The 60,948-nt window shown below is 34.0% G+C and overlaps 2 protein-coding genes across 3 annotated transcripts; one reads left to right on the plus strand and one right to left on the minus strand.

The window, feature by feature from the left end:
- Positions 1-6,117: 6,117 nt before the first annotated feature.
- On the minus strand, positions 6,118-10,096 carry LOC124531431 (sodium/potassium-transporting ATPase subunit alpha-like). The gene is made up of 2 exons (XM_047106015.1): positions 7,319-10,096; positions 6,118-6,273 (listed from the first exon to the last, which is right to left on the minus strand). Exons 1-2 carry the CDS (start codon positions 10,094-10,096, stop codon positions 6,118-6,120), a joined length of 2,934 nt encoding a protein of 977 aa, XP_046961971.1.
- An 18,613-nt stretch (positions 10,097-28,709) lies between these two features.
- On the plus strand, positions 28,710-60,349 carry LOC124531464 (T-box transcription factor TBX20-like). Of its 2 annotated transcripts, XM_047106059.1 has the most exons (7): positions 28,710-29,285; positions 31,879-32,164; positions 49,206-49,479; positions 49,571-49,735; positions 58,456-58,532; positions 59,128-59,202; positions 59,288-60,349. In XM_047106059.1, the coding sequence occupies exons 1-7, from the start codon at positions 29,063-29,065 to the stop codon at positions 59,727-59,729; spliced, it is 1,542 nt and encodes a 513-aa protein (XP_046962015.1). In that variant the 5' UTR covers positions 28,710-29,062; the 3' UTR covers positions 59,730-60,349. The 2 variants fall into 2 exon arrangements, with proteins under 2 accessions (XP_046962015.1, XP_046962016.1); XM_047106060.1 differs by lacking the exon at positions 59,128-59,202.
- Positions 60,350-60,948: the final 599 nt, after the last annotated feature.

Here is a 60,948-nt window from a genome sequence, read left to right on the forward strand (position 1 = left end):
GTCTTACTATGTAAAAAAATGTATCTTTTAAATAAATTTCTGTGGTTAGACAGACCAATTATGAGCAGTATAGACTAGTGTTGCCAACTATTCTATGGTAACATCGAAATGATTAGTATAGAGCAAGGGAATCTATACTTACAAGCTCACACTTAAAGATATTCTTTCTTTTCCTCCACGATAAAATTGTCATATAATTCAAATTGAATTACAGTTTGTTCAGCCAGTATTAGCTGTTTGTAGTCGATAATGCATGCATATTGCATTTATATTGCATTTTTTAGTCCTGAATTGTTTACCTCACATTTTAAATCTAGACTAAGTTGCAATCTGGAGTATATGAAAAAATTTTTGAGCAACATATTAGTCACTTCTGTGAATTTACGCAATACATACTAAATTGTACTTAAATTTACTTGCATTTGAATGTACTTGACTAGATTAATAATAAAAAAAAATCTAAGTACCTTAATCTAAATCGTACGACATATAAGATACGAAAATACTTGAAATAAATTGTAAAAAAGCTAATACGAGAACCCAGAGGGTAGTGGTGGTCCGTAGTTTAGTTGGCCTTTTGTGTTCGTGTCAGGCAAGCCGCATGTCGTGTCGCTCGGTGACGGATTACCTGACTGTTAGCCGCTTACGCGCATATACGCCTTTTGTGTAAGCCACCTTTTCAGTGCCGACTATTGCTTTCGAATAAAATATACATTCATGTTTTGGGCTTTTATTTACACCTCACGGCGTCGAGACGAGAAGCCCGAAAGACTGGAAGCGTTTCATTTAATCGAACATCGCGGTATCAAATCTGGTACAATACAATACCAGTAATGTTATATTTGATGAATTCTTGATATGTTTTTTTTTCAAATGTTATCATTCACATGTGTTAATATAAGTTTAAACTATGTATATATCTGATACTCCTATTGGACCAGTTGACGTTTTCTTCTAAATAATAGGTCTACTATATTTTTTTTAAATAGGCTGATGAGCAGATATTTCATCGAATAGAAAAGGTACCTTCGTCCTTCGCAAATAGACACCATCTCTATGTGAAGTACAGGCCATATATAAAACCATCCATTCGTCAGCAATAAGGAAATCTGAGATATCATGCCCTTTGTGCTTGTAATTAAACTGGCTCACTCATTGCTCGAAGTAGATCATGGGAATACATAGTGTTGCCAACGACTTTACAAGTACTGGAAACTTATTTACATTTATGGGCATGATAAACCACCGTCTTTTTAAGAAATAAATAATAATAATGATAAATGTTCATTTAAAAGAGTGAAGGTTAAAAAACGTTTAATTAATGAATTAAATAAATTTTACTGTAATTTAAGTTAATATTTACAGTGAAATATATTGCTTCTCCATAACAGAGGAAAATGTATGCGTTATCTGTTCGTTATAAGTTTTAACCATATATAAATTGAAATAAATATTCTTTGTTCGATTAATTTTCACAAGTTTGAAAAGAACATTTTATACTTACTCATTCTGTTACGAAATTAGATTATTATCGATTAGGTATATTTTGTTATGTGTGATTGTATATCGATAAGTATAAGAATTAAAAGAGTACCTATAAGACTATAACATGATATTTTATGATAGTAAAACCTATAATTTACATTAGTAAAAGTGTAATATTCAAATCGTTAGCGCGTTCTTGGTTAAATTAATCAATTGTCCCAAGTTTATTCTGCTATAATAGTATAAAACGTACTGATACTAGAATATAATAATGTATTTCTTACAATCTGTTAATACATAATTATATATTGTAAATAAATAATAGTATTAAATAGCTATTTATATTGTGAGCGCAATGCAATTGGACATAAAGCCGACGGTAGTTTCGGCCTGCGTTTTATTTTATCTTCGGGTAAGATCTGTTATGTACAAACAAAACAATTAATATAAGTATCATATTAGAATCAGTACTTATTAAATAAGATTATTTGAATATTAAAGACAAACACATGATTCTAAATTTCCCGACAAAAACGGTTCCTGAGATTAACCGGAACAGAAATTTAAAAATGTTTTTTTATATGTACTGTTTATGCATACATATGTAGTAAAAATATATTAATCGAAAAGTATAAACAGACACACAAATTTTATTATATGTATAGATAAAACGATGGAATATTTTGTAGTACAAATACTTGGTCTTATATTAATTTGTTATATAATTTTTGATTTAATACAGTGTAATTTTTGTTGTTAATGATATATAGGTAAAAATGTTTGTTTGATCACATAAGGTAATCTCCAGAAGTATTAAACAATTCTAAAAAAAAAGGTTTTACAAAAAAATTAAAAAAGATTAAAACTTGTAGTTTTAAGGAAAAAAGCATTATCTTGAATATATATTTTTCATGAGTGCTATAGGATAAATTATTATGGTATATTGTTTACTTTATGAATAAATTGCACACGTGCGAAGCCGGGGCAGATTGCTAGTCACTACGAAAATAGATGAAGCTTTATATACATACATCGATGAACGTCTGGTATATAGATTTCTTTATCGCCTTTTATATTTCCTTCTATCCCTTCTTTTTATTAGGATAATTAATGCAATTTTGTATATTAAGTACATATTATACAGCAATACAATCTTACTAATATTATAAACGCAAAAGTTTGGATGGATAAATGTTTGTTACTAAATCACGTCAGAACGGCTGAACGGATCCGGATCAAATTTGGCAGCGAGGTACTCTGAAATCGTATATTGTCTACTTTTTATCCCGGAAACAGATATAGCTAACACCTGACGCGTCCTTCAAGCCGCAGGCTGATACTAGTCTAATTTGTAATTTATTTAATATAGATTATCTCAGTAATATTTGAGCTGAGATGGTTAAAAATTGCGGGTTCAAACCCAGGCAAGCGCCACTATATATGTGCTTAATTTGTGTTTCTCATAATTCATCATTCATCTCGTGCTCGGCAGTGAAGGAAAACATCGTAAAAAAACCTGCATTTTTCTAATTTCATCAAAATTCTGCCACATGTGCAATTTACCAACCCGCATTAAAACAGCGTAGTGGAATATGTTCCAAACCCTCTCCTTAATGGAAGAGGTGGCCTTATCTCAGCAGTGGGAAATTCACAGGCTGTTACTTTACTTTACAGTAATATTTTCATTACTAAGACTGTAAAAAGTTAAGTTAAAATGCAATAACTACATAATTGGGTTATAACAACGTTTTGATTAAATACTATAATTAGACATACCAATATAATATTTGTTTACACTAATAAACTTGAAAACATACTTACTTTAAAGCCCGTTGAAAATTGTATCGTCTTCCTACAATAAAAGATTAAATAATGTTCGCGTTTAATTAAAGAAAAAAACAACACTTGTATCTATAATGCTCGTTAAATGTTTCTTGATTAGGCCACTACCGTGCCAGTCATCCAGGCATCTCGGCGGCGATCACAAATTACAAACAAAAAGCTAGGGAGCGTCGTAATCTGACATCGCATCTCGTTCGATCAACGGCTGATCATGATTTACGAACACATCGGACGGTGATAGGTGATCTGGTATTACAATTTCGATCGTCGATAGCCGAATTCGTTGCTACAAAACGATCGATTTATAGAAATCGAACAAAGAACTCCTTTTTTGTAAAATAACACAATTGCGCGGTACATTTTCGAAGCTTACGTTTGGTGATTGATGTCATATGATTCAGAACACCGAGAATCAAAACAATTCAGACTTTAGTGACTTTATTACGTACATATTTATAATAGGTAATAAAATCAATAATAATAATTATTATAAGACGCTATGCTGTTCTTATAATTAATATCCTTGTGGGATTCAATACAGATTGATGGCAACACGTATCCTTATGATACAATACAAAAGAGATAAATAAATCTCTTCACAATATTTTCCTGTATCGCGGAGAACGAGTTATTATAAAAACAATTTGATGGTAGGGCCTTGTTAAATCACTCATCGTGTATCCGACCGCCAAGCCATAAAACTTTGCATTGTTGTATTATGGTTTGAAGTATAAGTGAGCCAGTGTCACTACTGCTTAATGTATATAATTTCTCAGTTCCCAAGGTTGATGGCCTATTTGTGGCGAATTGTTAAAATTACTTATATCATTGTCTATTTGGCATAGCTGACCATTTTAACGTGACCATCAGGTTGCTAAAATATACAAGGCATCGAAATTCAGTAGTCCATGCCCGTAACCTTCGGTTAAAATTATTTTGTTCTAACTTGGTCAGTTGTCTCTAACTGTAGGACGTTGACAAATAATAATTTAAATATAAAAATTATGATTACTGATTTCTTTTGTATAATTTTATATTATGAATAAGATTCCGAGAGCGCTCATCAAGCCACCTGTCCGATTAATATCATCTATTCCGTGTAGGTCACGGACAAGCATCCCGTTTCTCGTATTGAAATCGTTTTCGTTATGCCGTGTCAAAGAATCCTAGCTGACATGATGCGCCGGATTAGAGGCTGACTCATGGCACTCCGCGTTCCGAACCATAAGGGACGATCGCGTGTTTTTTAAATCAATCAAAATGATAGCTACCACTCAACGATATCACTATTCCATTATCGTTCAATATAAACAGACGAGCTAACATCCGTTTAATTGATTATAAAAACAACGCTACCTCCCCACCTATAGCGAGGATATGAGAGCTTGCTTCCTAAATATGTTAATTTAAATTAAAAGCAGGGACTGTTACCAAACGTCGAACATTAACCACGGCCCTAGAGACTCCATTACTGGCAATAAAATGCCTATTATTATCGAGGGCCGAAAAGTCGATGCACGCGATGCAATTACTTGATTGGCAGTGTTCTGGCCGGCTCTGGCTGAGCTGTGATTGATGTTGAACATAATTAGAAAACACTTCAGCATGTGTCTTCATTGGTACAATCTTAATTGTGGCCAGCACTTACCTCGCTGATTCAAACAGCACGTGCCAGCCGCGCCGCAATCATCTTTGATTTCACTGGTATGGACGGCAGAAAAATAAATCTTTAGACAAAAAATAATTGTTTAAACTGTATATTTTTACGACACTTCAAATTATTTTAATTTCTTATTACTTTATCTTACAATTAAATAAAACACAATAAAGAAGAGATTGAGATTTTTGCAGGTAATAAAATCAATAATAATAATTATTATAAGACGCTATGCTGTTCTTATAATTAATATCCTTGTGGGATTCAATACAGATTGATGGCAACACGTATCCTTATGATACAATACAAAAGAGATAAATAAATCTCTTCACAATATTTTCCTGTATCGCGGAGAACGAGTTATTATAAAAACAATTTGATGGTAGGGCCTTGTTAAATCACTCATCGTGTATCCGACCGCCAAGCCATAAAACTTTGCATTGTTGTATTATGGTTTGAAGTATAAGTGAGCCAGTGTCACTACTGCTTAATGTATATAATTTCTCAGTTCCCAAGGTTGATGGCCTATTTGTGGCGAATTGTTAAAATTACTTATATCATTGTCTATTTGGCATAGCTGACCATTTTAACGTGACCATCAGGTTGCTAAAATATACAAGGCATCGAAATTCAGTAGTCCATGCCCGTAACCTTCGGTTAAAATTATTTTGTTCTAACTTGGTCAGTTGTCTCTAACTGTAGGACGTTGACAAATAATAATTTAAATATAAAAATTATGATTACTGATTTCTTTTGTATAATTTTATATTATGAATAAGATTCCGAGAGCGCTCATCAAGCCACCTGTCCGATTAATATCATCTATTCCGTGTAGGTCACGGACAAGCATCCCGTTTCTCGTATTGAAATCGTTTTCGTTATGCCGTGTCAAAGAATCCTAGCTGACATGATGCGCCGGATTAGAGGCTGACTCATGGCACTCCGCGTTCCGAACCATAAGGGACGATCGCGTGTTTTTTAAATCAATCAAAATGATAGCTACCACTCAACGATATCACTATTCCATTATCGTTCAATATAAACAGACGAGCTAACATCCGTTTAATTGATTATAAAAACAACGCTACCTCCCCACCTATAGCGAGGATATGAGAGCTTGCTTCCTAAATATGTTAATTTAAATTAAAAGCAGGGACTGTTACCAAACGTCGAACATTAACCACGGCCCTAGAGACTCCATTACTGGCAATAAAATGCCTATTATTATCGAGGGCCGAAAAGTCGATGCACGCGATGCAATTACTTGATTGGCAGTGTTCTGGCCGGCTCTGGCTGAGCTGTGATTGATGTTGAACATAATTAGAAAACACTTCAGCATGTGTCTTCATTGGTACAATCTTAATTGTGGCCAGCACTTACCTCGCTGATTCAAACAGCACGTGCCAGCCGCGCCGCAATCATCTTTGATTTCACTGGTATGGACGGCAGAAAAATAAATCTTTAGACAAAAAATAATTGTTTAAACTGTATATTTTTACGACACTTCAAATTATTTTAATTTCTTATTACTTTATCTTACAATTAAATAAAACACAATAAAGAAGAGATTGAGATTTTTGCAATAATTAGATTTTAGATTTCTGGTCTTAGTGACAATTGCATTGTGACTACACAATATTTAAGTATTGGATACAATTAAAATAAAACTCATATTTGTTAGTAATAAAATAGTTTTTATTTATTTTACTGAACATTAATAGTTACAAGGTAAAAATTATTTTTGACTTGTCAGTACCTTTTTAACATTGCGACTTAAAAGTAAATTATTACATTAGTGATAAGTAGAAAACAAATAAATTGATGTTTGAACATAAAAAATATGTTGTTTTTTTATCGTTTAAAAAAATCCTACATGCTTCTAATAAAAAAAAGTATAATAATAACGGTTTAATTTAAATATATATAGCCAAAACAATATAACTAAAATAATTTAATTCTTAGATTAAATTATAACAATATTTCTTGCAAGGAATCCTATAAAATATTCTAACTAAAACAAACACCATAAAAGCTTGAGTTGCGTTAGACTTATAAATAATTTCAGTAATAGGTTTCTTGTTCAACCCATTTAGAAATGCCACGTCTAATGAGGTATCTTCTAAATTCATCAGCCAAAATCATTAGAACAAAAAAGGGCGTCGCAAGAAAGAAATCATACCAGGCTATTGGTTCCGTACCGAAAACCTCATGACATATAGGCAGATAGGTCACAATCAGTGCCGCCACTAGATCAACTACAATACTCATATTTAGAACATGATTTTTCATTCCCTTTTTAAGTAAAGATATTCGTCGAGTTTTACAAATAATAACATCAGACACTTGAGTCCAGCATACAGCAACGAAATAAGCGGTTTGTGCTTTCCTCTCTATTCTTTTTCGATCAGCAAAATACCAAGGGCGACCTAATGTGTCGTCGACGGTAGTTGATGGAGATTCCCATTCTTTACGGACAAAGATTAAACTTGATGGGAAAAACCCACTTTGAGCAAATATGACAAAGTATGCGTACATGCCAGCAAAAAATTGAATCATTCCTATTTGAAAATATGCCATGTATATAAGTACCCTATTGACAAGATGATCAGTTGGCTTACGAGGAGGAATTGACATGATATCTTGCTCTGATGTCTCATATGCAAGACTCATTGCGGGCAATAAATCTGTGCCCACATTAACAACTAGAATCAGAATTAAGGTCATAGGCAATGGCATGCCTAGACAAGCATACAGGACGAATGGTAGCATTTCAGGAGTGTTTGAAGTTAGAGTATAAGCAATAGTTTTCTTTAAGTTGTCAAAAATACGTCTTCCTTCTTGTATACCTAAAACTATAGAAGCAAAATTATCATCTAGCAGTATCATATCGGCAGCTTGCTTTGAAACTTCAGTACCAGTAATACCCATGGCTATTCCAATATCTGCTTTTTTTAAGGCAGGCGAATCGTTAACACCGTCTCCTGTTACAGCAACCACATGACTTAGAGCTTGATACGTCTCCACGATGATTAATTTTTGCTGTGGACTTGTTCTGGCAAAAGTTATTTCATCATATTTCATTTGGGCTGATTTTAAGTCATTCACGCTCATTTTTCGCAATTCGTCACCAGTAATTACAGCGGCACGAAACTGTTGTTTAATATGCACCGGAACATCAGATAGATCTATATGGTGCTCAAAGGCATAATCATAAGCCGTTGGCTGAGTTATAGTGCCACACTGCTTTGATATAGCCAAAGCTGTTACCGGATGATCACCAGTAACCATTATAACTCGAATACCGGCCTGACGACAAAGTGCAATTGATTTATCAATATCACGTCTTGGAGGGTCAATCATTGAAATCGCACCTAAAAATCTTAAATTTTCTACAGGGAAATTTCGTAGTTGGGTATCAAATTTATAACCTAAAGGATAATTATCTAAGGATAATATGTAATCACAATATCCAATAACACGCTCACCCATGTTAGCTAATTTAATAAAATTAGCTTTTAGTTCCTTCTTTGCTTGTGGCGTCATAGGTTGATCTTCTTCATTAGTAAGAATTTTAATACAAAATTCTAATATAATTTCTGGAGCGCCTTTCATAATCAAATAGTAGCTTTGCGTAGCTTTCATTCTATGTATCGTAACTTGATACTTGTATGCTGAACTAAAAGGTATTTCAGCTTCTTTGGGATTTTCGGCGCGTGCTGTTGTGGCAGATCGATTGATTTCCATATATCTAAGTATAGCAGATTCCGAAGCATCTCCAATTATTTTTCGTTTTTCTATAGGAAGATTCATACTATCATGTGCAAATGTAGCTTTCAAGTTCAATGAAGCGGCTAAACTCAATGTTGCATATGCATGATCAGAAACGTGAGCATGATCTGATTTATCATATATTGTATAGTTGCAAAATAAATGTGAAACGTTCATTTGATTTTCTGTCAGCGTTCCTGTTTTATCAGAACAGATACAAGAAGTTGAGCCTAAAGTTTCTACAGCTTGAAGAGTTTTAGCCAGACAATTCTTCTTTTTTAGCTGGTTTGCTGATAAAGTCATACAAACAGTTAAAGTAACAATTAGACCCTCTGGTACATTTGCTAATATAATTCCAAGCATATATTGTAACGCTGCTAACCAGCTATGTTGAATAAAATATACCATTATAAAAAATAATAAGCCAAAAGTAAATGCTACACCACATATGAGTTTAATAAAATGAGTTATTTCTTTAGCTATAGGGGTTTCTTCCTTTTCTAAACCGGTGACTAATCCGGCGATTTTTCCCATCTGTGTTAATTCGCCTGTAGCTATAACGATACCTTTCGCCGTTCCTTCTGTAATCGGACAACCAAAAAATACCATATTTTTAGATTCCAGTGGATTGGTATTAGTACATTCTGGTCTATGCTTAATAGGTTCTGATTCTCCAGTCAGTGACGACATATCGGTTTTAAAGTTATTACAAGTTAGAATTCTAACATCAGCAGGTACAACTTCTCCTCCAGACATTTCGACTATATCACCGATCACAATTTCATTATTAGGTATAACCTTCTTAAGACCTTCTCGGATAACAGTAGCATTAGGTGGTACCAGTTTTTCGAAACCACTCATGACAGCCATATTTTTTGCTTCTTGGTAAAATCCAAAAAGTCCGGTACCTACAATAGTAGCTGTGATGACGCAGCCAAGGTACAAATAATCTTTGCCCGAGTGTCCATCACCTCCGGAATCGATCTTCTCAGAAAAGAAAAACCCAATAAAATTTAAAAGTGCACCCAACCAAAGAACACATTGAAACCATCCAAATAAATTGTGGCGAAAAATTTTCCAATAGCTGTTGCCTTTGAGTTTCTTTAATTGATTAGGGCCATGGTGAAGTAGTAGTTCTTGTGCAAAATTCTCTGTTAGGCCATTTTTGACATTTGTGCGATAAACAACTTCCAACTGTGTGGGTGACAGAAAATGATCGCCGGTGTGTGGTTCTTCCTTTAGCAGAGTAAGTTCAGAAACTTCTGGATTTACATGTTGCCCACTTAAGCGTAGCCCGCTAACAATCGAAACCGTACTTGAACGACGATGCGATTGGTGAGGCATGATATTATTTTCTTAAATGCCTATAACTTTTAAAGCTTAATTTATTTATGCAAATCAAGTAATATTGAACCCACTATTATATTTGTATTTTTATTATTGTTCAACGTACGTAGATGACAAATTACTTATACGAAACTGTCACTTTAATATAAAGTCTCTAATATGTAACAAGCTTGATAATACGTCTATCATAAAAATTGCATACGTCTTTCTTTTTCTTCTGAAATAATAGCGTGTAGTTTCGTACCAAGTAGTTATAATATCGTGGAAGTATTTTATGAATGTTATGTAATTAAATAATAATATACTTTCTTTCCATTTATTTCAAATAATAAATGATATAAGTGGATATTGTAAAATGAATAAAATTGTAAAAAATAAATTTTATCCTTATAAATTTCTAAACGAAGCATTACTGTCGTAATAGCGGCAATCGTAATACACCGGGTTACTTTATTTTATATTATACACCCGATAAAAGGTACAATAAAATGTAATTCCATGATCTCAAGCGATAGTCGGGTACTTTTAATACTTTGTGTGTTGCTTTGCAAATGATACAAACCATCAGGCGGAGAATGAGCGTCCGATAGCAGCCGACACCTCACAGATTTATAGCCGCAGTGCCGATATGGCGGCTATTTCCGGACAATATTGATATTTTCGACTCAATGCACCTATCAACTTCCAACGCGTTAAAGTACTCTACAAAGTGAAATAACCAACACGAATAACAATCAATCTTTATAATGTAATCTAAAATTGTATTTTAAACGCTTCTTTGGGTATTAGTACGAATTTAGTGTTCGTAAATGCAGCTGCATTTCTAGAGATTTTCTTAACGTTGTCGCATAAGATTCGTATGGTGGTTTAGCGTCCGTCTTGAGCCGCCGGCCCGCAAGTAATCAACCTATTAATAAGGGGATCAAGTATAATGCGACCAATTAAAACGGCGACTCCCATCTTAAGACGCCCGCAGTTTTTGGGCTCGTTCCAGCAGGATTAAGATTACTTTGGCGACACTACAGTATTAACTCTATGTGAGTTTTGAAAGTAATAAGTGTAATATAGAAATTTAAGAAAATTTCAATATTATAAAGTTTTTAGACTACTTATTATTTGCTTGCTTGTAGTCTTTTCTACGTCGCAAACAGTAATAGCCTGTTTGGGCTTAATTTTTATACCACTGTTGAGCTAAGGCCTCCTCTCCCAAAAGGAGAGGGTTTGGAACATATTCTATCACGCACGCTATATATATATAGTGGTGCTTGTCTGGGCTTGAAGCCGCAATCATCGGTTAAGATGCATGCGTTCTTACCACTAGGCCATCTTAGCTCTTACGTCGCATAAGATTTGTTTAAATTAAACTTTAATCACCCCACGAGTTTTAACGTTTAGACTCGGTCGCTAAGTCTCATAATAAATAAGCATTAACAATATAATTAATTTAGATCGATTTTTCTTTTTTAAAAGATTGATGACATCGTGGAGTTCAGTTAGCAATGATTTAATTTTAAAGCGCGGAAAATATACCGAGCACACCTATGGACCGTGACCGCGTTGACAGGGTGGGAAGTGTGCTCAAGCGGCGGCGTCTTTGTCGGTATGCATCTTTGATAGGTGCGCGGGCGCCGGCAGCGAGGGCTTCGAGTGCCAGTTTACGACCACCGACGCGTTTTATTACTCGTCTGCCAGCTTCCATCAATAAGCGTGAATAGCCATTAGCCAACCTACGCGATGCTAACAGAAGTGAAGCGAATTTGCGCATATCGCTTCCTTTGATTTAACATCTAACTACATTTGTTAAAACGATCGTAATTCAAATTCGTAATTGGTTTTAAAACTTAATACTCGATAGAACGCTTGGATATTTAACGAAAATCACAGGCTCGATTTCGGGCAAGTTATGTTAGTTCCATAGGCTTAAATTTATGTTTTTAATTAATCACGTGCCTAGAAGGAAAGGAAAACATTATATAAATATACTTATGAATTTCTGTTACATGATTTGTAACGACCAACATGCACCGGTGTAGTGTGGTGGAATAAACTCCAATAAGATCTTTAATAAGAGAAGAGGCATTTTTCAAGCAGCTTTACTTGCGGCGAGGTGCTATAAAATCCTGAAAATACTTAAGTGACCAAAGTAATGATTCAGATGCCTAAAGTACTCGTACTAATTTATTTTGAACAAAGTCCGTAAACTTAAAGTTATTGTACCTTAAATGATGATGATGATGATGAAATAAACAGTTAACGGTGCATTCGAATAGTCAATTTAATATTTCAATTATTTTTAAATTATATTGGAAAATGTTAGACGAACAAAAAGTGAAAAGTTGAAGTGATCGTTATTGTTGTAGTAGGTTGTTTGTAGCTAAAAAAATAACAGTCATTTTGATATCATTGACTTAAATTTTATGAATTTGTGAAAGATTATAGGGGCAGTGATTTTCTTGTACCGCCAGACTTCAACGAAATAAACTTATTTAATAGTGACGTGACATTGGTCAAATAATCTGTGAACAAGACACAAATTCAAAACGTCAAAAAAATAAATCATTCAAATATTCTACTTCAAAAATGGACCATCTCAAGCAAAAATATTTGTTGTTATTCATCTATACTAAAACTAGAAATGAGAAAGTAACTTTGTCTGACCGTATGTTGCTCGTTCACGGTTCAACTGCTGAACCGATTTTGATGAAATTTTGTATAGATCAAGCTTGATGGAGCTTGCGATTGAGCTAAAGTCAACCCCTAAAACACGAGCGATTCCTCGTGCTACTGCGCTCGTGTAAAAAATAACGAAGGCCACAACAATTTTAAAAATTCACATTATAGCCTAATTATGACTTAAAGTAAGCTCATTAGTCCCATGCCGACACGAAAGCTATATAAGCGAGCTCATATTAGCGTTCTAGTAATGGCATCATTGAGGTGTTTAAAACAATTAGGCTGCTTACTAGCTGGTGAAGAGTGGCCGCGTAATATGTTTATCGTCATTAAGGAGGCGTATCGTTTATGCGATATAACATGACTACCGAGAACGTTAGCGCAAAAAGGTTATTTCGCTAGCACGGAACACGACAGTGTTGTAATTAGTTTTGATTGCCGCCGATGGTGTTATGCAAAAAACGTAATAACTCCTTCAACGTGTGTGAATGTGAATTCTTAATATATAATTACGCATGTACTAATAGATTTACATGTTACCTTTTAATTTTAAATGTAATTAGTCATTAGTTTTATTGACATATTTGTAATTTTGGGAAAATAGTTTTGCATGATTTAAATAAAATGTTGTATTTGTAAAATAATAAAAAATAAATTTATCGATAATTTGGGTACGTAAGTTTTAAGTATCGGGTGAGTAAACCCATCGAACTTAAATGAAATTTAAAAAAAAATCCTTTACTGTACCGAGCTAACAAGTACTTGTAGCGTTAGCAAAACAAATAATCTTAAAAATTTTAATACCATTCAATGTTAGTCTAAATTACATTTTTGACTAACACACCACTAAGTACGTTTTGTCAAATATTTATTCAATCAACAATATATAAGTGTAATTATGAAATTTAACAAACAAAAACTAATCGTATTGCTTAGAATGTATTTGCTGTTCATATCTACCTTGTTTTTATATTAACAATAATTTTCCTTCTGGAATATGTTAGGAAAATAATAATTTTTAAGTGTTAATAATAATTTATAAGATTTTTTACGTTTAATTAGCGTTACTATAGATACAAAATTACAAACACATGTTAGTAATTAAATGAAGATTTTAAATCGCTTAATACTGATTAAATTTCGTCGCTTAAAAACTTTATATCTAACCTTATTTTGAGAAACAAAATTACTAAATTCATTAATAAACTTTTTTTTATTAAATTTCGTATGAGGCTACATGGTTCACCACAAATAACTAATTAAACTTAATTAAAGTATACATTTTTAGTGGAATTTTAATGCCTATTGTTGAATTTTGAAAATGTGTTGCATCTCGAGTGAGATGGCCCAGTGGTTAGAACGCGTGCATCTTAACCGATGATTGCGGGTTCAAACCCAGGCAAGCACCGCTGATTCATGTGCTTAATTTGTCTTTATAATTCACCTCGTGCTCAGCGGTGAAGGAAAACATCGTGAGGAAACCTGCATGTGACAAATTTCATAGAAATTCTGCCACATGTGTATTCCACCAACCCGCATTGGAACAGCGTGGTGGAATATGTTCCAAACCTTCTCCTCAAAGGGAGAGGAAGCCTTTAGCCCAGCAGTGGGAATTTACAGGCTGTTGTTGTTGTTGTTGCATCTCGAATAGGATTACGAATTTTGTTTTAAATCAAACTTCACGTTTCATAATTTTATATTATTTTCAACTTTTAATCTTTTTCATTAAAATTTACTAAAATTGCTCTTTTGAGGTTGCAAAATTGGCGATAGCGTGTGGGTGATGACACCTCAGTATTTTAAGAGGTATAAGTATATTGATTTAAAAGAAAAACAAATTGAAAAACACACTGTCGCATTTAATCGTTAACAATTTACATTTTACATGAATGAAATTTTTACATATTAAGTTAACATTTTTATTTTCTTTTGTGATGGCTTTCTTATATATAAAAGCCTCAGTGTTCAATCAACACTGTTTCCTTCAGCAGCTTCTTCCTGCAGCTTTATATCCGTGATAAGTGCAAAGGGGCTTATAAACAAAGTGGTAATTATAAAATACAAACACGATTCGTACTAATTGTATTATTGTTACCTGTCAGTCAAGGCTTGAATTAAAATATAGCATACGAAATTTAATTAAAATCCACACAGTCTCTCATTTGATTGAGTTACAAACTGATAACTTTAACTATCGCATTTAATAAGATTATACGTTTGTGTAGTATGTCTGAAGAGTATTTTCTGGCTGTACCGTGGGAGTGCGGTGTTTGCAAGGAAGTACGTTAAACATCCACAGGTGTTTAAGATGCTATTTAACATAATCGAAGTTAGCTTTTCGATTCCATCAACAAGCAAACAGTTTATGTAAGTATTAAATATGTTTTCATTAAAAACTTCTTAAGAGATAATAAGCAAAGTTATAAAAGAAATTATCAAATGATTGCGGATTTCAATTTTATAATTCTATTTTATTTTTAATATTTCTTTTTCTCGTTAATATACTTATAACAAGAAAGGTTATAATAAATTCTATAAGAATATCTTCTAAACTATTCAAAAATAAAAATTACAAAACTATAACACACATATAAATAGTACACACTGTGTATATAAAATATTGACATAATTCACATTTTGATTTTTTGGTACTATAGTATTAATTAAAAAAAATATTGTGTCAAGTTGTTATATTGTTGTTGATTTATTTCAGTTTAAATTCATACAGTACTCATTTCAAATCTTAGAATTATGTTTGGGTAAGGTTTTTTTATATTTACTTAATTTAACCTTTTTTACATAACAGGAAAATGAAAGCCAGTTTTCAACTCGATAATATAATTGCCCAAATCTGAACTTACATTGTACATTGGACATTAATAGAATTATTTGAGTCAGTCTTAATTTTATTGCTTAAAAAAACGATAACGCTGATATATTTCTTTTTAATCCAAATACATGGCTCAACAACGGAATCTCGACGGTACGTTAAGTAACTAAGATGTTATGTCCAATGAGTCTGTGATTACACTGGCTAACTCACCTATGAAACCGGAACACACCGATACAGAAATTTGGTTTAAGAGCAGAAAAATACTCAATAATGTTTAATATGCAGAAATCTAAATTATAACTTTTGATTACGCAATTATAAAAGTTTCTTATAACATCTATGAAAAACGTTATAAATATTATTAATTTTATGTTGTTATTGTGAATGACTAAAGCTGAATGTTACGAGTTTAAAGCTTGTATTGAGATAACAGAAATGCATATAAGAGTCTCAACTAATCTCCAACAGAGCCGCCGAATATTGCTTTCGGCTCTCAATACACCAGAAATAGACATATAGAAAAACTGCATATGGCCCGCTTATCTGAGCCCGTGCACTTGCACCCACTTCAATTAATCTTTTCAAAATTAAATTAATTAATCATAAAATAAAGACGAAACGAAATGTTTTATTTATAAAAGTAAAAAAAATGCTATTTAAAGGTGCATTCGTCAAATACACCTTTAAGTGCATAGGTACTTTTGGTCGCACCGCGTCCGCCATGTTTGAACTATGATGACGTCACAATTAATAATTATACAGGGGCAACCTCATTCTGCCAACACCCTTTTTATAATCTGTGCTCTAATTATACCTAATACCAGGCGTATAGGTAAACTTTAAATCATTATGTTGTATTTTGATTAAGTTTAATATATTGTGTCTTAAAATGTTTTTATTCCCTGGCAGCAACATAATCGAAAATTCAGCGTTACAAAGAAAGGCAACTGGCTCGTATAACGAGCCTGTCTTTTTTATATATGTGTGTATATCTTTCGTACGTTTATAATCTTACTAGTAATTGGATTCCTAGGCTGGTGTAGATAGTATTCGGTTAGCCTGTTTCTTATGGACGGCCAGAATAGAACATTAATTGTTATTACTATTCAAATAAGTTACAACATGGGAAAAAAAATCTTATGACGTTATAATGATGTCAGGACAGTTGGAAGACAAATAAAAAAAAACATCTGTTGAGGAAACATCTCTCTTCACTAGAACGGTTGATGATCACTATTGTCACCAATTAACGGCGCGCAAAAAATCAGACCTCCAGTGTGGAAACACCTTGGCTAATGTGCAAGATGACAAACCGAGGAGGCGATGGAAAAAGTTTAACGGAGCCGCAGGGTGCGGGCTAGATGCGATGTTAATGGCGGGTGACATGTCCAAACAGACCTCCGGAGGCGATACCGACACGTGACGAACGAACTATTATATGACACGTGCAAATTGAAATATTCGTTAAATAAAACACATGACCAAGGCCTTAGTATAATTAAAACTCATTTATATGTTTATCTGTATACATATCTAAAGGTTATCTGTGAATATCCTTTATGATATTTTGATTTTCATTTTTAAGTATATAATTATGGCCAATGTCTCATTTCTTTAAATTAAATTTTCTATAATTAGATACTTTATAGGTTACTGAAAGTGAAAATATAAAATTTCATTATAAGTAAATGTAGAAATTGAAATGGGTTTTTGTGTCTATTTTTGATGTATTTTCGTTTTAAATATTACATTATTAAGTCATAAATGTTTAAATAATATTTAAAAAATATATGAAATGATATAAACTATATTTAAAGTATTTTATTATTTCAAATATATTCATATTATTCTTTTATTGATACTTTAACGTCCATAAATTGACCACACTTGAGTGTGTATCTCAATTATGAATAGAAATAATTGAAGCAGTTTACATTACAAATAAAAGGTAAAATGAAACTCGTGTCACAATATAGTTACCGCACACACGCCTTTTTTTACCGCAAACTATTGTATTTATAAGACCATTGTAAGGAACGCCCACAATATTTCAAAGTACAATAGCATTGTATTGCAAACTTCGTAATTGAGTCAAGAGTCAAGAGTGTATAATAGTATGAATGATACGCAGTAGGGGCTAATAGCTAATGTATGACTCTGCAATATGTAGAGCATTTAACGTGAAAAAACGTCTCCTTTCTATTGAGTGTATCTTAATAAGTGGACAGTTCAAAACTTTCTAACGAAGATTGTGACCAATTTACAAGGGCACGCGCTTTTTTTTTTAAATTTGAACTTCTTTTCGCCGAGTGTTTTCATAATCATTTGAAAATTTGTGACATTACAAGATAATATTTTGAAACAAGTACCTTGTTTGAAAATATATTCTTGACATCACTTAAACTAATCAGTAGCTATCGAAAAACATATATAAAAATCGAAAAACATAAATATGCAAAAATATTATCCACAGTTAATATTGTTTGACGATATAGACTTATATTCGCTTAAATAATAATTATATATTTATAATTAAGTAATAAATTTCTATTGAGCATTCGTTACTCAATGCCAAACGCTCAAGCTCATCTCAGTTAAGTAATGATTGGATAAATTGCGCCAAAGTTTAAGAAAAAATAAAGAACGTTGCAAAGAGTTTATAAGCGTACCAGCTTCAAAGTGAGATAGATATCCCCTAATCAATCTTGTTTAGATTGAGTCACCAAATAGTTGTCACAACACTACAATAAAGAATTGTTCAACAAACAATAGCCCATCGATGTGTAAAAGCAATTGAAAAATCTTTTGCGACATACATGAACACAATAGAAATCAATACCATACAAAACCAAGAGTCAACAAGAGGACCTTTGGAGTTACACCTGGTGAGAAAATTCCGTAGATATACTTTAAGAAGCTTAACTTATTAATAAAATTTAATCGGAATATATGAATTTAAATATAATTTGCATTTATTCAATTAGTAACTTTGAATTCGACAAATCTTTTTTTAATTTAGAGAACTTTCTTGCTACTATTTTTAAATTACGACAATATGTCCTTGTCGATATAAAACTGGAACATAAGTCATGTTTAAAAACGCGACTATAAGCACTAACTATTTGTGTTAACCAGCAGGCATGGAATGCGAGTCGTGTGGAGTGAAGGCAGCGCCCGGGCTGGCTAGATATGTCTTCGTCATAATTTACATAAATGATATATTCGATCCGCCTAATACTGTACGCTGGTCATTTATTAATCTGTGAGAGTAAGAGGTGCGCTCGCGCAGTCGCATAGCGCGCGTGCCGGTGTGCATGCGCCGACAGCGTCGTGGACGACGGACCACACTGGAACAAGCGGAGGGCCATGAGAACATACCGTTCTAGGTCAACCCTGTTGACGTATGTAAATCATCCGAAAGATCATTATCTCAGAGACGAATAACTATCGTAATCTTTATAGCTGGTAACGTCTGCAAAAACAAGCCAAGAGCAGAGATCGTTCAAAAATGTGGTGGGTAAATCTAATAACAATTAGTCATGAGTCCGAGTTATGTTGTATCTTGATTCGCTATGTTGTATAGAAAAAACTATTCAGCAGTAAAGCAATAATACATATTTTTTTGCACAAACGAGCTTCGAGTTCGTAAAGTAATCATAAAAGTAAGTCGAAATTTGTCCATGTGTAGTGCACGCTTCGTGAGGCCGGTGGACGGTGCGGGTGGTCCGCTCGCGTCCGATAGAGGCGTAAGCTTCACACCTCTATACCGATCTTTGGCGTAACGCTAGAATCCAAATAAATCCTTATTCGCTTTCAATAAAGCAACTAATCTATATACAGAAATGATTATATCATTATAATTGGCATAATTGCTTAAAGTGAATCTAATATGAGTTTTAAAATGACCAACAGATGGGTGCTAATTACCGTCATAAGGCGTTATATTATTTTTTTGCTATTGGAGGTAATGGAAGTTCCGGGTCATGAATGTTTTTGTTCGATACAATCAAGACGTAATCAGTGGTTCGGCTAGAGCGTGTGAGGTATTGTGGGGAGTTTGAATTTGAGGAAATTATTACTCTAGTGGATCCGTTCCCAGTAGTTTCGTGTCCATTTAAAAAAGTCAAATAAAGACATTAGAACGATCTCCGTAATCTCTTGCGTGCTCAGAGAATACAGTAGGTTAAACTGTCCATTGAAATCTCATAATGTTTTGGAAACAATCGAAAAAATGACGATGTTGATATCTGGAAAATATGTTTTGTATGAAACTAATAGTGTTTGCTTTCCATAAACGTCTCGAATGGTAAAAAATTAATGACATTCCACATTTTCGAAAACAATTTGTAATGGTTTACGAGGCGTAATAAATCACAGATGAGTGTCTTGTTACGAAGGACTTTGAATCGCCGAAATATTTGGAATCGCGTCTGTCAACCCGCGGTTTTTGTGGGAACAGGTTTTTGTCAGTTTTTGCCACCGTTGGCGCTAATGAGATTATTGTTTATGAAAAATCACCATATTCTGCACACATACGGTACAATATACTTCTATACCTGCATTTTGTACTTAAAAAGTACATTTATTAATACTACATTTTCTTTTTAAATAAAGCACATTTTAATCTAGCTTTACACGTATTGTAAGCTGTAACCTCTAAGGGCTAAATACTAAGTCGGTGACTTAATATTAAATGTTTTTACAATGCATAAATAAATACTGGACAGAAGCTAATTAATGACCTCATAAAATTACATTAACTATTAATAAATCATTTCAGAGCGTAAACAAAGCAATCTTATGTGGACTTGTCAAAAAAAAAAACAAACAGCTCGAAATATGATAACAAAAAGATAGTAGCAAACAATCTGCAAAAACAAGGAAATCATCTTGTAAATAAATTTTGATAGCATGCGGCGGGATTCGGTGGATTCGGCCGATGTAATCGCAAAACCCACTATTTCCATCGGTGCCGGCCATATTTTTGTCAATTTTTCGTCTGACATATCCCATTTCCCATTCAGAAAAACACGGAGTAGACATGAAGTTGGAAAACAAGGAAATGGAAAAAAAGAACGTCTCGGTCGAAACGACAGATAATCGTGTTAGCCGGCCGCACCGGCGAATAACTGATGCGAACCGCTCGGTGCACCGACCCAATGAGATTGCGGTGTTTTTTCCACCGAGACTCCGCGGAGACAAACAAGGGATGCAAATTCGTGTTGACACAACGATCCATCTTGTTCGCCTCTCTCGAGACCAGTTTCGAACAAATAGGGTCGTGATTGAGTCTCCTGAATCTTTATTTATACCTAAAATGCTTCTAGACTTTACGAAGGCTTTTTATTTGTTTGCTTAGAAGGAAAAAGATAAGGTGTATTTATACTGTTAGGAAAATGGCGATAAATATGTGAGGTCAGTGAGTAGTGTACGGCAGCAGTTTAGTTTCGCTTAATCTTGGAAACAAAACTGCGGTGTGTCGTAAAACAGGAGCAGCACGACAGGACGGGGGCGGCGGCGGGCTGTGCAAACTGTGACCTTCTCGAATGAGGGACGGTTTGCGCTCCGCTGCGCGCCGTAGACTAACACTAAACACTGAAATATCAAAACGTTTATTTTACTTGTATTTTTCACAGCATACTTTTAAATCGATAAAACTCTAACACATTTAAGTAAAAACACTGTTTATTGTTCTAGTTCATTTATAAGTAATAAATCTATAATCATAAGTATCATTTCATAGGTCATATAATTTGAATCTGCTAAATCGACAAACTGTAATAGATATATGTATAATCAATATACATATTATAGTGATGAAATTCGTAATGGCAGCACTCAAAGCAATCTTGGCGCTTGATAAAAAAAAAAAATTGTCAAATCTTCATCTTGGCCCGTGTACCCGGATAGCTCTGTGTTATTGTTCTCTGCGGTAAGTGTGCAGTGAATAGATCATCCGCCGGATCGCCGTGCCGCGTGCTACTGTCCAATAAATATATTGTTTCGCGCAGAGCCAGCGCAGATAAAGCAAGCTCGCGCCTCTCTCTGCCTCGGTGGCTCTAGTGGGTTCTCATTGCTGGCGGAGTTACTTATTTAACACCGATTGTTGGAAATCGTCACCAATGGATTTTTTTTGTTCATGTCATGGTTTTATGATTATAACAATATAAATTTAATTGTACCGATCTGATATTATATGAAACGTTTCGTTTAATTAATGTTTTGTATTTGTGAATATTTAATCATTATTTAAACAAAAACATGTTATTTCATATACACTATTAACTTGTATGATATGTTCACATCTTATATATGTGAAGGTATTTAATTTAAAACACTATCCATAAAATTTTAAGGTGATATTAAATGTAATTTTTATTAAAATAACTGAAGGTAAAACCAATCAAGAAGCCTTAACGTTCAATATATTTTGGCAAAGGCAAAATAAAGATTTCATCTTAATCTTCAAAATTCGTCGCTTACAGTGGGACCACGCCTCACCAGCAACGAGAAACACTGTCAGCCAAACGCGGAGAGCTTGGCGTTTGCACATTATGACTATGTGGACGCTGTTCTATTAGAACATTGCATTGCAAGTCTATTTTCTTAATTTTTTTTTTATTATTCTTCTAAAAATATCTTAATATATTCAGCCAAGAAAATCTCGATAAAGTTTTTATTTATTAAAAAAACACACTTAACATTATATTAGAAAAAGATTAAATATTTTATTTAAATTAATATCCAAAACTATCCCCTTCGATACTATACTAACCTAAAAATATATTTTGTACGTATAAGTATGTATTTCATGTACTATCGATACTTCAAGAAAATATTTGTGACACAGGCTTATTGATTTTAAGTAACGTGACATTATATAAATGCTTTACTGATAGAAAAAGGTTATCTCCTGTTACGGAGAAGGATTCTGAGCTTAATCCATCAGGCGTCTCTATAGCAGATTGGCAGATATAAGTACCTCTATCTCTATATAATATAAATTAGCCGTTACCCACCCGTTTCCGTAATGTGAATTAAAATATGAAATATTTTTAATTAAAAATAAAGTATCCTAGATTAAATTTCATGACCAAATTGTCTTTAATTTAGACTCTACTCAAGGAAATTTTATTCAGTATCAAACATAACAAACATTATTTTCATATTTAAATTAAATTTTGGTAAATGGCAACCCTTAAAAGGATTAAGATGGTAACTTTATATTTCAGCCTGAAATAGGTGGACATAGTTTTATTTTTCTACACCCTTAAGGAATGGAATATATAATAATATGACGTTTTATTGTTTTGAGTCAATGCTCTGATATCAGTTAATCAATCAGACATATAATTTTATAAACATACATAATGGCAAAGGTGAGAGAATGAGCAATAAACAGTCTTTTAATATGTTTTTAAGTACATTTTAAAAGATTTTTTTCCTTAAATAACATCCGTCATCACATGAGCTGTACTTGTATCTATATATAAATTAATATATTGAAAAACACATCAGTGTCGATTTAAATTACATGAAGACCATGTTGTTCTATTTTTGAATTTAAAAAAAGTTTAATAAGAACATACAAAAGAGATTAAATAAAAGGAGTATAACGCTACATTTTAACAAATCCCTGAAGAGTTGTCCATCTGCCACACATCGAATTGTCACCCCACACTGGGGATTCACACGGCAAGGATCTGTTTGCTTAAAATAAATTGACTTTTTATATGTTTACGTATTTTATATTCGTCTTGGCGTATGTATTGTAAAAATAACAGATTAAAAATATATTAGACTTAAGTCGCAGATAATAATAAAATAAATAAAATAAAATACATTAAATACTTTTTGGTGGAATAAAAAAAAATGTAACGATTGGAGAACCGAGAAGCCTATTGATTACAGATAACATTATTCAGTTATTGAGATTGATGTTGGTTCAAACCTTATCATGCAATTTAAAATTAAAGATAGCGTTTTTTGCTGTTTTATTTCAAAAAAGCCTTACTCTCTATTTTTGAAATAATCACTAGGTATAGATTTTTTACGTAGTAAGTAGGTAAGTCATGCCTCTAAAGTGTACTACTGATTTTTTTTTTAATTATTTAGGATTAACTGAGGCAAACTTTATCATACAAACATCTTAATGTATGTTATCTGGCTATATATTGGTATTATCATTTAAAATTATCGAAGGTAAAATTTAGCTTTCTTATGTTTTTAATGTGAATCAAATAAATAAATACGCAGTTTCATTTGTCTCAGATCTAACATCATAAACATACGAGATAAAACATGAAAATCGTACTATCATCGTGCAACGAAAACGAAAACGGTTTTTAAAATAAAGATAAATCTCTCAACCGACTCGATGATAACCTAATCAATTACGCTTCGAATAAAATTAATTTGGTGGCGATGTTCCTCTTCTTTTGTATCTCGTTTTAAAAACTCATTAATAAATAAGGTGTGTTGTAGTCTTAATACAAAATGAGAATTGTTGATTTTCATGCAAGATATTTAAATTTAATTTTTAGTACTTACAGTATTTAATTGATCATAAGAGAGTTACGGTTACGTTTCTTTTCAGTTCTTTCTTTCATTTGTTTTAAAACATTTGAAATGAAATCCAAGAACATTTTACTCAGCGTAGATATGATTAATGAGTAAAGTGATTGATATACGACGAGTGAATATTCGAAAAAAAAAATTAAATAAACTCAACTTTCGACCTCAGTAGGTGCGCTGTTTTTCGTCAGAATTTTCCTACTGAGTTTTCCAAATCAGAATATCGTTAGTCATTGCGAATATGTACCTATAAGATGAATTAAAATAAATATTTTAAGTCTGTTAATCACGATAAAAGTAGTAGCGCAAGTGTCGGCCATTAATTAAGATCGGACCGTCCTAATTTATTTAAGTGACATCAGATCGCTACTGCGACGTTTTGCCGCTTGTACCCTTGTCTTCTAGTATCGCTACACGACCGATACATTGTAAAGTAATTTATTACAATAAAACCTGCTGTATACAAGTTATTACTTTAACCCCTAACAATCTGTACCTACAGGGACATTATTACATTTCGTCAATAAATGAAGAATGTCTAGAACTTGAATTGAGTTTTTAGACTTTCCTAATGGATGGATACATTTATATTTCGATGAAGATTTTAAAAATGAATAAAAATAGCAAGATTTCGTTCAAATAGTTTCAAGCAAGCACCTCCGATTATTTCACAAGAGAACATTAAATAAAAGGTGACCCATTATCAAGCAGGTGCCAATCCAAAATGTAAGTTCCACCAAGTAGGTAAGCTACGTAGGTACCTATGTAATGTTTTTCTATCAATTAAACAACAATTATGTTCATAAACGTGACGTAAACACGTGTAAATGCATTTTAATTTGTCCATTATTTTCCGTCAGATTCAAGACTAAAACCTATTAAATTGTTAAACAATGGTTAAAAAGTATATCTGTTGATCTATCTGTCTACCTCCAATCTTATACGTTTATATCTATGTATGTATCTATCTCAGTCCCTTTTCGAACCATTGCTGTATAAAGGCCTTTCAAGATGTTCTTCTTTCAGGATATCGGTCCAAGCGTTTTAAGGTCTATTTGCTGCATTTAACTATCCACGGACTCCAATCAAAGACTTTTCTGCTGTTGGTCCTGACCCAGTATAGCCATATATATACCCATAGTGTTCTAAGCACATATGTCTAACTTATACCTACTCTAACTTATGTCCATTTTTTTTTTTCAAAAATTGTATCAGTTAATTGAATGGTAAGTTTCTTGAATAACTTAACATTGTTATATTAATAGAACAATTAATATGATTTGTATTTTTTTTAGTTATTTTAAATGATACTAGCAATTTTATCAAAATATTTGTTCAATTTACTTTTAGATAAGAAACATTTTGATAATTAGGTATGATTAACAAGATCAATTCAATGCTATTTTGTTTTTATTTGCTATATACAAACATTTAGTAAATCAATCGAGATCTCAACTACAGAAGATTCGATAGCGCATTTTATTCACAGATACAGTTACACGCCGCTACACCGTTCAGCACTAAACTGAACATACATAAAGGAAACATAAAGGAAATTAATTAATTAATTAACAAGAAAACTCACTCTCATAAAATTTAACCCATTGTTCGGTTAAATTCCATTGTCCTATCAACTAAATCATATCGACTTATATTCGTAATAGCCAGTTAGTAATCAAATATGATATATATTTCCTGAATACATTCCAGCCACGTGTAGCAGATATTACACGTGTAGGTAGGTAGGCTACAGGTTAATATCGCTACGATCGCATTACGTACAGGATACAGAGACGCTCTTAGCTTAAAATATGTGATTCAGTTGTTTCAATATCGCGTTGGTACTTTAATTTCATGACTTCACTGTTGGAATAAGGATAGTCACAACACGTGGACCTTATCGATTGTATATAATCATAATGCATATCTTTTACATACATATATAGGTAAATAATACTTTTTCCCGATTTGAGTTTAACATCAAAATATAAAATTAAATAATGAAAGTTCTTGAGATTCACCGTAACAAATTTACAATTAAACAAACATTCAAAATCAATACATACTTTATTCAAGAACGCTTTTACAAGCATTCTTCAATAGTCATTTAACACAATGCATGAAACTTCTTACTCTAGAAGAACCGATAACAAAGTAGTTCCGTAGTTGCTCTTTTTCAATATTTAAAATTACAAAGTCAATTGTAAATTGTTTTAATAGAACAATTGAGGCCTTGACTAAATTTAAAATAAATTATTATTTTGAACGATTATGTACGGCTTAATAATTTTTATTACTCATAGCAATCTAAGAAAGCTATAATTTTAAATAGATACGAAACATTTGGTCCCTCGATAATAATAGGTTGACCAATGTCCATTCCACCCTTAAATCATGGACATTACAATGGAATCGATGATATCGTGAAGGGTTCAAACGAAAAAACTACACTACCAGAATGCTTATTACGCTACTTAGCAAGACCCTCACTCCAACACAGCTTGCATTCTATGCACCCACATGACGAACTAATAATAACACCTATGCCATAGATAATAGAGTCGTTTTTCACTATTGCCACCCTCGGCCCGCCTCCAAGGGGCGTCGCTCCCCCCTCCGAGTAGCATCGAGTGCGTTCACACAACTTGCTTATTTTTAAATTTTAATCACAACTCGGCTGTTGATTTGTACAAAAAGTGGAATGAACGTGTCCAGTGACAAGTTAAAAGCCTCTGATACCAACGAGGGACAGGCAGGCTTCTTATCTCACAGATGACATATTTTAATTTTATGTTGAAATTTAATATTTTATAGATTATCTATTTATTAATTCATTGATAACTATAACAGCTATTTGCAGTAAGAAAGATGATTTCATGGGTACTATTTGTTATTGCAAATTTTGTAGTAGAGATATTTTTATTTGAATAGGTGAATAATATTTTTTTTTGTTATTTTATAAAACGTAAATTTCGATTTAATTGTTATAATGAAATATGGAAATTTTAACAATAAATAGCCAATATTTTTTTTTAATTAAATTCATGGGTTTCAATATTTTTATGGTTTATTTCACAAATGGAGGTAAAAATATAGCAAAGTCAGAACATATTGTATTATTGATATAAATATTTTTTACTGCGATGTAAATCGTTTCATTTATTTGTAGAAAATTTACATTATTATGTGTAGGGAAAAAAAAATTATTAAAATATTTTACTCTAAATTCGTAAGGAGTTATCATCAGTTTCTTTATTTAATAGGTATCAATTAATAGCACACATTATTTAAAAAACCACTATAGAGAAGTATTAGAAAATTCCAATCCTTTAAAGTTTTTCTTTAATTCTTAATTTATAAAAAAGTTTTTAATATATTAGAGACTTAAAACAAATTAGTTTTTTAAAAATTGATCTGATAAGTTATTAATCGCAATTAGGTATAAGAATTATTCATGATAATTATACAGAATTCTTTATTTTTTTCATTGCTATTTTATTTTGTTATGCTAAATAAGCAACGATCTATAAAACTATGTTAAACAGTAGGAACGTGAGAAATTATTGACTCAACGGTGAAGGGACAGAGTTTGATTGTTAAGTTAAGATATAAAAATCGAACGAAATAATTAATTCGATTCGTCACAATTCGCGCATCGGCAACACTTGAGCGACCATTACCGACCTAACTAACGTTCATAACTCCCGATAACAGTTTACTGCGAAACGATACGGTTAGTTTGAACCTTTACGTTGTAAATTATTTTAAACATACTAACCGAAAGATTGTTGTTCAATTTTACGCAAATTTGATTTAGTGCTGCAATGTGTGTGTAACGTAATTAACTTTTTCAATTAGTTATTCTACTGTAGACTCTGTAGAGATTTATTTCGTAATAAAATAGACTAATAAAATAAACTTTTTAATATATTTGTGACACATAATCATTAAGACAACATAGATAATATTTCATCAGGTAAAACGAAAATAATAAGAATTACACATATCAAGAAAACGTCCCTACTGCATGTATTATAATAAGCACACATAAAACACGATAAACGCAAAAATATATAAATCTAATCAACCACTTCATCTGTAATATACCATCTTCTTGTAGAGCTTTTCACATTTCACGAACCTTTCACGAGATTAATAGCTGTTTATAAAGTTATTTTTACAAATATTAGCGATTCAATAGAAGCGCAATCCCATGGTGAGCTTTTAAAGTGCATAGATAGTGATGTGAACGAGAAACGCAAATAAGTACTTCGATAGAATTGGTTCGCTGTTTAACCAAAGCCTTTTCAGAGCCGCGGTGAGCCATTTAGCAAATTTCAATAGTTATCGCGCGGAGAAAAACTCGCCGGACGAAAGGGACGCGGCGCGAGACGCGCGGCCGGAGCGAGCGAGACGGACGTAATAAGAAAGAAGTAATAAAAAAGCGGTTGTGTGCGTGGTCGGAGTGTGGTGGCATAGGGCGGCGATCAGGCCCCTCCCTGTGGCTGGTCGCCGCCTCGCCGCCGCCTCAGTCGGGCTCACAGCGCGCGGTGTCGCACCGGTCCGCTCTATCGCCTTCCTTTCCGCGCGTAAAAAGTTTTCCTACTATTCCGAAACTTCTGATCGCGGTGACAACACACCTAAACTTATTCCAGTTATCGACACGAATAAGTTTAATGAGAAAGCGTTTATGAACTAATGTACATTGCTTGTGTTGAATTTTAGTGCTATTTCAAAAATATATTTATAATTAGAATTACAAAGAGAATATAGTTTCGAGTATTATCAAAAGTCGAGCAGCAAATATAATATACAAAATACATTTAAGTGGTAGCAAGATATAATTATATTGAGCTCTTTGAATACTATGATATGTGCCACTGATGGGATGTACAGTCGGTGAAGCGTGGGGCCGCAGGTTCTCAGAAGCCGTGAGCTTGATGCTGCTGCAGGGTGAGGGCCGGGGGCCTGCCATGGAGGAGGATTGTTCGGCGCGGCCTTGCGCCACTGACTTCTCCATCGCTGCTATAATGGCCAGGGATCGGCAAGAGCGCAGGGAACGGAGGAGACACCGAGACCCAAGGGAAGACACACTTACACCCTTAGGTAAGTCAAAAACCAATTATTTTGTTTTCGTTTTATTCTTGTTTACATTCAATAAAGATAAATCCTTTTTCAAATACTAGACTAAGGATAATAGAAGTAACTACCACCATAAAGTAAACTAAAAGTTGCCACTTATCTCATTTTAAATAAATAACTCAATATAAATATTTATTTAAAACTATATTAAGTAGGTATTGAATTATAAGTTTAAAAGAAATCATTTTTGTTTACAAACTATGGTTCATACAATATTTTTAGTACCTATATCAAATATTGTATTAATCCTAAATCACCATCAGCACACCTAGAGTATTAATCGAGATTTTTCATTTAAGCAAATATCTATTACTACGATTTGCTATTAATACTTACTATTTTATTGTAAACAGTATCTTAAGCACTAACCTAATATTTGTACATACCTATACTATTTATATATTCTGTATTACCTTATGCATATTTGTGTTTGCATTAATTAGTAATAAGAAATGTTTTAATGTCAAATATATAACTTGTCTTTAAATCCAAAACTAGACTTTAAAATAATACCAAGTACTTATATAAATAATCTACTTCATATAATGAGAAAACACATTTATTTAATTGAATATTTTAATCAACGCTAATCAATCAAAATATAATCTGGAATTAAAATATGAAAACACTATAATGCAACTTTTATCAAGTTACATATTTATAAAATAATTTCGGATACAACAACGTAAATTCTTAGTAACCTTAAATAAATAAAAGGCAAAGGATTAAACAGAACATCCCAATAATATAGGTAACCTTACAAAGTTAAGATTGGGTATATAAATTTAAATTAGTAAATAACTGTTTAAAAATACAGTATGAAGGTAATTTCATTTCATTTTATAAGTATTCTGAAACATGAATAACTTTATTAGTCTATCTGTTTTAATTAAATAATAAATATAAAATGATTCTTATGTAAACAAATAAATTATAGTTTAAAAGCTTCGAGAGAAAATTAAATTTAAAGTTAAAAAGAAACGATCAAATATTTTAAGTATTCAAATTATAATCTATTACAAATCTCTAAGATTATTAAAATATCTCATTCTATTTAACAATATTAAATTATAACCCTTCTAGAATATATGAATCAATGTCAGGTATGAATCGCAAAAAGGTTAAACATATCAAATACTTACACTACAATGACATAACTATAAATTAATTGGTTGATAGAGCTCCTACCCTGTAGTACCAGAATCTATCTCCTATCTTTATCGTATTAAAATTTAATTGAAAATAAGATTGACCAAAGCTTAAATCGATGTTAGATAAAGTGTAAAATCTAAATGTCCATTTTATTTAATTAATTTATATTACCGTTTCAAAGGAACCAAAGCATTCTATAACGATAAATATATATAATATATTGTCCGCTTAAAATACAAATAAAAATTAATAAGTAATAACTTATGAGTAGGCGTTGCAATGGTTCCAACTTTTTTGCTATACAATTATCCGATTGTTTGTCTATTGCTTCTATATATACGGCAGAAATCTCCATGCAAGTGATCAAGTAACGAGTTGTAAATCTGTTTAGCGATGTGTGTATAACAAACGTAAGAAACCGACAGGGTTTTATATAAAATAATACAAGTCACACTGAAATTTAAAAAAACCTAATTTGTGAATATTTGAAATGCAAAATGTTAATTTTAAATAAGACTATTTTTTTATGTTAAACGATAATGTACGTACCTACATTTACCTACACCTAATTGACGAAGTTTTTTTATTTGCGGAAGAATTTACCGACAGTAGCCATTTCGTTAATATATTTTTAATTTTTAAACATTTGTAATCGCTATCATTAATTATTCTTATCGAGGCATTTATAAATGTTTTTCAAGGTTTTAATGTATATTATGTTTTGTTTTAATTAGCTTGTAGTTAGTTCAATTTAATTACACAGCCCACATGCCCTATTATTAAATATAATTTAATGTTTCATCGAGTATATAATATTATGTTTATATAATTACAAAATAATCCTTCTTTTTCTTACTAAGGCTCGATACAAAAGTTAAAGCCTTTTTTTAAATAAATGTCGTGTGTTTAGATAAATTTGGACATTCAGTGTAAATAGAGCTTGCGTTTAATATTCTGAGATTTTAATTTGTTTGCAACACATCCGAATAAACATTTTGACTTTTTTTTCGGTCGAATTAATCTTCCGTGGTAAGAACATTTCTTGACGTTTAGTTCATTTTGAAAAATGAATCTAAATTATACCAACTCGCTTCATAGAAAGCTAGTATGAGTTTATTCAACTAACGCTTATTTTTATTTAAAGTATATTTAGCATAGGATAACAAATTTAAATCAATTAAAAACTAAATTTTAAATTTAATATTTCATACTATTTTATGGAATTCATACAGTTATCAAATAGTGTACTACACTTAAGTGTATAAAGTAAATCAATATATAAAGTTACAATTTACAAATCATAAAAAGGGTCTAGTGTACCCCAATAAAAAAATTCAGTTAGTATAAAAAAAATTGAATGCAATTGTGAAAGAAATTGCATCTTATAAAACGTACATATTTACAGAAAAGTTTGTGGATGCGACGGCGTCGGCTTCTGGGTCACCTTCGCCACCGTTAGCTGAATACGAGCGGGATTCCCCTGTCGACGTCTCGTCAACCTCCGAGGCAGGTTCGGCGAGCGGCGCGCCGAGCGGCTCGCGAGCGCTCTCTCCCCCTCCCCGCAACCCGCAGCTCGCGGAGCGCTGGTCAAGCGAGGAGATGCGGCACATACAGTGCCATCTCGAAACTAAGGAGTTATGGGACAAGTTCAACGAACTGGGAACTGAAATGATCATCACGAAAACTGGAAGGTATTATAGTAATACATTTTTATTATTACAAATATTAGTATAAGTTAACACCTGAATATATTGAATGTTTAAACTTGGATTAAAACAAAAATTAAGACGGGATTCCCAAGACTCCATACGCGTCAACTTTTTATACCGCTACCTATTCAGGATTAAAGTCATAGGTAGGAACCTCTGAGACAACATTCATTACGATCGGTTCAATAGTTATATCGTGACATAATAAAAATACAGACCTACATGATTACAACATGAATCAATACATAAGAAGAAGTTAAGCAGTTTTAAGCCTAAGAAATTCGTCGTAACACAAAAAATAAAAACCGTCATGTCGAATTATGTATAAATTCACAACAGCAGAGTTAAAAATCGCGGTGGTAGGTAATTGAAATGATTGTTTGAACGAAATCAATGCAATATCGCAGCGCTGATGTCGATAAGGTAGGTGGCACACGGCGCGGCGGCGGCGCGGCGGCGCGAGGCGTATCGGTCGCGCCTCGCTATCGAACAATGGGTAATCGCGAGACCAACCGCCGCTCACCAAAACGGACATGAAATTCCACTAGGACCAATTGATTATACGAAAAATCTGTGTTACTATTTAATCGCACGTAAATAATGTTTTTGTTATAGCTAATAAAAGCTACCCGAGATATGCTAGGTTTGAACTTACTGCAATTTAACTAGACTCATTTCTGTTTCCTATAGGAAGCGCTAAATATATACCGCCATGGTCCACCATATACCTATTACCCTTAACACATCAATATAGCAAAACACTCATATCAATTCAATCATAAATATTGCAATTAAAATCAAAAGCTAAACCTCTTTTAAAAGCCTTTATTATTTTGAGTTGACAATTTTGTTTTAAATCTCCTGGGTAGATTCACAAGGATAATAAAATAAGAAAAACTTATTAAAGGTTGGTTACACACCGCCCTAGTATACGCATATTTTATTATTTCTCCTGTAACAAAATACCAGTAGAGATTTAGACTATCGACAATGTTTTTTACCCTAAAATAGTATTTTTTACACGTCATGCTTTATAATACGTGTTTATTAAAGAAATATGTAATTGTAAAGGTGCGCATTATTTGCTAAATTGGTAATTGCTGGAATTATCGTATGAACAAGGCGGAGAGCGGTGACGTCGCATGCGGCGACGTTATCGGCCGACGTAAATCAACGCGACAGTTGGCCGATCGTGACAAATTCACTAACGCAATCTTCTGATAAGCTAGACCTATTTCATTTCGCAGATCCCATTCAAAATTATACGATTATATTTCTTTTTTAGATAACTGTATTTTGATATCAGTATTTTCAGAGTATTTACAACGCAAAGAGTTTTGACAAATCAAAATAACAGTGCATATGTTCCGTACATAATTTCTAAAATGGTTATTTTAGAAATTATGTAGGCTGTAAAGACTTACTGTTTAGCAGAACAGTAAAATATATATTTTTTTAATATTGTAAGAGAAGTTTAAGGCTTTAGGGCAATTACAAGTTAAATTATTCCGCAATGCCACTAAATATCATCGTAAGTAGATTAAGTGCACGAAACAATGAACGCTCTTTCATGGACTTTAAAGGCACATTAATACGAGTACCTTACATATTTATACGATATAATGTTCTCGAGTTAACGACGTCAAGCATTCAGTTTTTTCTACCATGCACCATAAAATACGACATTCGAAAATATAACAGTCGCATTTATTTTCAAATCAAGCGAAGCATGGCATTCACAATGTGTGTTTTATGTCGTGTTGATTCATAATCATTATGAAAAAAATACTCCGTGATACAAAATACGACTTCAAACTATACAATACTTTATAAATAAAATTGCATTTAATTGTATATTTTGAAATATTAGGTCCAGTGTCAATGAAAGTTTGTTTTTTGTCTATGTTATATTTTGTCCAATTCTATCATTTACATTTCGATACGGTCGTATAAAAAGATTAAAGGCTCAAACTGGGCTTCAAAAGTCACATCGGGAGACAATTTGCCACACGCCGTCACGCGGACTTATCCGAGTCGGCCTCGTCGATTAGCATAAATCTCGCCAACTAACCGTCACAAACGAGCAGCAGACGCGGCGCGATACACTGCCGAATACACGCATCAGCTAAACAAACAGCGAGCGGGGCCATCGCACGGCATTCACATGTCGCAGGACGAAGCGCGACGAATCGCGACCGTCGCTCGCTCAAATAAATCAGCATTATCTCGCGAGATAGCCGCGCCTGGACCCACCCCGCCGTATCACGCGGAGCCCTGTGTCGTTCGAAAAAATTAATGACTCGGAAAAACGATTCGCTTATGAGGGATCTTTCGATGTAATTGAATTGCCCTACTGAGATCTGCTGAATTGTTGCAAATGCCGAGTCAGGTGCACCCACTCAATCTAACGGGTTTTTATTGCTACTATATCATTTCGGTCATCGCAGAGACGATTTAATTCTTTTTTTTTCGCATGGCATTATGTTGTTTGAAGAGACTAAGAATAATGCGGCGAAATTGACTCGATTTGCATATACATCGGCGAGGGCACAGGAAAAATGTGGTGTTGTTAAATCCGAGTACATTAGCTGCATTCACCCCCAAGAGATTATCATAACAAGCGTAATAGAATAATGTAAGTAACCATCTCGTGGTGGCTTGTTGTCATGCTAATCGCGCGCGGATCTAACACGGTAAACATCATTATAAAGACAGTCTTTGTGAGGCTTCACTCCATTCAATTACTGTGCATATTTCATTCGCTCAGCAAATATTATGACGTTAATACGGTTCATTTTTAATAAATGATATTTTTTAATGATATCTTCATAAGTTTACGTTGGTATTATAATTTTGCGATAACAATGACAACGGGTAACGGAACGGAAAAATCGATAAACATAATTGGTGAATTACGTTATAACGATTAAATCGGTAAACACAATTAGAACCAGATGAAAATAAAACTCAATATATTGAGCTCATAAATCTTACGCTTTCAGATTAGTTTGCTCTTTGATATCGCTTTTGATATTGTAAATGGCGATTGTAAACTTGTCTTAATTGATTTAAATTAACATGTTTTGATATAAGAGTCTATCGTGAAGCGGCAACGGAGCGTGGCTAAGATGTTTTCCGGCGCGGTGTTGCCAACGCATTACAATCACGGACTTGGCAGACAACGGCCGCTTTGATTTACTTCTCACCACCGTTTCTTTCATATAAATATTTGATCCTCGCATGATAAATAACGCGCACATATTTTATACTTGCGTAAAATATTTTATATTTCACAAGAAACAAAACATTGTGTTTTCTAATTGTTTCCCTGAAACGCTTTGATGTTTTGAATTAATCTGGCGACTAGGCAAAGGGTAATCGAGATAAAAATATGTCACTTGATCAATGATGAAAGGAGTGACATTTATTACGAGCATTAAATAATTAAAAGTAAAAAAAATAAAATGTAGAAGTGTTTTTCTGTACCGATTTAAAAAACATATTTCTTACGTCTTAGTTATAAGAAAATTTAAAAAGAACCGCATCTAGTGTCAGTTTTTATGCTATTATTGGAAATCTTCATATATTCTTATTCCCCAAGGGCCATGAATATATTTTTTATTCACTAGACGTAGAATATAAGTATTTTTATAATTGTGTACTTAGTTTAAAATATGTATATCTTGTAATATTCTATATATATCTCAATAGCAAATTTAAAAATCAAAAGTTTACTGTAAGAAATAATCAAGGGTCAGGTGTAATTTATCGAAACTAAAAAGGCCCATCCAGTGCAGCTATTGGCGGGCAGGTCGCGCTGGGTGCACCGCGCTTACACGCACACGGGCCCGCTCGCCATTTGTCGTGCTCGCACGATAATTGTTGATATACGATCGCGATCCAACACTGTAATTGTCAACGCTTTATCTTCTAATTGGCTCGCATTTGCCAATGCCAGCGTGTCTCCTCTATTTGCTATAGTTCACAATCAAAAAATCGCTTACCGATTTCGGTTACATTCGCAAAGAAGAATTCGCCTCAATATTGGTATAAAAATATCGAATAAGAAAAGCAATTCTCAACGTCAATTTTGGGAGCAGTAAAAAGTAAGATTCACAAGTGCAAGTTGAAACGGCGTTTAAGAGCGAACTGAGGGCGGCGCCCACCGGGGGCGAGAAACAATTTGGAGTTTTATCGGCAGAGAGGTGGTGGGTGACCGTGTTACTGCTGATTTATGTTCATATTAACTACCAACGAGCTAACTCGCAAATGCATACGCAGGTCGATTACCCTCACCTCTTATTCACCTGGAGTACCTACTGTACGTTGTGTGTGTTACGATTTATTATTTGAACTTGGAACTCACAACAAATTAGTATATCAGTCAATCAACGACAACCATACTTTTATAATTTAAATTAAACAAATTTTTCTATTGGTACATACGTAAATAAAGTAACTAAACTAAACGAAATAAAATACAACAAACTATCGTTCGTTCTCTAGTATTTTACATAAAACTGTCTTATTTATTATGGAGCGATATTTAGGTTAGATTTTGTAAGTGAAGTTCATAATATAGAGCTTCCGAATACAGTCAACTCCCCGTAAAGAATACGAGCCCGCAACTTCAACACCAAGCGCTTCTGGATTTTAATGTCATTCGAATTCAAAAGCTAATTTCACTAAAACCTTAAATGAATCGAGTTGGCCGGAGCTCTCACATTATTTAACTTGCTCCAAGTTTAAATTGAAAACGCCACCGAACTCTTTACGTAGTCCGAGGCAAATTTTGAACTTTGCTGCTGAATCGGAAATTTCTTTATAAATATCTTATTAAGCTTAAATTCAGTTGGTGTCACGCTGCCGACACTAATTTTATTCGTGAGAGACGGCGTCGGAGCGGTGGCGGGGCGGGGGCGCGGGCCGGGAGCCAGTGTAAATGTATGCAAACGGGAAACGCGATATTTGACGGAGCTGAAAACGACAAAAGAATTAAGGAGGCACCTCGCCCCCGCGGTTGCGTCGCGAACGTTGACGCGGCGACACCGACGCCGCCCGGAGCCCCTCGCGCCCCGACACCTCGCGAATTCACTTCGCTTTGTGTCTTATTAAGAGATTAGCTGTCACTCCGGCAGCGATCTCTCCGACGCTATTTCATTTAAATAAACAGCCTTGCAATAATAATCAACCTTCAATTTACTTCGTTACGCTCGCTTGTACTGTTCCGTGGCGTGGTTTATGTACGGACAAATAATAATTATTGAAATGAGACATCGATGTCTCCTTATAAACCCTTTTTCGTAATTACATGGCTAAAAACATAAGTTTGTTTTTAATTACAACGTCGTATAAAACCGCCTTAATTTCAATAAGGTAACGTTTTTTATAGGCTTAATAGCTCTATACATATTTAATCAAATCGTGCAACCCTATCTGTTGTTTCTGGGTTATGTGAAGTGAACACATGCAGCCTATTTGAACACAGCGTGTAATAGATGTGTGATTCATGTAAATGTACCCTTAGCAAGTGTATCGTGGGCTAATCTCACCCGCTCCCCGGCCCCCACGCAATATGCCGGGCCGGGGTGGTGGGCGCCACGGAGAAAACGTGTAAACTAATTATGTACATTTTCGTAGCCACTTATTTACATAACCACGGGCTGAGCGTCGCTTTCACCGTGAATATTTCATTTGTAATCTTTACTTTGACGGTTTAATATGACAGCTGTTGGTTTGTTTGGAGAAAACTTTTAATTTTCATCGTTTTTTTCCGGTGTCACCCTTTGTGCGCCGCCGAACGCCTCGCGGTAATGATAGGTCATTGTTGGAAAGTTTTTTAAAGGATAAGTGTCTCGTAAACAGTTTTTAACATATAATTTGATATTATTAACACCACGGTGGGATGGTTGCTTTTGTAAGCGAATGATTATAAGCTGCATCATGCACGCGAGTTATTTTAAGAAAAGTTTTATGAGATCGCGATAAGAAAGTTTCATTGTGTAACCTAGAGATACATTAATAATGTAAAGCTAAATAATTTCTTGTCGTTCCATTAACTAATTTTCAATTGATTTAGTAGTAGTGGAACAGGAAACCAATAAATAAGACTATTAGAGGTAATGACCGAGAGGCCATGCGTTTCGCGGGTATTTATACCGCGCCTTAGCGAGAACTAATTTATGGAAGTAAGTACGCGGAAAATATTTATGTACGCACAACAGCCCTCCCGCTTTCCGCCGATGACATCCGGTAGCCTCCCTATATGTACTAGAATTATGTATTCGTGTAATGTAAAACGCGACTTCAATTGTTACCAATCAAATTCCTTTCATTGCCTTAATAACGGATATCATTATAATTTGTAAGGATTATACTATGCGAAATTAGCTGAAACAACAAACGTCGTTTTAAATAGACATATTATAAGCAGATAATAACTTCGTTCATCATTTAGTCCTTTGATCTCTGGTTTCGAGAAAAGCTGTAACACGTGACGCATCTACGCTATCTGCGTTCAGTCTCCCTTGTTGGCAGATTTAGAAGCTAACGTGACGATTATTATGCTTGTTATCCGACTGTCGGCGCTTGTATCGCTTGAAACTACTTAGTAAGCATTAAAATTAATAAATTAAGGACAACTGTGGAATATAAATATTTTTTCTATTGCATAAATATTTTTATGCCTATTTTAATAATCGAAATAAATTATGCCAACACAGGATATTATTTAATGAATAGTTAGCTGTATAATAGATAATGTGTTTTTTTTTTGTTTTTTAGTTTGATGAATGCTTTACTTTCTATGTACCTACAGTGTTATTGATTTCATTGAATTAAACTAATTTATTTCCATTCTAAATATTACATAAAGTAAACACCTGCAGTTATAATATACTGTGTGTGTAAAATGCGGTCGCATTTTTAATAATGATAGTAGAATTCATTAAAAAAGGTATCAGATAAGCGACAAAGCAGAGATTATCTAATCCAGCAATGAAGTAGCAAGGTCATGACACAATCAACGGACCTCCACCCCCGTAGGTAGGAGGCCCCACCCTCGCTGACATGTCGTGTAACAGACCGTACGTGCGCCCCCCCCCCCCCCCTCCGCTGCTGACGACGTTAGCAGCCGCAGACACAGGCACGCTTGCCAGACGTTGACATACCTACTTATTGACTATGTGCTTAGACAATGCGCTATATACATATAAGTCTCATTTACAAATGTTATTTAAAATGAGATGATTATTGTATTATGACCTAAAATTGCACTCGCTTTATTGGCAAGACTAAAATTTAACAAACAGATTTAACAATTTAACATCAGGATTTGCCTAAGACTCATTGCTTTGTTCCTATTAATGTAACTAATGCATTTCATAAGTCGTAGCCATATTCACATTCCAAAAAACTAAAGCTCATTGATATTAAATAACAAAATGTTTTTCTTTACTTTTACTGAGACAATATGCTCTAAAATTATTATATGTATATCTCAGTCTTATCGTCAAGTGTTATTCAAAATAATAATTATAATGATAATTATTGTATTATGCTCTAAAATTGCAAGGAATATACAATTTCGTATTAACAACATATAATAAACTTTATTAGAGGCAGGCATTGTTGTTATTTAATAAGTACCTACATGTTTCAACGTGTAGGTACCTATTCAATGCACTTTACGGTTATTTGCATGCACTATAATGTATGTTGTGTTTGCTTTAATATGTTTGTACATTTATCTGCATATATATTCGAAGTTAATACCGGGAAAGTATCAATCACTTACAGACGGACTAAATTTATTTATTTTTAAATATGAATGAATCTAAAACCATATTTATCTTTTTTTATTTACTTACTATGCCTACGTGAGGTTGGTGGTGTGGTGGTCTTAGGTTCTACATGCGAGAACATGTATAAAAAAATAAAATTTATTGGTCGATTAATTAAGATGTGAAAACATCACAAACTCACTTTCATAATTATAACATTAGTTTGGTTTAGAATAGTTCTATAAGAGCGTAAGTTATATAAATAAATGCTTTAGTGATCTGCTATTTGAGGATTTTTTCTTCTTATCATTCGCCTCGGATTGCTTACAGTTACGCCTCAGTTCCGTACAAGTGAATGAGTTTACGCCATCGCTATGAAAATGAAAACATCCTAAGTATAGACTGCATGCATTGAGCCACGAACTAAACGCAGTTTAATAATATACGTATTTATAAAACAACTGGGTCCTGCTACGCATGCATGCGTTCCTACTGACATTACTTTTTATTATTTTAGCGAGACGGCTGACGAGAAAACGAGCCCTCAGATGCTAAATGATCACCTCCGACCATAGATATAAGTACAGTCGGGGTAAAAGGTTCGTCACCTTAAGATCTATTTTCGTGTGGTCAGTATGAGTGACAATCTGAAATGACATTGCGTCACAATGATTTGATGTATAGATTCAAAAGGTACTAAGAGCTTAAGACTTTATAAAGGAATGAATTTGAAAACTGACGAAGGTTTTCTTATTCTAACTGTACTTTGAAGTGTAATTAATACACCGCCATAGGATCCTAGAGGTTCCCTTGTGCAGTTACACTGATTCTACATTTACACTTTTTCTAATAACCGAATCACGGAATATAATAAACGTATTCAGTATAGTTAGTTTAAGTAGTAGCGTGTTTTATTAGCATACAGATGTCGTCATGTCTAGTAATTTACTACTGACATAATCATTGTTTATGTCAGTTTATAAATATTACATAATCCATAAGCAACTTCGATAATGGTTTCTTAGACATGTATTAATCGAGTTAATTGTAAAATGTTCTGTGTGGTGTATGTTCACGTTTTCGTAACGCATATATAGATAGTATCAACAATATTACCCGTAACTTCTGAATTTCAGAGTCGACTTGCGAAACTCAGCGCCGCGGAGAACGAAAACACAGGTGTAACTTGAATATACCCGTGTGCTGTTCGTACGTGCTAAATCGGGGGATTTGCGAGTATTAACGCGTATTCACCGCGAATTATTTCAATATATCCCGAACAATTCCAATTAATTTACTTAGAACTATTACACAAGAACGCATCCGTTTTGTTAAAGTTAACTTTGTCTCTATTGTGTCTATCAAAGCTGGAAGATTAAATCAAATCAAATCAATTTTATTCAAATAAACTTCACAATGAAGCGTTTTTGAATCGTCAATAATTAAATACTACCACAGTTTCAGAATGCAGCTTCTAGCGAGAAGAAACGGCAAAGAAACTCGCATAGTTGTCATTTCAAATAAACAGATTTAAATTTAAGATTAAATTTATTAAATTTAAATTTAAATTTAACAATGCTGTTATTTACAGTAATTAGTGTCTTATTGGAACCCGAGCCTAAATCCAGGCGTTTCTTTCTAAAAAGTTCTCTTTTAATGAATAATATGATTATCATTACCCACAAAGATATTACATATATATTTTTTGAATACTATATATTTTAATACCGAAGTACTTTGTTTTGTTTTATTTCGGGTTGACGTTTGGCCTAGTGTCATTTCAGTACAAGGTATACAGGATTATAAAATTCAAAATCAGAGTCAAATCTGGTCGGAAATCTACCATCGGTTCGAAGTGCCGTAGTTGTCGGTACTTGTTTGATTGTTTTTAGAATGTTTTTCATAAAATTTGTAGATACTATTTCGAAATTATACTTATAACGCACTTGGTGACTACAACAATATTTTCTTGTACTTAAGATTAGTATTTATATCTTATTGAAATCTGACTGTGTCCGACGGTCTCGCTTTATTGGCTAGACTAAAATGAAAACAAAAATGTTTTAATTTACCACCAATATTTTTCTTAGACTCATTGCTTTGTTTCTGTTAATGTGTAATACATTCATAAGCCGTAGCCACATTTAGGGAATACAAAATACTAAGGCTCGTTGATATGGCATAACTTTTATTAATTACTTTTTAAAGTACATGATTATTTATTTCTCTTTACTGCCCATGACCTTTAATACCGACCCTGTCAAAACCATAAAGGTTTTCACATTGATTTAATCTTTGCATCCTCTGCTTATTCAATAAAGAAATGATGTATATACCTACACGTTAACGATACCTATAATTATGGCATCGAATTGACGCAAAAATCATTTAAACTGATCACATCATTGGACATTAATTATTGTGTAAAGAAACATCCAACAACTTATGTTCATTCAAGTTTCATATTTAACATTTTAAAACAAAAATTCATTACGGAACCCTTGATTACACACAACTCGATAAGGGTACAAAGTAGGAGTGCAGTGTGTCATTGCCTCACCACGCAATTAAAACCGTACGCCTAAGTAATATTTGTATAAAATCACTAATTATACAACCGCTAATAAATACTTACATGCAACATCTGCTGCAGTAATGGCCGCTGTGTTGCATTGTAGAAATGTTTTATTTGCTACGCGCGCCGCACCGCGCTCCTACCTTATAATTTTCTGTTCGTGTGAACACGAGTTTTACGTGAACCGATTAAAATGTGTATTAGCATTCATTTTTATGTCGGCCCTCATACTGGGTCACTAGACTAGGCTGTGACTTATGACTTTACTGTGACACCACGGGAACAAGCATTTAACATCATAGTTGATGGTTGGTGGAGCATTGGTGATGTAAGTAATGGTCAAAATTTCTTACAGCCAATGTCTAATGAGCAGTGGTGAGTGGTGACTACTTACCATCGGATCGTCCATTTAAACGCACGCTAATCAAGTTATAAAACAAACTTGCAAACAAAAAACAATACGGAAACTTTTTAAAGCGTTACTTTGATAAAAAAAAGAGAACAAGAAAAATACGTAAGTTGCAAGTGGGCCGTGACAAGCGCAGTAGTTATCTGAGATCTCGCCGCCGCGTCTGACGAAGATATTAATCAGAGGAATTGACAAAATCGTGCGAGTGTCGAAAATTGAACGCGGCTTCGAACCCGGACCTCCCAAGAAGAGCGATATTTCACCCTATGCGCCATCCGCCCAGCCCCGCCCTACCAGCTCATTAAGCAACTAATACACATCAATCTTTCACACATTCCAACATGCCCATAAAAACTCTATTACATTGAAAATCAACAATATCCCTGTATAAAAACGAATGCTCGAAAACTTTATATATAAAATTTCATTATGAGATGAAATATGCAAAAATGTATCTCTTTATACTTCATGGACAATACCGATTGTTTTTTTTTTTTCATATTTACATTATTAATTGATATTTTTACTTTTTGACCAAAGAGAACTCAGGACCGTATTAGAATTACTTCGTATGACTTATTGCCATGAACGACTTATCGCTTCCAAAAAGCCCATACACCAAGTTATCAAAGTTATTCATTACTAGATGCTTCGCGAATTTTACCCACGTTTAACGTTAGTGCTCCGCCCCCATAGTTTGTATAACTTTATTCAATTATTATCTAATGCGTTTTGTTTGTACCTATCTAATAACTTGTTTTATATATAACTAGCGACCCGAGGCGGGCCTCTTACGGGTGCAATACTGATACAAAATATACCTACTACAGAAATTGTTAATTAACGACTTCATATTAGAAACTTCTTAAATGATCAGTATCTTTTTCATATATTGTCCATGAATTATCTACAATAACTTTTCTCTTCAGTAACTCTATCTATGAAAAAAAAACCGCATCAAAATCCGTTGCGTAATTTGAAAGATTTAAGCATACATAGGGACAGACAGCGGTACGGTAAGCGCCTTGGTTTTATCCTATGTAATGATAATGAAACAATATATATATGTATCTGCTATAGATATTATATAGGACATACCTCTCTTATTACAAGTAGGATTTTTGTGGGATGTCACACGGTCATTTGTCATCTCGTCACTCACATGTCAGCGCCGTTACGCCCTTCTCCATAATCGCATCTCGAAATTCAGACGATGATGTTAAGCTTGTATTTTTAAATTACAGATAATTAATTACATCACGCAGAAATTTAAATCATTATCGATTTACTAACGAGTTAAGATTGATCAATAAAATCGATTTTAAAAGTTATTTCGAGTATTTATATAATTAGTATAAATGACGCAGTCAAACGTATTAAACTCGGGTTTAGTGTTTCAAACGCATCGGATGCGAGGCGACAAGTCGTGACTGCGCCGCACGTCAGTCAGATATACCAATCTGTCATGATACCAGCCCGTGACTGCTCGAATATGATACTGAACGTTTTGACTTGTTAAGGCAATATGCTTGTAGATATTTCGGCGAAAGCGGGCAAAATATAGTTTTAATTAGTACGCAGTATAGATAATTATGTTTGGAAATATATTTTAACAAACAATCAAAACAGGAATGTGATTGCTATTTTTTAGTAATAAGATTCATTCGTCACTTGAATAGTATATCCGATGTAAGGTCTTTGTGCAGGCTCCAAATTGCTGCCATATGTTCAGCTGTAGGTATTTCAGTTTGAGTAGTGAGTGACCCAGTGTAATTGCTGTCACAAAGGATTAAGGTACCTAGGTACAAGTAACTCAACGACTTAGATCCTATTAATTACTGCAATGCTGGATAAAGAAGTGGTTTATATTTCTTATTATAAAATACATTAAAAATATACACTGCCTTCTACCAAGTTTATTTTCTTACTATAGACTTTCATACGAAAATTTCAACAGTATAAGTATAATTGATAAGATTAATTAACGCATAAGGTTTTATATTATTTTCTACTATATACTAATTAAAAAAATTAAACGACTAGTCTAAACAGCTCTTAAACGTTACCATATAATAATATTCCAAAGATAAAAAATACTTGTATACGTTTAACATTGTTGGTAAATCAACAATAAGTGCATATATATATCAATTACTCGACGATCATGATAATGTACGTAGATATAATCACAGTTAGATATGTGCCCGCGGCCGTAAAATTAGCGGTAAGTGGAGCCATTATTGATATGAAATATTCATTGGCCACCATGTCGGATTGTTGTCACTTGAATTATGCAGCAGAACTCACCCGCGGCTCACTATTACCGCTAATTTGAACTAATGCGAATTACCCGCATGATAATCAATTTAACGGATACGTGTTCTCATAACTATCATGACTACTACCTAACACGTGTACTACAAATTCGCTAATTCATTTTTTTAAATAATTAAATCATTTATTTATTTATTACTTATGAGTTTCTAACAAAGGATACACACTAATTACACATTCGAAATAAAACGGTATAAAGGTTATACAACTTATGTGCTCCTTCAATTATAGGAGACCACAGCTTGCATAGCAAAAATTTTAAACATAAAGAAATTAAAAGTGACAAAGTAATAAATAGAAGTAAAAATACGAATTCAGAATCTAAAATTAGGAAAAAGCTTTTTTATTATTGTATTAATAATATTACGTTAAAATTTAAGTGAGACACGCTCTGAATTTGGACAAGCTGTAATTTTTAATCTGTGCAAATTCAAGACCGTTTTTCAGTTTCATTCATTATTATTATCAAAATACTTTTTAATTATTAATATTAGCATTGCTATTATAACGTCTGTGATAGATTTAAATAAAAGACTAATGTTTATATTAAACTATACACAATACATACCAAAGATAATTAATGTATAATACTTTATTAATGTAAAAACCTAAGTCATAGATTACAAATAGTTTTTAATATTTGATCTATATATAGGAATCTAAATTAAGGTTATCAGTTACTTTATCTACATTTATTAGTATCTATTAGTATCACTACCATTACTTTCGAAGATTATACATATAAATATATACAGATATGTAAAGCATATTGTCTTTTTGTCTGTACCGTAAGCATTCTTATGTCCGATTGTGTTGAAATGTGCAGTTATTGTCGGCACATTGTTTTAATGACATTGTGATATTTTAGCCTAGTATGTACCATAGACGACCCACAAGTGGCGCGGATGTCTCATCGGGTTAACAGATATAACAAAATTATGAGATATCGATAAGGAAATATTGATATACTTACATCTATTCAAAACAAATGTTAGAAAATTAAAGGAACCAAATAGAATCGGGAACAACTATAAAGACACACAAATCATTTTACACTTCATATAATATCTACCAAAAATTGCGATTGAAAATTGTCTACAAACTCCTACTTGAAAAACGTTACTGTATAATAAAGACAAACATATCACAGTGGGCGTTAAGACATCTATATTAAAATTTCAGCAACCTAATTTGATTACTAACATAATTAAAGATATTAATCGATTTGATTAAAATGATCATTAGTCGATAAATCTGGGTATATCAAAACATCATTAATGATACGAAGCGATTGCTTCAAGTGCGTTAATGAGCAAAATATGCGCGCGCCATCTGTCCCTAATCAACGAATCGAGTTAATTAAATCGCTGGCAATATGGCGGCGTATAATTGCTAATAATAAAGCGCTTTTCTGTATAATTAGACGCGCGCTGATTGGTCGAGCGGCCCTATCACGACGTGATAACATTGCGTTAATGTTTACTGCCTATCCTGCAATAGCCATTCTGTTATCATATATAGAATGATATCTTAATTTATAATTATTGAAGACTTTAGACACGTTCCTCACATTTTTTTATATTTTGGCACGGCCGATTTACAACTTTTTTAAAATTTTCAAGTTTTTTTGTAAACTTGCCTTTTAAAATAATGTTGCATAAGACTTTTAATTTAAGAAATAGTCTGAGATCTCTAATAAAATAAAAAAACTCTAGTAAAAATCATTAAAATTTATATTCCTGTAAGTATATTGCAAAGAACATATTACAAAATATTGTTATACAAAGATAAATCCAGAAATATCGATAACGCATAAGTAAGAACTTTTATAAATGGTTCCTTCTAATAAAAGAAATATGACAAGGATTCATGGTCGAGAGATATGCAATAGTGCGTTGAGGAGATGCATCAAACCGACGCGCAGGGAAACAATGATTGACGAGTTTGCACCTCGCCTCTAATTAAGATGAAATGCGCTTGCGCACTGACACAACACACTTTGCTTATTTTTAAACCGCATCTATATTAAAACAATTGCTTGTCTATATTATTAAACACTTGCAACGTAGGTATAAATATTACACAAAAAAAATTAAATTTATTCTTATTATATTTCAGTTAGAATAGGTACATTAATATATGATGAAGTATAAAATGTTCTGATGACGTCACGGGAATATAACAATGTCGTAACAATAACGAGACGCGGTAAAACGGTCGCCCCTTATTTCTGTCTTCGGTATCTGCTCATTAAATCTGGTGTACGTACACGTCTCTTAATCCTTTTGCTCCAACTCGCTTTTCCGCTAACTTTTGGGTGGTAGAATGATGGACGACGTCGGTGGTAATATATCATTGCGGCAATATATATCGGTGCACGCCGAGTGTCGCCATTAACGCATGCGCGAAATTGTCCGTGCCCGCACTTGCACTATCGTGAATGCTATAAGAGGCGTCTCACAAATCGACGCGCGCGACCACGGCTAAAGGTGCATAAATCTTATTAATGGTATTCTTATTTTCGTTCTCCCTCGATGTTGTAAAATCGTTAGAACGTACACTGCTAATGACGCTTCGCCTTTGTTACATCTCGCATTAACTACCACGACTATAACCGTGAAACGTAAAGATTTCATTACAAATCTTTACCCAATCACAGCTATTGTGAATTATAAGGAATCCAATGAAAACTGTCCTTATGGGTGGTCTGAATGATTGAGGCTATGGTTAGCCTTATATTTGGGATCACGAGTCAAGTCAGTTGTAATTCATATTGCCCAAATTGAGATTGTCAATTGCTTTTATACGAGTCACTTCTGGTAATGTTAACAAAAAAGTGAGCGACCGCTACACGTTCCTGTTCTCAGCTTACATCAAAGATTTGTTGTTTCCGCTCTTGCCGCCTCAATGACTACCATTTTATGTCGATTTGAAGATAGTGTTACACGCGCCCGCTACCGACACCAGTTTTTGTGACACTCCTTTCTTTATACAACGAGTTTATTATCTTCGATCGTTTTTTCTTACATTTCAATTTCGCTGTTCTGTTCCTCATTAGTAACTGCTACTATTTGTGTTTCGAAATGTTAAACTTTAAACGAATAATACTCCTCGTTAGTGAAAAAAATAATGCCAGGAAACCACATTCACAGGGAAGAGGGTAATAAAAGCCATTACTTTAGCCAACCACAGGCAATTTTACAAACAGTAAGCTAAAACACACCTATACGAAAATGTCTAACCATTCATCTTTCTACAACAGGAGACATTAAAGAATGTCTCTGTAAAGAAGGGGAACCAGATAGTTGTATGGGAGCCATGTTCTTATATAATTATATGTGTTTGTGTATTTTTTACAACTGCTGGACTATTTTAGGCTCCAATGATTGCCTGTAGTTTTTGTCCCTAATATTGTTAGTACTTTTTATTACTTTTTGTGGTATATATTTATTACTTTTGACGCTACGTAATATTAGTAGTATAGTAAGTGTATTTATTATATTAGAAATCTTTAAAATATGTGTTGCTAAATGTTAAATATGAAATTACAAGGTACATAAAATCAAACTTATAAGGAAACGTAGCTGTTATTATTTGCGATAATTTGCGATAACCTAACCCCTAATGAGCAAAGACGATTGGTGCCGGTTTCAGCAAGCGATAATTTTAACTCATGCAAGTAATTATCGAATAATTGCGTTAATGTGAAAATATACGCTTTAACAAAACAATAGAACGAGGAAGTCGATAAAATAAAAGAAAAATATGAAACTAATTCGTTTGACTTGCCTTTTATGCTAAATTAAAATAATAGTCTGAATTAGCAGCAATATTTTTTTTATTCTTTTCATAATTATTAAAGTCTTACAATATCTTAATGCTTTGATCTTTATACTTTGTTTCAACATGAATAATTATCGACAGACGCATGTTCCCGACTGTTCGCGTGTCGTTTGCGGGGTGCCGCGCGGAGGCGAGATACGCGGTATTGCTGGACGTGGTGCCGGTGGACGGCAAGCGCTACCGCTACGCGTACCACCGCTCGTCGTGGCTGGTGGCGGGCAAGGCCGACCCGCCCGCCCCCGCGCGCCTCTACCCGCATCCCGACTCGCCCTTCTCTGGCGACCAACTAAGAAAGCAGGTCGTTTCCTTCGAGAAAGTCAAGCTCACCAACAACGAGATGGACAAAAATGGACAGGTAATGAAATGTTTCCCATTATTCGTATTATATGAAACAACGTTATGTAAATTAATAATTTATTGTATAATATGGATATATTTTTTCACAGTTGGTGTTGAATTCAATGCACAAGTATCAGCCTCGTATCCACCTAGTCCTGAGGCGGGAAGGTGCTATAAACGCGCCGATAACCGACCTCGAGCAAGAAGAGTTCAAGACGTTCATTTTTCCGGAATGCGTGTTTACTGCGGTCACCGCCTACCAGAACCAACTCGTAAGTACATACTGTAACATAGTCTGCCCGAGCTCCGTCTGGATGGTCATAAATAAGATGTCCACTGTTTTATTTGGCATCATTTGTTGGGTATCATTCGATTTCTAAAATAGATCAGAGGAGCAAACGTTTGAAATTGCAACGAGTTGTCGGCTGACTATCGACGTAATCTATTTCTGGCGCACTAATTGCATCTCGCTGAAAGGTATGTCCAGCCTGAACAAAGGGAGGTAGCACATAATTTTTTGTTTATCAACCGGCCACCGAGGGCGACGCCGACGATGGACGGACAGCGCGGGTGACGGTCGCGCCGTGCTGACGATTCAAGTTTTCACCGAGCTAAATATACCACTGTCTGGCTCGATTGGGCATCGACGGTATATCGATGCTAATGGATTTCCTTGTGAAATCTCAACCGCTAAAATTATGTACGTTTGTTTTACAAAATTTTGTCACCATCTCAGGCGTCATACATTTTTTTTATTCCAATAATAATTTTGGGTACATTTGACGTGATCTATTTGAAAAAGTATATCCAAAATCCAAACCATTATAAATAAATACAATGGTATAAATAATAAATCAATAAATAACAAAGTGATATAAGAGTGCTACCATAGTGGCATTAAAGGGTCGATCCGCGTCCCGCTCCGCTCGTGGTACCGCTAAGCCCACCCGTATCCACACGCTGCATGTGTCGCCACGAGCAATTAATTCCCTGTCACAAGAGCGTTTGGGCGTCACAATTTCTCGTTTTGTTTTCTCCCGCGCAGTAATTAGGACGTTTTGAGGTTCATAAAGGAAGCGTTACTTTATATCGACAACGGGCTGCATAAATCTTCATTCGCCCGTTAATTAGCTCTCGTGTTTCGGTTTTCTTAAAATATTAACTCCGACTCATGTTTAGACAATTCGTAAATTAATATCAGGCGATATGTGTAAGATTTTATTGAATATTTATGTATTTAAACTTTAACAAACTTTAGTAAAGACTAAAGGCAATAGTTTGCTTGCTCTACTAAATGGTTTCGTCTGTACGATTAGCCGTAGGAATGACTCCCCAGGGCAGGGTTATTGATAACTATTGATTCTAACGCACAACTAGATTTACAGCCAGAGCCTATCGGTACCAACGGTATATATCGTTTATTAATCAAAGTTAGCCTACAATATAAAAAAAATATTAGTATTCCATATAGGCAACAAAAATTATAAAAAAATAATAATAGTAATATTTTACAAAAAAAAATGTCATAATAAAAATAAAAATTTAAAGTGGTATCGAGTCTTTGATCACGACAAGGCAGCGCGGGCGCAGCTACGATTTGGCTGACGTCACAACTCTGACAGCTTAAACATTTGTCGAACGCGGAGATAGTGTCACTGATAACCCAATCCCTTACAACAATAAGAGCACACTTAACGTGTTTGCACCTGCGCCGACCGATACGTCTTATACCCACATAATTCTATTTTTGACAACAATTTATAAAGTGTTTGTCGCTTGGTTTAATCGTTGAATCTAAAACATTTATAAACTATTATCACTAAAAAAAAAATTATGGTATCCATGTACAATCATTCGTCGGTTTAAGTTTTTAAGCTTTTGATTATAGTTCAATATTAATCTTAATTGTAAAGTACATATAAGTAAACCCTAAATAAACGCTTTAGTAAGAGATAGATAAAGGCTTCACTTGTTTCATCACGTTGCTCCAGTAAGATTTGCTCGGGTGAGAGACAAATTGAAGTTGCAACATCCTTCCCCTTGGAGCATAGGTTGATAATAAACAAATTAAGAACGCGGTGCTTGTCCGATTTAAACCATGAATCTTCGGTTAACGTTCAATTATTCTATCCACGAAGCCATCACGCTCGTACTCCGTGGATATTTAATAAAATTAGCATTTTTATTATAAGCACAAGTACATATTTGTAATAAACAATATAACAACTTTACAAAATGTGTCAATAAAATTTATTCACGTTGGTTATAAAATCGATTCAAAATATAACATCATTATTGGTGCTTTATCATACGGGAACGTTGATATGAGATGAGATAAAATCTTTAAAAATATGTGAAGTATATTTTTTGTGCATTTGCCGTGAGACTCGACGTCGCCGAGGACGCGCGCCGCGGGGTGGTTTCCCGGGAAAGCGACGAACCTGCTTTAATATTTAACATTTTACACCCACCACACAATCGTTCGTTTCTGAACAATCTTTTGTCCCGGATTCAACTCGGCCCGAGGTGACAATGTTTGTAAGAGTTTACGCGTCCTCGACACACAATGCGTTTTTTAATAACCGATGACTAGTGAATTTGTTAAGATCGATTGCTCTGTTGAGGGAGGACGGAAAAAAATCTCGCGGATGGCAACCTGCCGTGACGGATCGACTGTTCAAACATGTTTATCCCTGAGCGTATTATCTAATAAACATTTGTTTACGTAAAATCTTTAGGAACACAAGTGACTGTGCATAAATTACTTTCAATACTCGAAGTACACATAGAGAACACAATATAGCGATTAGAGAGATCGAACCAACAGTTTCGTTAGTCATACCTTCAGAATATTACCCGTCTAAAGGAGATAATCACGAAAATAACTGCGCCTAATCAGCCGTACGTAAACTTACGTAGATGCGTAAACACGCTCAATAGCTACTTAATTGAAATTTATTTCTCATTTCTCAGTATCAACAATCAATATTCTAAAATCTTCAATCCGAGGCTATTCTCACATTGAACATCCACAAACGAGTTCTACTCAGACATAATCGAACAATATAAAGAAGGAGTAAAGGCAAACACAATTTCAATAACAAAGGGCAGCCATGACAAATAAACATATTTCACGGGCCAAAATGGCTGCGGTCAGGTGTCACGAGTGTCCCTCCCCCGCGCCGCGCACCTCTCGCCCTCACTTCTTTTTCTCTTCAAATAATCGATTCATTCTTATGAATACGATCCTTTTATATTTGTCAACGTGCTGCTATTAATATTTCTCGATTATATCGTAAATGACTAATGATTTATCTATAAGGTCATTGCTACGCGTACGCTCGAGCTTTGTGTTTAGCGTAACTTCGCACGTTTGAACATAAAACATTGAACCGAACTCTCGCATCCGATCTAAATCATAGCAAATTATATTTATAATATTATAATTAAACCAATAATATGATATTCAAAATACAAAAAGTCAACGTACTTGCTTATGAGAGGATTTAAAATAATTTAACATGAAATTATTTATCGATGTTCTGTCTCATTCTTTCCCGGTATGCCGGACTGAGGTTGGTAAAGCGTGATCTCCTTCTCACTCGCCATCGATCACGCGAGGTGTGACGTCACGCAGAGCCGTCGTGTGCGGCCCGTCTGAATTTATTGCGTCTGCGCACCCAGCCACCTTAAAAGATCTACATACATATATCGTAGCTTAAGCTTTACATTTACTTAATAAACTAAAAACCATATCAAATAAACGGCAAAGGATAAACTTCTGACTATATTTTATCGTGCAGTAAGAATATTTTTCGTACCATTTATAAAATGATAGAAAATATAAACTCTCTTGACACAATATTAATTTTTATATAATTAAATAAAGATTAATCAATATTTTATATATATAAGTTACAAACTTGTCCTATTTTAAATCAATCATCGCTGACGTTGGACTGTTGAATCTCATACTCAATCGTCTTTGTAATTAACGGCATTTTAATAAGCAATTTCTGCTTTATATGGTAGACATATTCTTTCATTGTCATCTTTACTAACAAACCTTTTTTGTTAATCAAATATACTCGTATTAATTGACCTTGTTTTAACTTAAGAGCACTTGACAATTATCACATTTTTAATCTGTGCCACATGTAGCCAACCGTAGCTTTGACATTGACGTATGTCATTTCGATTCTGTTTATTTTTTCGCCACCGTTGTAGCTTGATGTAAATTGTTTATAAAAAACAGTTTTTGTATTGAAATGTGGCAGATCGCCTACTCACTGATCTTTAGAATCTACAGTCGTGATTACGGACACGAATGTAAGGTCGACCTCATATTAACTGTGGGCCCATTAAGAGATCTTTTGACTCAGCTCAGAGGAACTTCCGACGGGATACAACAATATTAAATGAACATTTTCTATAATGGAAATTAATAAAACGAAAGATTTAAAATTAATAAATAATGATAATCAAATTTTATAAATATTTAATTGATAGAAATATCAGTTGCAAATTATGTGGATGAGCAGAGTACTAATAAGGATTGCAAATGAAATTGCTGATGAATTGTACAATTTACATGAAATATCTTTTATCCTATCCATCGGCACAGTGCGAGAGAGTTTACAACTTATCGAATTACTGGACGAAGAAGACGAGCTATAAACGTTCCTTTTGTTCGGAAATCACACGTGCATTTCGACTCAAAAGTTATTAAATTCATAAAATAATTATTAGTATAAATAATTGTTGATTGTTTTAATGTTAATAGCCGATAATGTTACCTTTAAATGCTTGAGTATTTGTAATAAATAAAGGGAAGGAATGTAACGGGTTTCACCTACTTACCGAAGCCACATGCATCGCCGTAATTTCGGAACACTTGCAAAATAATAAAGCATTGCATTCTCGAAATCGTCGTTTACAGCTCCCGCAGCTGTTGCTCGTTTTAAATTTATTGTCTAACCGCAATTCCTATAATCACTGAAACTTTAGATATCTACTTATGTTAACATTGACATTAATGTTAACAAAACTTTAATATTTTCATATATATGTTCATAATATATACTGACTTAGTTAACTAATTTTAATAGAGACTATGTTTTTTTTTGTGCAAGAAAAAATTAATAAATATGAAAAATTTACTTTCATATAATATTTAAATTATTTATTTAGTTAAAATATAGAACGCTTCGAATTTAATTTGAATTAGTTTTTCGTGGTGAAAGTGTTGTCATATGAAAAATATAAATAATGTTGATGTTAAATTAGCAGTAAAACAGTTAACAGTTAAGAGCTACAATCCCGTACATCAGACAGCGCCCTATATCAATCAATACAACTATAAGGAGAACGGTCGTGGTAACGTGACATTTATTTATTCCCTAGAATGTTGCTGTCATGTCCCCTTCCTCGTACCGCCATGTTTACACGAACGATTCTTTATTTTTCATTTTAAAATAAGCTTACAAGCCAAACCCGCAATGGTATTTGTTTCAGTTTTGTTAAATATTTGGTACGACAAATTATTTTCAGTTTTAAAAAGATTGCGATTTTTAATGAAGATTTCCGTCATTAATATTTCTATGTAATCTCAAATTTCACGAATATAATATCGATATGGACCTATCACATATCGTTTCTGAGATTATTCGCAATAATGGCATTATTAAAATTTCTATATTAACTACGCATGCGCAGGCGCAGTAAGTTATACTATTCACCTTGTCTTAACGCTTTTTTCTTAAAGTTTTTGTCTCCCGCCCGGGAATAATGTCATTAAGGCGCCTTTAATGTTGTCAGTGAGCGAGCGCGGCACGCCGCCCAAGGAGAACGTTTGTTGATACTTAAATTAGGTTGTTTTGACACGCCTCGTCCTTATGTTTGTACTAAATCTAATAAACGTCTGTTACGTGAAAGCGATTCATTCATTACTCGACTGCGTTACAACGTAACGCACGTATACGTATGTATACCTATTTTAATAAAACGATTCAATTTGTCATTACAGTACCTAACATTTATATATTTATATTTCTTATAAAATATCATAACTTATACATAACTGATACGTAATATTGAAGTATCAGCCGGCAAATGTGTCACTACGTTCTGTTAAGGCAAATAAGTTTGAGATCATTCCACTATACTGTCCAAATGTGGGGGTAAGTGAGAACAAGATTCGCAAAATATAATCCATCCCAAGCACGAAAACGAGCTGAATCGCTGTGATGAATACGATCTACAATTAACATCCATTCGTTCTGACATATAGTGTTGCATCAAACTATATCTATTTAAAGAGTATTTCTATAATGTATTGACTTTTAACCGCATACTAAGCGATTGAACGCCACTCCAACTTATTAACCTAGCTATTTAAACTATGAACAACACAAAGATACATGTAGTGAAGTAGGTACTTAACGCCACCTCACATATAATTAGAATAGGACAATATTTGAGCTACCTGATCGTAGGCGCATTTATTACACGGGGCGCATGCGCGATAGACGCCATTGTAGTCAATAGCTTGCCAGGTGGGCGTGCAATTGTAAGTAGCTGTGTGACCCTCGACACCTCATCCCTGGTCCTCGTTCTCTCCGAGGGGCGAAGAAACATGTCCGTACCGTGATATGAGACCTCATTGTGTCTCTCAAATCCTATTCACCTCAAATGACTGCGCATTAATTACAAAGTTAGATTTGAAGTGAACACTGAACAACACTGTAAGTAGGTACTCGTCTTTAGATACAAAAAATCTTTACTAATTTAAGAGTTGCCATAGTTAAAAGTCATATTATTTTCGTATTAATTAGATACTTCTATTAAATTCCTCACTAACTGAACACGAACTCTTGACATAAATCGGTCAATATATCGTAATGTTTATTGTTCCTTTTGATCTGGAACAATACTATGCGACTTTATCAAGACGTTTCGTAGATTAACGCGCCGTCTTGACGTAAGATCAAACGGATTCATAAACATTTTTAACAGTAAAATAAGCGTTTAATCGTCGTCGCTTGAAATATTTTTGAAACGTTTGAAAGAATTCAAATATTTTGTTCACGTATATCGTTAACGTTGCAATTTCCGCCATTCAGTCGTCGAGTTCATCGTCCTAAATTACCTGTCTAGTGCGAACTTGTCAAAATACCATGCAATTAACTCGTGTGTAGGTAGGCGAGTCAAGTGGAACACTCGTGTACTTCGTGACATTTGCAGCGCTGTAGCACTTAAGCAAAGAGGACAATAAAACATGCGAGACGGGGTTGTAGCGCTTATGTCTGCTAGAATAGCTCAGCAGCTCGCATAGTGCGGGATCACTCGGCAGATAATTACTGGCGCGTCGCCGGCCGCCGCTACACGCATTGCTGAAAGATTGACACGAGCTCGATGGCTGCCCGATGACTTGTTTATTGCAAATACCGCAATGCCGAATTCACACTTCGCCAATTGACTTGGCAATTCAATTGAACATTTTGTAGAAATTTCAAAACCAATTTAAGCTTCGTGAACTAAATTGATTTGCAGAATCAATAATACAAATAGCTTGCTTAATATATTGATTTATAATATTGAGTATTATTTTATCTTAAGCGAGATCATTGTCTTTCAACATATCGCTCAATAATACATTCAGTTATTTCTGTTCGCTTAGGCTGACTAATAATATTGAAATAAATGATTCGATATGATTTTGTACTCAACAAAACAACAACAACAGCTGTCTGAAAATTCCCACTGCTGGGCTAAAGGCCTCCTCTCCGTTTGATGAGAAGGTTTTTGGAACATATTCCACCACGCTCTTCCAATGCGGGTTGGTGGAATACACATGTGGCAGAATTTCTTTGAAATTTGTAACATGCAGGTTTCCTCACGATGTTTTCCTTCGCCGCTGAGCACGAGATGAATTATAAAGACAAACTAAGCACATGAATCAGCGGTGCTTGCCTGGGTTTGAACCCGCAATCATCGGCTAAGATGCACGCGTACTAACCACTGGGCCATCTCGACTCACCACTGGGCCATCTGGACTCACCACTGGGCCATCTCAACAATTCTAAAATTGTAAAATTTTTGTAAGACATAAATTTCAGTTTCCTATTTTAAAATACCATAATGTAATAGTTTTATTAATAGGTAAAATTAAGAAAGGGAAATTTAAGAAAGAATAGACATTTGTCATTGTATTCGGATAAAAAACTTAGCTCTACATTAACGCGTAGGAGTTGATCGTTTGACAATATTGCTTTAATCTGGTTACCTCTATATTAAGCTTTTGCTTTTTAACACGAAGCCAAAGCTCGGTCAAAACAGTATAATAAGTATTTTATTATTTAAGTGCTTTTAACTGTTCGGATATTAGGCGATTGAGTGCCATTTGAATGGCATCGGGTTCGCGGGAGATTTGTCGTAAATATTATTTACAAATTGTATGGAGGTCCCAGCGGGAGCGCTCGCGCAGCGAGGGGGCGATTTCTCATCACAGTACTTGGCCTCTGCCAAACACATTTTTTAACACCTCCGACTGTACCTAAATCAACAGAGTATTTTATGAGCGCATCGACTTAATTCCGCTTGGATTCCAAGAAATTTATAAAGCTACTACATACGAACACATAATTATACACTTGTATGATTATATGACTGATAAAGGTCGTACGTAGTTACTATATCACTATCATTTGCATTAAATAATATTCATTTTTATTCACGTCATATTACGACTAAAACTAGTTATAAGGCTTAGATTAATAAAAAGTAGTCATATATTAAAACAATACACATATACATTTTTTATTTCTTGCAGCTTATGAAATAATAAAAATATAAAATCATATTTTTAAGTTACAAATCTCACAGTGTAGACAGTTGGTACTAAATTTTAATTGTATGTGACGATTTTTATTAAATCTAATATAGTTTACAAATAAACCAATAAGAGAAATAATGTTATTTATTTTTGTTACAGATTACTAAACTCAAAATCGACAGTAATCCATTCGCTAAGGGATTTCGGGATTCTTCACGTCTCACGGAATTTGAGAGGTACATATTTATTTGTATTATTCAAATAAACTTTACCATAATATTAAAATCTATAGATGTACAGAGTTTAAGATTGATGAAATGCGAGTGTGTAAAGCTCTCCACTTAAGAAAAATTGACAACCTTTGTATTACAATAATAACAATATTATATTAAATTATATAATTCTGCGTGTAAGAATTTGCTTTCTTAATAATTGAAAACAATCACTAGCACAAAGATTGTCAACTGTATCAGCGCGAAAGCACGATAATAATCACGTGCTGGTATGTTCACCGCATATCATTCACTCGCTCGCGAGCATTAGTCCTCATTACGAGTATGACAGAATTTGGTATCTGTTCTCTAATCGAGCATCGGACACGCTCTCAGAAACAAGCGCAGCGACACTGATTGATGCCTGTGCCTACTCAATTACGAGTCTATCTCTAACTCTTAGCAATCGAATCGAGATAAATGTGGAATCGCTTTACATTGCTCGATGATTTATAATTTTGTTACGATTTCTCAGAGCGCTTAGTCGTCATTTGTGTAAACGACTTAATTACGTTTTGTTGGTTACGTTTGTTTTATTTTGAATTTGTTTCTTTTTGAGATTCTATATCACGGGGGAGCACGAAAGAACACCCGTCTTCCCCGATGACGCGCGCTACAGCGCCGCCAATTCTAGGTAGATAACTAGATAATTATATGTACTTTAAGTTTAGTATATTTGCAAAATGGCAAAATCCTAAGTAATATTCAAACTTTTGCAGGGAAACGATGGAGTCGATGCTAGCGGAACAGCATTATTTAAGGTCACCATTACGGCCGTTCGACTTGGATCAACACAATAACAACCTAACTCTGGAAGAAAAAGCAATACTGGCAGCTCGGTCGCAACTGTTCTTGCGTGCTGCGTACCCATTGTACGGCGTTCCGGCGGCAGCTCTCTGGGGTCAGTGGGCGTGCTTGGCGCCGCAACTACTGGCACAACAGCATCTGGCCTCTGGATCCGGGTTACAGCTACCGCGTCCGGTATACCCTGGCAGTGTACCGCCGCTATCCCAACACCGGTTCTCGCCTTACCCGCCGCGGCGTGCTTCGCCCGGGTCTTCCCCGGACTCACTACGCGATGCAAGCCCCCACTCCTTGCCGCACACGCCGCTACCCCCGCACGCCCCGCACACTCCGCACCCGCCGCACAGTCCCACTTAGTGCATTCCGTTACGTGACAGCGACTGGTTAATAACGATCTCTGTAAATGCTTTTTTGTGAACTCGAAGTTTAATTTGGCGACGCTGTGTTTATAGTAGCACATTTGGGTTTTAGTACGTTTTCTATTTAATTACAAAAACAATGAATAGTGCTTCTGCATTCGCGAGTGAATTCTATAGACGATAGGTCCGCAGTGTCGCCAATCATTGTGTACAATATTGTAAAATAAAATATTTAAATTTAGCTTAAGGTTGTAATTATTGTTGTTATAGAATAATATTATGTTCCTAATTATATAATTTTAGCTGGTTTTACTTTCACAATAGGATCGATTCATCTAATAATGTAACATTTGTAAAAATTTAAAACTTTTGGTGGAATATTTCGTCGTATCCGGTGTTTTCAAATTATCCTTAAGTTGGCAAATGATTTAAGTCGGTAAGTGAAATGTGCAATACAAAAGAAATCATAATGTTTCAAATTAGCTGTTCGTAGTAAGATAGATATTATAATTAAAATGTAGATATATTTGCTGTCTGTGTTTAAGGTACTCTGTGGTATCATAAATGGACAAATAGAAGTACCTATATTAACTATGTAGTTAAATTATAATTATTATAAATAATATATTGATAATGAATTTAAAATTAAATGTTTGTTAACATATAATGACTTGTTTTATTTTTATTTATTCTGTCTTACTTATAAAAGTTTACCAGTTCAGGCATGTATTCAAATTTCCAGAGCAGGTCGGTATAGAGACTACAAAACAATCTTTTAATAGACGTAATTTCGTCATGAAAATATTTTTGAAATTGGTTTCAAAGTACAGCCATCATCGTCATCATGCCATATGAAAGACCTCCACTGCTGAACAAAGACATCACCCCAGTAATTAGATCAAGCGTCAATAGCGTAGTGGTTTAAGGCTCGCCTAGCGCCGTAAAAGTTGTAGGTTCGACCCTCACCCCTTGGACTATTGCACTGCCCCCACTCCTACCACAAGTGATATGCTTAAAAGGCTTAACAAAGCCTATAAATAGAGATAGTAGAAGATAATAAAGTTGACTCGTCTGTTTTACTTCTTTTGTAGTGCGACACTCTATCTAAATGTACAAATTACTATCTAAGCTATCCGCATTTAAAAACACCTACACTCAGTAATTAGTCAAAGAATTCAAAATAACTTATAAATATAGGTTATTTTAAAACTTTAAAA

This window comes from Vanessa cardui, chromosome 7 (assembly GCF_905220365.1).
Source record: "Vanessa cardui chromosome 7, ilVanCard2.1, whole genome shotgun sequence".
Classification (NCBI taxonomy): domain Eukaryota; kingdom Metazoa; phylum Arthropoda; class Insecta; order Lepidoptera; family Nymphalidae; genus Vanessa; species Vanessa cardui.

Coding starts and splice junctions, on each gene's coding strand:
- LOC124531431 (XM_047106015.1), bottom strand. CDS start 10,096: ATGCCTCACCAATCGCATCGTCGTTCAAGTACGGTTTCGATTGTTAGC. Junction 6,274..7,318: donor GCTGGACTCAAGTGTCTGAT/GTTATTATTTGT, acceptor CAGCTCAGCCAG/AGCCGGCCAGAACACTGCCA.
- LOC124531464 (XM_047106059.1), top strand. CDS start 29,063: ATGGGATGTACAGTCGGTGAAGCGTGGGGCCGCAGGTTCTCAGAAGCC. Junction 29,286..31,878: donor AGACACACTTACACCCTTAG/GTAAGTCAAAAA, acceptor ACATATTTACAG/AAAAGTTTGTGGATGCGACG. Junction 59,203..59,287: donor TACAGCGCCGCCAATTCTAG/GTAGATAACTAG, acceptor AAACTTTTGCAG/GGAAACGATGGAGTCGATGC.